Here is a 72,089-nt window from a genome sequence, read left to right as displayed (position 1 = left end):
AACCAATTACTGTACTTGAAATATGAGAGGGGGTTTTCCATTGGGGGCTGTGTATTTTGTACCTGCCTATGCATCCTCAAATTTTGTAATAAACAGAGAATTAGCCCTGAAGCCTAAGGCAAATTTTCCGATACGAACAATGAAAAGAAAATCTCATTAATCCACAACCCTGTTCTACTCTATATACTTGTCATTTTATTTGCTTAAGAACCATTACTGAACATTCAAAATCCTTTCTTCTTTATACTATAATTGGGTGCTAATAATGTGTTTGTTTGTAATTTGAGGATAATAACCAGAACATCACAAACATATCAATAGCTCTTAGGAAAAAATCCAATTAGGGGGGAAAAGATCTCCTCTGTCATGTTTATTATGATGGAAAGAAATATATATATATATATCAAAGAATGTTTAAATATCATTGAGATACTCTTCATGGTTTTTTAAAAGCCTCTGCATACAGTTTTATTGGGGAAATGCTATTCGAATTGACAGTAGCTCTTCAGATGGCAGAGAATGAATACGTCATTGATTTTTTTTCTTTTAATATTTTTTATTGATTTTTTAACATAAATATACAATTTTAATCCAAATTTTCACAAATTCCATACTTTTGGACTTCCTTCAACTTCTCTGACAATCATCCATATTTAACTCTTGCTTACGCATTTCTTCTGTTCTCTATTGCCATTAGTCCCCCCTCCAATCATCCATTTTTCATTTAACAATATACCTCAGTTTTTACAGTGCTTCTTTAAACCCCACTAGCGTTGTTTGTACTTCACATGTGTTTTTCAGATATTCCACAAATTTTCCCCAGTCCTCGATGAACTTTTGGTCTTGAAGATATCTAACTTTCCCTGTTAACTTGTCCAGTTCTGCATAGTCTGTTAATTTCATCCTCCATTCCTCTTTCGTCGGTATTTCCTCTTGTTTCCACTTCTGAGCCAGTAGAATTCTTGCTGCTGTAACTGCGTATTGAAAAAGTTTGTAATCCTTCCTTCTTATTTCCTTTCCTGTAATGCCTAAAAGTAGGGCTTCTGGTTTTTTAACAAATGTATACTTCAACATTTTTTTTCATCTCATTATATATCATCTTCCAGAAGCCCATCACTTTCTTACATTCCCACCACATATGATAAAACGTTCCTTCTTTTTCTTTACATTTCCAACATTTATTACAGGTTTTATACATTTTTGCTAATTTTACCGGTGTGATATACCATCTGTAAAACATTTTCATAATGTTTTCTTTTAACGCGGTACAAGCAGTAAATCTTAAATTTTCCTTCCAAAGTTTTTCCCAATCATTGAATTGTATATTATATCCAAAATCTCTGGCCCATTGTATCATTACCGTTTTAACTTCTTCATCTTTCGTATACCAATCTAACAATATCTTATACATTTTTGACAAAATTTTACAATCATTATTTATTATAACTGTTTGAAACTTTGAATCTTTTTCCGTGTAACCACTTTCTTTAATATCTTTTTTAAACATTTAATTAACTTGAAAGTAATGCAACCAGTCATAAACATATTCCTTAACTTGTTCATATGGTTTTATCTTCCATTTACCTCCTTCTTTAATTATTAAGTCTCCATATGTAATCCAATTACTTCTCATGTTTACCTTCTTCGCCGACATAATCTCTAACGGAGATAACCAATGCAGAACTCTTGGTTCTAATAGGTTTTTATACCTATCCCATACTTCTATTAGTGGACCTCGGAATATGTGGCTCCCAAACCCTTTATGTATTTTCTTCTTCTCACACCATAAGTACGCGTGCCATCCAAATCTATTATCAAAACCTTCAAGGTCTAATAATTCCTTACTTTCTAATTTTATCCATTCTTTCAACCAACAGAGACAGGCTGCTTCATAGTACAGTTTCAAATCTGGCAGAGCGAAGCCTCCTCTTTCCTTCACATCTGTTAATAACTTAAATTTAATTCTCGGCTTCTTGCCCTGCCAGATATACCTTGATATCACTCTTTGCCACTCTGTAAAGATTGATACCCCCTTTATTATAGGGATAGTCTGAAACAAGAATAGCATCTTAGGAAGGATGCTCATCTTTATAGAAGAAATTCTACCCCAAAAGGATAGTTTCAGTCTGCCCCATACTTCCAGGTCTTTCCTTATTTCGTTCCACACCGGAATATAGTTGTTTTGAAATAAATCAATATTTTTGGGAGTTAGCCAGATTCCCAAATATTTTACCTTTTTCACCACATCTATCTCTGTTTTTTGTTGCATTATTTCTATCATACTTTGGTCCATATTTTTCGCTATTATTTTGGTTTTCTTTTTATTTAATCTAAACCCTGCTACAATTCCAAATTGTTCCATCTCCTTCAATACTTCTATTACACCTTCTGTTGGTTCTTCAATTGTTATTACCAGATCATCTGCAAAGGATTTCACTTTATATTCATTCTGACCACCTGTCACCCCTTTTATTAAATCATTTTGTCTAATCGCCCTCAGCAGGACCTCCAGGACCATTATAAATAACAATGGTGAAAGTGGACATCCCTGTCTAGTTCCTTTTGTTATTTGTATCTCTTCCGTGACAACATTGTTGACAATCAATTTTGCTTTTTGCTCTGTATATATAGCTTTTATCCCATTAAGGAATTCTTCCCCCACATCCATACATTCTAAGTTCTTAAGCATAAAATCCCAAACAATGTTATAAAAGGCCTTCTCTGCATCCACAAACATTAGGATAGCTTGTTTTTCATTCCTGGCAGTCAGATATTCCAAAATGTTTATTATATTTCTTATGTTATTTCTCAACTGTCTGCCAGGAAGAAAATACTTCATTGGAATACTTCATTGATTAAAAAGTGGGGGCACACATTCTAGCCTGAGTAAAGTCATGTCAGTGCACATCCCTATCAGCAACAGAATCCACACACTTCCTGAGCATCTTTTGACTCACTGTAGTAAAAGCCACTTGTGTATAGGCTTCCTACCTTCATCGTTTTATTGACTGTTATACAGTTCAAAAAGTGTTGGATTTGCAAGAATGGGTTCAAATTCCAGGGCATCTGTGTACATACTGAGTAAAGGAACTCAGCTACTGCTCTGAGAAAGTTGCAGAGACTAACCAGATAGTAGCCATGTTAGTGAGGGATAGATGAATCAGCATACTCTATGGCACTTTCACATATCTTGACCTTTAGATCTATTCCAGTTTGTTTACCAATCTGCATTTTTTATATATATTTTTCAAAGTTTTTCTCTCAAAATATTTATTTTCAAACCTGTTGGGAAAGCCTTTTTGAGCCGAGAAGTGTGTCAGAACATCCAGAAAGCACAATGACTTCTTCCTGGCCTCTAGAGTCATGCCATAGCTGCCTGGCCATTGCTCCATCCCCTAGGTTGGCTGCCAAGGCTGCAGGGCTCCTGCCTGGCCCTGGTCCAAACCAGCCAATCGACAGCAGCCTGGGGGGGTGGAGCAAAAGCCAGGTAAGGAAGCTCCCACCAGCAGGCCATTCTGTTGACTTGGAGTGTCACCCACCCAACCCTCCCTCTAATTGTAAAGTTGTTGCAGGCTAACCTTTTCCTTTTCAGGTTTGTGGGCGTTGCTACGGTCGCACGATGGTTGCTGTTTTCCAGAGCCTGCTTTGCAGGTTTGTCTTCCCCATAGCAATCGTCACAACTTTGGCGGTTTTAGGCCTTGGGCAGAATCCTTTAGTCCATCAACAGAATTGAGGGGTAGCGTGGTAAAGTGTGTTCTCCCTCATGGAGAGCACAGGTTGTGGGCAGGGCTGACGAGACACCTCACTGTTGCTAGACAAATGGTTTGGCCATCCTTTAAGCAGGGGCGGGCTGTTACTGGGGAAATCTAAATGTTGCCATTTGTTCATTGACAGCCCTATTTGTTAAATACAATGCACACAGCAACAGACTTCCTCTTTTCGCTGCGTGCTACGGATCACCCGCCCTCCCTTCCCTAATTTTAGGCTGTTTGCTTGACCTTGCTATGCCTGTCATGGGGTCGTCTGCTTTGGGGCAGGGACACGGTAGGAATTTTGTCCATTTGGCTGATTAGTGTGTGCCATTTGGTTTTTGCCTATTGCATAGCAAATCGTCACAACTTGTAAGGTTTGCAGTTAGGCATTGGTCTTGGAATTGGTTGGTGGAGGGGTATGGATTTGGCTGTGCCTGCCCCTCCAAAACACTGCTGCTGCTGCTTCAAGGGTTTTCTGTTAAAGGAACCCAGGGGCTCCCCATGCTTTTGTCCGAAACCCACTGGCAAGGAGCTAGAGCCACGCAAGCCCCTGGGAGCATTCTGGGGAGAGGTGAGGCATGATTCCCAGTCCCATCTCTCTCCCCAGGTGATTTACCCTTGCTGACTTCGCGGGGGGTGTGAATGTCAGAGCTGTCCCCGTGAGGGGTCAGTTAGTGCTACCAATGCCTAAGCAACCACTCACATTGCTGTAATTTGAATAAAGTTGTTGCCAAAATTATGCCAAAAACCTTAAACAAAAATTAAGTGTCAATTGTGTTTTTCTTTGGGGGGGTGTCTTGGGGACCTCGACGTGCAACACACCCCTCGCACTGCAACATTAGCAGGGGGCCGTTAGAGGGGTTAATGTTGGAAGTCACTGGCCAAGAACACTCAGTGTATGGTCAAACTCCCAGAACTGGAGGAGTGGGGTGCCAGCTATGTAAGCACATGTTTTGCAGTGTCCCCCATAATTCCTGTCTGCCACTGCTTAGCCACAGACCCAAATCGGGGGCTGAGAGGGATACATGCCCAGTGCCTAAGCCAAGGTTTCCTACATCTGAAATTAATAAAGTTGTGGTCTATTTTAACCCCATAACTATGCTGTGTTGTGTCTTATTTATCTGGGCCTGGCTGCCGGGGACGAGGGGTCTGCGCCTGGGCTCACAAAAACCAATGAACAACCAAGTACCAACATCCACAGCAGTTGTGGATCAGATCAGATGGTATGAATATTCACAAAGATCGAGCAACTCAAGTATCCCTACTTACTTCAAAACACCATGCACAGCAATGGTAACACTTATGGGCACTCTTCTTAGTTCAACAGTGACCAATATCCTGCTCCAGTATTCGCTCAAGCAAAATTTCTGTAGGTGTTCATCAGTCACACCATCGGGGACTCCATGCAATATCTACCATCATATGTCAACAGTGCCCTTTTCCTGTCTGTGTTCACTAATCAAATGGACACAACTTGACATAAAAATTGAGAACATTCAGAAATGGGTGGGAGAGAATGTTAGTCTCGGGGCACTCATCTTCTGACTTGAGAAGACACAATTTCCCAAGGGTGGGAGGAAACCTTCAAAAAGAGACTCCGGTAAATTTGATTCTGCTTGTTTGGGACTCAGCTAAGAACAAGGGTTCATCTCTCATTATACTAAACGCATAGCATGCTGCTTGCCCTCCAACCTGCCACCTGGGGCACATGCCCTCATTTGCACTCCTCCTTGATGTGGGCCTGATCACCATTTCAGCTTTGGATGGAAACGTCCCATGATGGAAGTTTTGGATTTCCTGGTCTTTGGGCCTCATTGTTTACCTTTTTTTAAAAAAATCTTTACACATCTGAGGACAGTGTTTCTTGTTAAAGTGGGCCATAGTATATGACTGCTTTTGCCACAATGTGTTAGTCATTAAGATTTACTGGACTCATTTTCTTTCCATTTTTATTTTCAAAGTTTCAAAAAGAAAAAACAATTCCCCCCCCCATGTTTACATCAAACCATGGTCCATATCAGTACCTTTATGGGGTTCCCTGAACCCCCAGACTTCCCATCCTTCCCTTAGCTTCCAAAATTTATCTTCCTTTTTTAACTGCATCTAAATCAAATAAAAATGATTTCAGAAAGAAAGAAGGAAGGAAGGAAGGAAAGAAAAAGATACTGGACTTATTTTCAAATTATTTTTTTTTTTAAAAAAATCATTTTTATTTGATTTTACCAACGTAAATTAGTTACAATACCAAATACATATCCATAAAATGAGTTTTCTCTGAATCTCAAGACTTCCTTCCATCCCCTCCATGGGTCCTATTGTCAACATTTCCAACTGCAGAGTATTTCATAGTCTACGTTTTGTAGCTATCCATATTGTCCATAGTATTTGTTACATTACAAGTGGGATTAAAATTCTGCTAATGTTTTCATCTGTTTACAGTGGTCTCCTAAATAAATTATAAACTTCCCCCTTTCTTTCCTGAATTTCTTGTCTTCTTAGTATCTGAGTTTCCCAGTCAGTTTTGCCATTTCGGCATAGTCTAACAGCTTGGCTTGCCATTCTGCTCTGGTAGGGATTCTTTCTTCTTTCCACCTCTGGGCTAGTAGCATCCGTGCTGCTGTTGTCACATACATAAAGAGTCTTTTCTGTTCCTTTGGAATGTTGGTACCTATAATTCCTAATAGAAAGGCTTCTGTTTTTTTTTGTGTTTTTTTTTTACAAAAGTTATTTTAAACATTTTTTTTAATTCATTATATATCATTTACCAGAAGGTTTCCCAAAATGTTTCACCTATATGCACATCTCCCCTAAACTGCAGGCTGCAAACATTTTTATACCTTTCATCCCTGTTTTGTAACAGTCTTTTTGAAGCCAAGTAGTAATGCTGCTAGGTTTGAGAGCGTCCTGGGCACCTGTCCCCCCCAAAAAAAACAACAACATTGCAACAATATTCTTTCCTTCCTTCATGCCCTAATTGCTCTCACACACCCCACGACATTTCTTTCCAGGGTGCAAGTTAGTGAATGAATTCTATAAGGTGTGGCTGTCAAGTTTTCTTCCCTTTTCTCCCCCCCCCCCCCGTTACTGGATTTTTTATAAAGTTTTTTTGGGGAGGGTGGGTTGTTTCCAGTTAAATGGGACACAGCACCCCCAGACCATCCCCCAAACCAACACCATTCAATTTTGTAAATATCCCCATAAAAACCCACCATAGTTTTGTTCAAGGTTGCATAGTATTCACCTTCCCTTATGCAGCAAAACCTTCAAACATTCATATAAAATCAGCCCTACATCGGATTAACACCATTCCAACTTCATTTTACTCAGGGAACAAATGGCTCCTGAAGGGGGGACTTGGGAAATGGGTAAAGACAACCATAATCCCTGAAACCTGGGGTCATGTACTCAGCAGCCTCTTGCACAAGAGATAATCACTGGCATCCTGGTAAGTTGGGTGTCAGACAGGAAGTCATCCCATGGACAAAGCAAACCATCCAGGAATGGATTAGGTTCTCGGTGTGATTAGCTGACCAGGAAACCCAGGAACTTGTAGATATTTCCTTTGTATCGCTTGATGCTCCTTCATGGATCACTGCCTTGTCATGGCAAAGGGGCTTGAATAACTCAGAAAAGCTATGAGCTATGCCGTGCAGGGCCACCCAAGACGGGCATGTAATAGTGGAGAGCTTTGACCAAATGTGATCCACCTGGAGTAGGAACCGGCAAGCCACTCCAGTATCCCTACCAAGAAAACTCCATGGACAAAGACAACAGGCATATTGAGAAGAGAAGACTCCCTGGAAAAGGCCCTGATGTTGGGAAAGATTGAGGGCACAAGGAGAAGGGGACGACAGAGGATGAGATGGTTGGACAGTGGTCTCGAAGCTACGAACATGAGTTTGACCAAGCTGTGGGAGGCAGTGGAAGACAGGAGTGCCTGGCATGCTGTGGTCCATGGGGTCACGAAGAGTCGGACACGACTAAACAACAAATCACTTGATGGGTGTGAGGTGGAAGGCAAGTGAGGGATAGGGCTAACCTGCCAAGAAAACCCTTCCCCGTTTGTGACATATGTATGATGTATCTATGATGTATGCATGATGCTTCATCAAAGGTGTTTATGGGGAAAAGGTAAACTTATAAAAGAGGGAGCATCCCCTTGTTTGGGGTTTCTTCCTGCTTCTCCTATGTGATGGGTGGAAGTTCTGTTGCAACAATCTTTTGAATAAAGATCAGGCCTACAGGCTGCTGTTTTGCTCCTATATTCCTGGTTGGTGTCTTTGTTTGACAATCCAAGGTAGCCCAAGGAATTTCCTATAACACCCCCCCCCAAAAGAAAGAAAGAAAGAAAGAAAGAAAGAAAGAAAGAAAGAAAGAAAGACTCATCCATGCTTCTTCCCAGGCTACGAGAATGGTACCCTTTTATTTGAAACACCTTGTGGAAGTTGTTGGGTTCGCTGCCTTCAGAACATCCCACACATCTTATAAGATGATCTGAATAAAGGTTAGAAAAAGTGACATTTCCCTCCAGCAGCACAGCAATGTCTCCCCTGTGAAATGTTAAAATAAAACAATACATTGGGGGGGGGAGGTTCCTCAGGGCTCCAGGCCCTTAGACGTGGGCCAAGCAGCCCAGCCCTAGCTGCACTACTGGGGACAAGAGATTATATTAACCCAAGTCATTTGACATTTCAAAATACTCATTTTTCAAAAACATTTTGTCCTGCAGTACGGGAGATGGCTGTTCATCAAACAAAAGTTCAGAGCTGCCATGGATACATTTAAGTAGTTCCACACTTTTTTTTTTTTAATGTATGCTGATTAATTTATGGATTAAATCAAATTAATGTTGCAGCCCTGTAAATTATAAATAACATACCAAACAACAAAAATCACCAGTCTGTAGACCCCGGAATGGTAAGGGCAGCAAATGTTAAAAGTCATATCTCTGCAAATTTCTGTAAGATGGAGAGGTGGTGTATTTAATCAAGTCAGCCCTGCCAACAGCCAGAGATTGGCATGAAATAATATCCTTCTAAACTATAATAGCCAACTGTTTTTAATTTGACACACATCCCTGCTGAAACAAAATTCCAGAGCATGTAATAGCTGTCTAACTGCATTTTTAGACCTGCAATTCCATACGTTACATTTTTCTTTCTCTCTTTCTTTGATCTTAAATCCTTCCTGCTGAAAAACAAAAACAAAAGAAGAAAACCCCTCTTTTGTAGGGGATTTTAATGGTATTGAAAAACGTACTTCGCTTCCAAGAAACTTCCAACCACGACAGTTACTATAATTAGGAAAAAGACAAATCAAGTGTGAAATTAATTACAGACTTGTTTTGAATTGACTTGTTATGGGAGCAGTATCTCAGAGGTAGGGGACCTTTTTCAACTAAGGGACCATGTTTCTAAATGGAGAACCATGGTGGGTGTGGCCAGACAAACCCTATCTCCTATCCAGGTAAGTAAGAGGTGTTCTCATAGTTTGAGGACACTTTTCAGACAGGTGAAATGAAAACAGGGTGTGGTCTGGAGGGCACAACCTGGGTAGAGTCCCAACGGTTTGACAGAGAGGTCAAATGTTTCTTCCCCCTACTGCAGGCACGTCCAACACCCAAGAGACTGTGATCTACTCACACTATAAAAATACTGGCTGTGACCTACCCATTGTTATTGACAGGCAAAGTTGTTGAGCTTTTATTAGGGGTGGCAAAGTTTTTTTGGGGGGAGGGGGGAAACTGAGCATCATGCGATCTACCACGATTTACAACAGATGTCCAGTGATCTACCAGTAGATCGTGATCTACCTGTTGGACATGTCTGCCCTATTGTATATCCTTCATTGGCTCCCAGTACGTTTCCGAGGACAATTCAAAGTGTTGGTGCTGGCCTTTAAAGCCTGAAACGGCCTCAGCCCAGTTTACCTGAAGGAGCGTCTTCACCTCCATCGTTCAGCCCAGACATGAGGTCCAGCTCCGAGGGCCTTCTGGCGGTTCCCTCATTGCGAGAAGTGAGGTTACAGGGAAGCAGGCAGAGGGCCTTTTCGGTAGTGGCACCCGCCCTGTGAAACGCCCTCCCATCAGATGTCAATGAAATGAACAACTACCTGACTTTTAGAAAACATCTGAAGGCAGCCGTTTAGGGAAGTTTTTAATGTTTGATGTCTTATCATGTTTTTAATATTCTATTGAGAGCCACCCAGAGTGGCTGGGGAAACCCAGCCAGATAGGTGGGGTACAAATAATAAGCTATTATTATTATTATTATTATTATTATTATTATTTCTCCCACCATCTTTGCAAATAACCCAGCTTCACTAGAACCACCCATGTTCAAATGTATGCTCCATCTTTAGTTATTATTGAATTATACCTCTTCAGACAGAGGCTTCCCCAGATTCTGGAACCTGGCATGATCAAGGTTCCAAGAACTGTGGAAGAATTCATAACCTCACAAAGGTGCCACTGCCTCAGACAACCATGGTGGCACAGGGACAGGGGTGGAGAATCCAAAGTGTAGAAGGATCATGGTTCAGAAGTCAAGTACCTGCTTGGCATGCAGAAGGTGCCTGGCTAGGGATATCACCTGTCTGAAAATCCACAGAGCCACTGTTAATCAATGTAGTAAAGGACCCCTGGATGGCTAAGTCCAGTCAAAGGCGACTAGGGGGTTGTGGCGCTCATCTCACTTTCAGGCCGAGGGAGCCGGCGTTTGTCCACAGACAGCTTTCCGGGTCACATGGTCAGCATGACTAAACCGCTTCTGATGTAATCTCTGACATGCTTTAATTAACTTCTGCAATGTTACATGCTACAAAGATTCTGATGAATTTATGAGAAGCTAAAGGATATATAAATATGCAGTCCACAAGGAAACGTAGGACCCATACTGAGGATGACAGAAGTCTTAACATATTGGGGGGGAAACATTTTATAAAGCCTCTCCTCCTCCCAGAGGGGAGGGATTGTGAGCGGGAGATGATTCCCGCGTCAGGCAGGGGGCATTCTGCCCCCTGCCCTCTCATCATTGCTGGCGCGCCACACCTCCCAGTTGGGCACCCAATCGGGTGCCACTGCGGAGGTGTGGTTTAGCTGCTGAAATGCGGCCGCGCCAGCTCTCCCGCCATTGTGCTTCAGATTTTCCACGAGTCAAGTGTTCCTGCTCGTCACCGTCGCATACTTATAGGTATTCCGTTAAAGGAATCCGGCGGTCATGGATCCTGTCTGATGCCCTGTGTGGCGGGGGAGGGGGCATGGCACGACCCTCGGTGACATCAGGGGAGAACTTATAGTTGAATTTGCATCAACAGGCTCCCCCTACTGGTGGTTAACCCCTCATCAGACTCACCCCTCTCCGAGTGGGTGGAGTCAAACTTGCTGTGGTCCAATGCCTAAGCCAATACCTTCTCACATGCTGTAATCAATAAAGTTGTGGCTTTTTCTTGCCCCATTAACCTAATATACTGTGTCCACGTGTTTTCATTCCCCAAGCGGGGATCGGGTCCTCGAATCACAAGTGACATTTTCTTTGTATTTGATGCAATCTGTTTTTTCTTTTGTTCTGTTTGTGGTGAAGGGACTTAATATGTAAAATAATAAAGATTAAAATGCATAATAATAATAATAATAATAATAATAATAATAATAATAATAATGGGCCTGTAAGGCCAATTTTGCTAAAGATCTGACGCATGGAGCCAAAAAGATTATTCACCCTTGCTTCAACTGAACCACCAGAAGTCCCTGCTGCTGTTGTTCTCTGTATTTGTGTGTTTTGACAAGGAGGGAACCATGACAGGCTGCAAATGGAGCAGGTTGAGGACCCTGTGAGATTGCCCCTTTCCTTTCTGACAAGGGATGCAGGTCAGGAATTTGCCATCTAAACCATAGCATGGCAAGCTGTCACCCTCAGCCAATGCTACCCCTGCTCCTGATTAGTTTAAATTCCTTGAAAATATGTTTGCAACCAAATTGCTGGCGCAATTTTAACAGTAGCTGCACGAACGGCAACCCGTCTAATATAGAAATGAAGACGATCAGCATCTATCTCGATAAAGCAGAAAACATAAGCGGAATGCATAGATCTTTACTTGTGGCTCCTCGGGGGATATCTTAACTGCTGGGCACTGCCAAAGTGGGTCATTTTTCTTGAGATTTACCTTGCATAAAAAAGACTGGAGTCACTTCCTGCGTTTTCAGCCCATATTACTCAATTTCTACTCACAGCACATAATGTTCGCTTGTCAAGAAAAATCATCACCAAGCAGTTCCAAGTATGTTTATAAGATTCTTTTATGGGCTGCCACTAATGGATGGATGTCATCAAGACAAACCATTTTGGCATAAATTCCCTTCCCCCAAACCCCTCTGTATTTGTGCTGTGCAATGGTTTTTGCGGAGGTTTACATGAGACGTTTCCATTTTACGAGACATAAAGAAATTTACATATATAGTGGGCTTTTCTCTCTCTTCACCCCGCCCTCCAAAAGTGCCACATCATTAAGGGAAATTGCAACAGTCTATGCCCATTAGTTTAAAATGGTGTGTTTATCCTTAACAAAAGCTGGTTCTGCACAATATTGCATTATATTGAGGTTTATGGGCTGATTATTTCAGAGATAGAAGGGATTTTTCTTGTTGTTTTGGTAAACTCTTGATTTTCTTTTTTCTTTTTCTCATGCTTTTTTGCTGACCTTAATGGGCAAGTGAGTATTGCTTTGGAACAAAACCATACACATTTTTTAAATATATTTTAGGGGCATGCAACATGCTGATTTGACCTAATACATATATGATTTTGAGCCCTGCCATTATATTATTTGAGTATCCAGTGCCCTGAATTTTAAAAGCTGACCTCACTCCGACTTTGACCTCCCGCTTTCTGGTATTTCATCTTCACTGTAGGGATCCTAAAGGACATTAGTACTGAAGGCATACTTTCTGACAGGTAAACCTGCTCTGTAAGCCTGAAATAAGCCTCATAAAATGCAATCTGCTAAATCAGAGGAGCTCTTTCCACAGTTCATATGCTTGGCAAATCAGTGACAATAAACATTGCTAATCCCAGTGCTTTTTTCCTTTAAAAAAATGCTTAGGGGTGCTCCCATTTTGACTCAAGAAAATCACCATTTTATAGTTCAGATCGGGAAAAATAAATACAGTGAATGGACAAAAGTACAAAGACTCACAAAATGTTTAGGGGTATGCGTCCCCCCCCCCCAGAAAAAAAGCACTGGCTAAACCTGAGCTGAAGACAGACTTGCTCAACTTGAATATTCCCAACCTGTACCTCACTCCTAAGAGACAACACCATTCCTTCTTATAGCTGATTTGCATTGTAAGAATACTTCTGTTGCTTGAAAACCTTGAAGCCAGTAACCTATTGCAGAAGAGGTTGCATCTGTTAAAAAAAAGTTTAGTTCATTATAGTCACAGCTGACAATTCATGTGATGAGAGGGGCAATAAGTTCCTGTTTGAAAACTGTGGCACTGTATAAAACCTAAGTTTGTGCAATATTATTTCCTTTCCCTCTGGTCTTTTATTGTTTCAGATGATTTCATCTTCCATTTCTCCTTTCCCTTGAAATACTGCTTTGGGGCTGGGGTTTTTTGGGAGGGTATGGGGATGGGTGTTTAGAATCCTAGAATCCTAGAATTGTTGAGTTGGAAGGGACCCTGAGTGTTAGGAGTCCATGTTCCCGGCTTGTTAACACAGTAAGCGTACATAATTAAAAAGGAGAATTTATTGCAAACAAACAAACAAAAAAAAAAACCAAGCAATTATTTCCGGACCCCTCTAGCCAGCCTCCGGCCCCCATCACTCAGTTGACCCTTCTGAGGAGTTTTTCCTGTGTCAACAGAAGAGATGGAACCTTCGAACTTTATGTTTCTTATTTTGCTTCCTGCCTAGCAGCCTTCCTATACCCCTACGTCTTGGACTTATTTGGTCAACTGCTGCCCCTTTCTGTTCCGAAAAGCTGTCTCTGCAGCATTCCACGCCCGTTTGGGCTTCTGGGGAGCTTAGGCTGTGTTCCAGCCTTGTTATATATTGGGTTTAACACATTTTATGTTACAAGGCACATTCTAACCAATCGTAGAAGCGTTGGTAGACGAACGTTCTAATGGCAAGTAAGCACACGTTCTTTCAACTGTCAACTGTCAATGGTCAGTTCTTGCTTGGGATTATTATCGTGTTGTCCAATCAGTTTGGTTCTTGTGTTCCTATGAGTGAGCTGCTGTCACTGACAAATGTTGAATAAACTTAGTTGAGGAACTTATACTGCCTTGGGCTTCTGACTTTTTCTGAACATTTAACAAGCCTGCTCTCCATTCCTCCCTTATCAGCCGGCCATCCAAGGTCAGGGGGAGTCGACGCTGGCAGCTGTGGGCTCTCCTGTGCCAGCGTGAAAGTCCAGCCTCCCTGTTCCTGACTGCATTCTGCAGCTGGCTGTGAGATTACACTGGGAGCTGGTGTATTCATGACACTATCATCTAGTCCAACCCCCTGCAATGCAGGAATATGCAGTTTCCCCATACTGGGATCAAACCTGTAACCTTGGCATTATCAGCACCATACTCTAACCAACTGAGCTATGTGTTCCTGGTTTTTTCTCTCTCTCTCTCTTTGGTATCTTTATTCTTGTGATTTATGCAGAAATTGCTCCATTTGGTTGTGTACTTTTAAATGTTTCATTTATTATTTACGACTACTTTTGTTATATTGTAGTTATCCCCCCCCCCATTCCAATTGCATGCTGTCTTGAGCATGGTTTGAACTGTGGAAAGGTGGGCTACAAATACAATTATGTATGCATCTGTGTATGTATGCTTTCTCAGGTCCCTGAATGGTCTGTTCCTCCTTAGTTCAGTCCTTCTGCCTCTCCGGACTCTTTCTAGAACTCGGATGGGGAACCAGTGGTTCTTGAGATGTTGTTGCCCCCCCCCCAGCTTTCATCAGCCCCCCACAGCTTGGCCCATAGCTGTCAACTTTTCTTGTGAGGAATCCTATTCAGAATAAGGGAATTTACCTTTTAAAAAGGGAAACGTTGACAGCTATGGCTTGGCCAATGATCTGGGATGAGGGCCACAGGCAATGGCAAGCAAAGGGGAATGGCTCAGTTAAATGAATGGTTGTTAGAGCTAGGTTCCCATGTGATCTGTGACAAACAGGCACCTGAGACAGAAGCAATTCCACAGTATAGTTTCTGTATGTGCCAAAGGGTAACAATGGAATCACAGAATGGCAGAGCTGGAAGGGGCCACAAGTGCCATCTAGTCCAACCCCTTGCAAGGTAAGAGTCTTTCACCAAACGTGGGGCTCTAACCCATGACCCTGAGATTAAGGGGTCTCATGCTGTACCAGCTGAGCTATCTGTATGATTCTGATTGATATTCCAGCTTGATTGTAATAAAATGATACCTCGGGATGCGAACGGGATCTGTTCTGGAGCCCCATTCACATCCCGAACAGAACGGAAGATGCGACAACACACCTGCGCGTGCGCGGGTCGCGTTTCGTCTCTTCCGCACATGTGCGTGACATCATTTTAACCATCTGCGCATGCATGAGTGGCAAAACCCAGAAGTAACGTGCTCTGTTACGTCCGGGTCGCAGCGGAGCGCAAGCTGAAAGCACTCAATCTGAAGCGTATTTATCCCGAGGTATGGCTGTACCGTATTGGCCTGAATATAAGCCTCACTTTCCCCCTCAAATTTCAACCATGAAAAGTTAAACTGCGGCTTATATTTGTGACCTTACGGTATGCAGCCAGGAATGCATGGCAAACAGTGCCAGGACTGTGGCAAAGCAGCGCCGGCCGCATGTGTAGTCCCCCATCCTCTCCGCCAAGGCTGGGAAGGGAGAGAGCGAGGAAGGGGAAAGGTTGCTGCCCCACCCCAGTATGCAGCCAGGAGCTGTAAGGAATGGAGCACTTATATTCATGTATTTTTTGTATTTTTTTTCTTCCCCCCACCCTCCAATGTTAAAGGTACGGTTTATATTCAGGTGCGGCTTATATTCAGGCCAATACGGTAATGTGAAAATACTGTCCAAATGAGCAACCTCCAAATCTCCTTTAAAAAGATAATAAAAAATCCAATGGTTCCAATATGTCCAAAAAACAATAGAATTCATCTCAGAAAAGATGCTCCATTGTCGTGCCTCTAATGCACTCCAAGATATTGGAGATTCCATAAGATAACAGAAGCTTGCAGTAGTATGGGAAAAGTCAAGGTCACAATCTTTCGCAGAATCATGCTATACCAAATATGGGTGTTTGGCATTTTGCTTTCTCATTTGCAAACTTTCACCTTATACTCAGGTCAGGCTGTTCAAGTGTGGCGCTTTTCTCTCAGATTCAATAAACACATTCCAATTCACGACCCCATGGACCCTGGGCTCGAAAGGTACGCCAAATAAGTTTCGCCACGAGCTCATTTTCACAGACTGCTATGGAAATTGCATCCTTTGCAGAATTACATAGGCAGCTCTCATCGTTCTGATAAACAGCAATTGGTCTTGGGAATTCAAGCAGGACGGTTCCCTTTGAAGTTTGGACTCTTAAGCAGAACCAATAGATACATTTCAAAGCAAAACTGTGCTTCTTTCCATAGACAGTTTCCCCTTTTTATGGGTTGCTATGGCTGCTTTAGCCTTGTTTGAAAGATTCTTCAAAAAAACCTGTATTTTCACCTTCCTAATCCCACTGAAACAGGGTTTGTTTGTTTTTTTAAAAAATCCAATGTTATGAAACAACAGATTGATTAATACCATTCTTACATTTCTATTTAAATTAAATTCTTGGGACAAAGGAGCATATTTTTTGCTCTGTAAGATGCACCAGACCACAAGACGCACCTAGTTTTTGGAGGAGGAAAACAAGGAAAAAAATATTCTGAATCTCAGAAGCCAGAACAGCAAGAGGGATCACTGTGCAGTGAAAGCAGCAATCCCTCTTGCTGTTCTGGCTTCTGGGATAGCTGTGCAGCCTGCATTCGCTCCATAAGATGCACACACATTTCCCCTTACTTTTTAGGAGGGAAAAAGTGAATCTTATAGAGCAAAAAATACGGTACTTATTTTGAGTGTTCAGCTTGAACGCTTTCAAAGTTTCTGATTGTTTGCATAAGCAATACAAGCCAGGGTTTGTTTATTTATTTAAAACCAATTCATTTATCACTTAAATGCAATACTCTACAAGCGGTTCACAAGCATACAATCATAGCTGTCAACTTTCAGATTTGAAAACAAGGGATCAGCAGCCTCGAAAATAAGGGATCAGCAGCCTCACCTGTCCCGGGGACAGTCTACAGGATATCTAACAATCCGGGATAGCAGCGGGAAGCAGCGGGAAATGGCGCTGGAATAAGGGAATTTCCCGCAAAAAAAGGGAAGATTGACAGCTATGCATACAATATAAAAAGTAAAAATCAGTTAAAACGATACAACTGTGGTCCATGGACCACAAGTCATCCATCAGTTTCATTCAGGTGGTCCACTGGTACATCTACATGTTTGGGGTTGAAGACAGGAGAAGCATTAGTGATATCAATTTTTAATTGCATTCTTATTGTTTCTTTTTATATTGTATTTTACTGTATTACAATAAAATAAAATGCAATATATGAAAAATAAAAGAAGAAATAAAAATTTCAAACGCCAATATTACAGCATCTAGCACAGCACAGTACAATTATTACAGCAGACAGAAAAATAATTTAAGTGGTCTGCTAAGGTCCTCAACCATTTTTTTTTTGGGGGGGGGGGTGTTTCAGAACCATGGACCTAAATTAAGCATATTTTAAGTATCAAACTTGAATAGGTGAATGCCTCTATTTTTCCCATAGCTGCACATATTTTCTTTCTAAGGGTGAGTTTATGCATGCATCAAAGTGATGTGCAAGTATGAGAGTTGTATATTAGAGCTACATACACACGACCTTTTAAAAATATCCATCCTATTTGTAGTTCAAGGCATTGGTGTGAGGGCAGCTAGAATTCTCCAGGAGGAAGAGAAATTTCCTGACAGTTTCTTGGAAGTGGGATTCACAGTTAGCAGAGGCAGTACAATAGATTCTCTCCCCACTGCAAGGTGTTCTGGTTTATGTTCCTGCCTTTGCAAGTGGTAACTGCAACAACTGTGTTTCCCTGCCTTGCCACCATTTTGCATTGTCCAAAATGTCTTAGATCTAGGAAAGGTCTGCCACGAAACACATCAGTACAAAACAGAACTGAAAGGGGTGGCGCTGTGGTCTAAACCACTGAGCCTCTTGGGCTTGCTGATCAGAAGGTCGGCGGTTAGAATCCCCGCGACGGAGTGAGCTCCTGGTTAATAATAATAATAATAATAATTATAATTATTATTATAATTATAATTATTATAATAATTATAATTATAATTATAATTATAATTATAATTATTATAATAATAATAATAATAATAATAATAATAATAATTATAATAATATTATTATTATTATTAGTATAAGTAATATACTTATAAGTAATATAAGTATATTACTTATACCCCGCCCATCTAGCTGAGTTTCCCCAGCCACTCTGGGGAACCCAATCAAGTGTTAAAAACAGTACAGCGTTAAATATTAACAACTTCCCTGAACAGGGCTGCCTTCAGATGTCTTTTAAAGAGAAGATAGCTGCTTATTTCCTTCACATCTGAAGGGAGGGTGTTCCACAGGGTGGGCGCCACTACCAAGCAGGCCCTCTGTCTGGTTCCCTGTAACCTCACTTCTCGCAATGAGGGAACCGCCAGAAGGCCCTCGGCGCTGGATCTCAGTGTCCGGGCTCAACGATGGGGGTGGAGACACTCCTTCAGGTATACAGGACCGAGGCCGTTTAGGGCTTTAAAGGTCAGCACCAACACTTTGAATTGTGCTCGGAAACGTACTGGGAGCCAATGCAGATCTCTCAGAACCGATGTTATGTGGTCCTGGCGGCCACTCCCAGTCACCAGTCTAGCTGCCGCATTCTGGATTAATTGCAGTTTCCGGGTCACCTTCAAAGGTAGCCCTACGTAGAGCGTGTTGCAGTAGTCCAAGCGGGAGACAACTAGAGCATGCACCACTCTGGCGAGACAGTCCGTGGGCAGGTAGGGTCTTAGCCTGCGTACCAGGTGGAGCTGGTAGACAGCTGCCCTGGACACAGAATTAACCTGCGCCTCCATGGAGAGCTGTGAGTACAAAATGACTCCCAGGCTGCGCACCTGGTCCTTCGGTTGCTCTGTTCCAGCTCCTGCCAACCTAGCAGTTTGAAAGCACACCAGCACAAATAGATAAATATGTAGCACTGTGGCAGGAAGGTAAATGGTGTTTCCTTGTGCTCTGGCTTCCATCATGGTGTCCTGTTGCACCAGAAGTGGTTTAGCCATGCTGGCCACATGACCTGGAAAGCTGTCTGCAGGCAAACGCTGGGTCCCTTGGCCTGAAGTGAGATGAGCGCCGTACCCCATGGTCGAATTCAGCTGTACTTAACCATCCAGGAGTCTTTTAACTTTACCTTTTACCTAAACCTAGCTTCATTCTGAGGAATTGGGGGGTACATGTTCAGGATGGCAGCTGCTAAATAAAAACAAAACAAACAAAAAAACCATATTTGGAGAAAATTATGCAATGGGGCCTTATTTTTTTAACGGTGCATGAAGAAAAAAAGAATAATTTCTGACATTGTCTCAGAAAAATGTCACCTGGGAAACTTCAGATATTAGGTGCTGAGCTTTCTTACATTCTGACAGGTTTTTTTCCTTTCTCTCAATGGAGGCAAGTTTACACAGGTCATTGAAATATATGCACATACTGGTGAATTGGGCCTGTGTAGATCTGCATACACAAAAGACCGATGCAAGTGTCCTTCTTGACCAGAGGTGGGGAGGTCAAACAAGATTTCACACGATAAATTTGGCAGTTGTCCAATTAAATAAATGCAATATGCTCTATTTTGTTCTTAGCCTTAATCCTATCTCATCCTTGAGGCTGACGCACCAGCTTTTGTAGAGAGAGGAGATGGGCTGCTTTGGCTTAAAGCTGAGTTACAGTATATTTATGAAGCACAACAGGCAATCAATTCAATTACATTACCTAGTGAATGAACAATCATAATATCAAGCTTTCCAGTTAAGTGTCCTATTCTATGTGGGTATGATGGCACAAATCTACTGGCTCCTTTCTTTCCCCTGTTGTGAAACTGAACATTTCATTTGTATGGCCAAATATAAATTCTTCTATCATGGGTCAAAGTGTTTGTCTCAAGTCCACAAAGACATAGAAAAGTTTATTAGAATATTAGATTAAAGTTTATTAGCAGCAGCAGCTTCTTCTTCTTCTTCTTCTTCTTCTTCACAAAGTTTGCTCATTTCTTCCTGAGTCTTGTGTGCTGTCTCTCAAGTACAAATCTCATACAGTTGTGAATTTATTTACATATTAACAGCAATAACAAAAAATTGAGTTCTCTATGTAGTATGCAGAAGAAGAAATATTCCAATCATAAAGTATGAACGCAAACACAAAATCAGAACAATTGAAATGGCATCAAAATAAGAACGGCATATGGTTCCTGAAAAGTTTGAGCAGCAATTTCTAATCAATATTGTCCAAAATTGTCAATTTGATTAATTAAGTGAACACCCGCTGGATGTCTGAAGTTTCTTTGTTGGTTTTCAACGGCTCACTCTGAGCCTTCTAGGCAATACCACACTCACAATAGCATCAACAGGTTGACAGAAACAGCAGCACTGATGGTTCCCTGTATCACACAAAACACAGTTGTGTGTGACTGGCAACAAGTAGAATAGCCGGGGGGGGGGGGTTGTGGCGAGAGTAATGCAATTCACAGGGGACACTTCTACTCTTCATGTTATCTTTCAAAGGAAATATATGTGGAAGCGAGTCTTTATTTCTCCTCCTTGTGACAGCTTGGACGGATAGGGGAATTGCAGTCAGAATGTCTGCTATATCACTCAGCAAAATAATGTTATACACACACGCTCGGAGGATAACAAGAAGTCACACCGCAGTTCTAAGCAAATGCAGCATATGAAATCTCTTGACAACTGAGATCTCCTTAGCTCTACAAGGCTGATAATGGAGCAAGTCGTGTTCATGTTTCTGGGAAAGGAGGGTTAAAGCTCACTACTGCTCCCCACACCATGCTTATCAATTTTGAGACAGAGAGACAGCATATGGTTAAAAGCTTGAGCAATTGCCCTGAATCATGGACATTAAGTGGTGGGCTCTGCAGCACTTGCGATCTTCCCAAGGATTATTGAAGGAGCACATATTGAAGTAAAGTGTGGAAGACATGCTCTGGCAGAGGACTATGCCATTATATTTCTTCCTCACTTGGCTGGAAAATGTATTGGACCGGAACAAAAAGACCTTGACGTATGATCAAGAAAAGTAAGAGTCACTGACCATTAACAATTGCTGCTCCAGGGGTGTTTCCTACCTTTTAGCAACAGCAATAAAACTGACCTTAGAACAATGAATGTAAGAGCTGAACTTAGAGAATGCCAGGACTATGGATGCCATTATAAAAGATTGCACACATTTCTCCACATCTCACACTTTCAGCTTCAGATATGCCATTTCTTTAATTTAGAGAATCTCCTTTTAACGCTTTTCCCTGTATCAAATAGATCTCCCTCCTTGGCAGTTTTACAGGAAAGCAGGATTGCTTCCTCTGTCTACAAAGAAGAAATTATCACAGGCAGCTGTATCGGTAGCACTATTTCACAATATATCGTTGCAGAATACTTGAATAAAAGTGCTGTTTAACTCTCTGTTGGAAGGGTTGCTTTAGTTTTGCAAAGGGATATGGAATAGCCACAACTGAGATCCCAGTCAAGTGCAGAAGGTCAGGATCCTGATTTTTTTTATACTAGGTCTAGCCAATCTAGAAGCATTATACTTACTGCTACGCATAGAACATAATGGGACACGGGTCATGCTGTGGTCTAAACCACTGAGCCTCTTGGGCTTGCTGACCGGAAGGTTGGCAGTTTGAATCCCTGTGGAGTGAGCTTCCGTTGCTCTGTCCCAGCTTCTGCCAACCTCGCAGTTCAAAAGCATGCCAGTGCAAGTAGATAAATAGGTACCACAGCAGCGGGAAGGTAAATGGTGTTTCTGTGCACTCTGTTTTCCGTCATGGTGTTCCATTGAGCCAGAGGTGGCTTAGTCATGCTGGCCACATGACCCGGAAAGCTGTCTGTGGACAAACACCAGCTCCCTCAGCCTGAAAGTGAGATGAGCGCCACAACCCCATAGTCACCTTTGACTGGACTTAACCGTCCAGGGGTCCTTTACCTTTACCTTTTTAACTAAGAACTAATACTGAGCACTTCTACTCACTTCTGCATCTGAAGATGTTCAGGAGCTATTGTGTCAATAATCACTGCTGGCACCACCAACAGTTCATCCTCCTCCCTGAGCTCAGCAGCAGCGACACCGGCAGAGCAAATAGGGATTTTCTGGGATCAAATAATTCCAGGGTTGTGCCTGGAAAATAGGGACACTTGCAGGGTATGTGAATAACCTCTGCTTCATTTGAACACGTCTCTGCAGTTTATAGGGATGCGGGTAGCACTGTGGATTAAACCACAGAGCCTAGGATTTGCTGATCAGAAGGTCGGCAGTTTGAATCCCTGCAATGGGGTGAGCTCCCGTTGCTCAGTCCCTGCTCCTGCCAACCTAGCAGTTTGAGAGCATGTCAAAGTGCAAGTAGATAAATAGGTACCACTCCGGCGGGAAGGTAAACGGCTTTCCGTGCACTGCTCTGGTTCGCCAGAAGCGGCTTAGTCATGCTGGCCACATGACCTGGAAGCTGTATGCCGGCTCCCTCAGCCAATAAAGCGAGATGAGCACCACAACCCCAGAGTTGGTCACGACTGGACCTAATGGTCAGGGGCTCCCTTTACCTTTACCTTTAGTTTATGCCAAATGGGATTTCTCCTCCAGGAGCAAGCACCAGACGGTTGAAGTATCCTCTGTTTAACAATCTGAGGCATTCTTGGCACTCCCTCCTCTCCATCTGGATTTGAGCCTGAAAGACCAAGGAAAAGTGTGGGTGCATGAAGGGCAAGTGGCAAGCAAGCACATTTTGTGGCACTGCACAACATCCCTGCTGATCATTGGGCATGTCTGCTAAGACATCAGCCTTTAGGGTTGCTATACATCTGGAATTTCCCAGACATAGCCAGGAGTTGGTCATTCCACTGGGTGGAAATCGCTGAAATGTATGGGGAAATCTGGACATACGGCAACCCATGTCGGAGGTGTAGATTTTGGCGAATTTCAATAAAAATAGGTCAAAAACTTCATTATTTTTTTTTTGGAGAATTTGCAGAAGAAGCTCAATAACTATGCAAAAGAAAAAAAAAAAAAGTTCAACAACTTTTGTGTCCGGACTTTTTGAAATATGGGAACCCTATCAACCTGACTTTCCAATTTCCTTGGTTTGTAGAAATTAAACCTCCAGTTGTTGTGGTTTTTCTTTCAAAACACTGAACACACAAATGCACACACCACAGAAAGCAGTGGTATTTAAAACTTTTATTTATTCATTTATTGAATTCATATACTGCCCTATACCTGCAGGCCTCAGGGAGGTTCACAGAATAAAATCAAAATATAAAAGCACAAAATACATAATCAAAATAAAAACAACAACCTAATACCCCCCCCCCCCAAAAAAAAAAAAACACCCACGTGTAATTTGTGTGCTTGGCATAGTCTGGCCAAGAGATCATCTTATTTAGGTGCTCAACATTAACATTTGCAAAAAATAATAATTAAAAAAATCACCCTCCAAAAGTGGTTGTTTTCAGTTGTGGATCAAGCCTGCTCTGCAAGGTTTCTGCCCTCCTGTCCTCATTTTCTCCTTTTATCTTTATCTTGGTTCATTAGCCATGGAAGTGCGACATCCAGAAATTCATTACCAGCAAATAGATGTCTATCTGTGTGTTTGCTGGAAATGATATCTCAGGGAAAAGATCAGCACAGCTTCGCCAGCATATGCAATTACACTTGATAATTAGCTGTAGGCATTTGCATTCCATGTGAAACTAGTTAGCTCTTTTGTTCAAAGGTTAACACTCTAAATGACGTGTCCCAAACACACTTAACAATGCATTTAATTTAGATTAAATAGATTAATATGCGCTAAATAAATGTTAGCTTTTTTTTTGCTTTTTTTTTTAGGGAGCGGGTGGCACTGTGATCTAAACCACTGGGCCTCTTGGGCTTGTCGGTTGCTCTGTCCCAGCTCCTGCCAACCGAGCAGTTTGAAAGCACTCCAGTGCAAGTAGATAAATAGGTACCGCTGTGGTGGGAAAGTAAAACGGCATTTCCGTGTGCTCTGGCACTTATCACAGTCCTCCGTGCACCAGAAGCAGTTTAGTCATGCTAGCCACATGACCTGGAAAGCTGTCTGTGGACAAACGCCGGCTCCCTCGGTCTGAAGTGAGATGAGTTCTGGACCCCATAGTCACGTTTGACTGGGTTTAACTGCCCAGGGGTCTTTTACCTTTTTTTAGCTTATTTTGAAGAACGTAGTCATTAAGTCTTAAGTGTGATGTCACACTCTGAAAGGAAACAGTGCAGCCAGTGGGATGAACGAGTTCAATTCCCGCTTTAAAGCATGGACTTGTGTCTGGAAAGAACCAAGCAATTGGCAGGTGTGTGTATAAGCCCTCAGTCATGAATCTTGTGGAAGAGAAGCAAACATAGCTCTCATGCAGAGGCATTCCATGTCCCAGAGGTTTTCAACCTTTTGGGGGGTCCGTGGCTCCCTTGACCAACTACATTCTTTTTGGGGCACCCCTGTAGGGTTCAGGAGCCCAGTTATGTCACCCCTTGCTTGCAGAGCTGGCAACCTCTCACCCCTTTTCAAACACCCTCCCTTGTGGAGTGCTCCCTCAGCCTCCTCTCCTCTCACTTGTCCTTGGGTTCCTCTCCTTTCTCCGGGTTCGATTCCCCGCTCCTCCACATGCAGCTGCTGGGTGCCCTTGGGCTAGTCACACTTCTCTGAAGTCTCTCGGCCCCACTCACCTCACAGAGTGTTTGTTGTGGGGGAGGAAGCGAAAGGAGAATGTTAGCCACTTTGAGACTTCTTCAGGTAGTGATAAAGTGGGATATCAAATCCAAATTCTTCTTCTTCTTCTTCTTCTTCTTCTTCTTCTTCTTCTTCTTCTTCTTCTTCTTCTTCGGAGTCCTCTGGGCAGCTGCTGCTGTCGCCCCTGGTTTCTGAGCTGCCCCTCTGCCACAAAGAGAGGTGCCTCCTCACACTGCCCTACAGGGGCCTGGAACATGTTCGTCCATTCCCAAAAGCAAGGGGCTGGCGAACTGGCTGGTTGGGCTCCCCCACCTGCTTGCTTGCTTACTTTGAGGCCTCCTCAGCTTCTGACAACCAGTACCCTGTGACCATCCCCAGAGGCACCATTTGCCTGCAGAGCTTGTAGCCAGGACTGCTGAAACAAACAGCTGTGCAAGCCACTGGGAGGCAGAGATGGGAGAGGGCATCAGAGGAGGGAGGGAAGGAAAGAGGGACAGAGGCCAGTGTTGCCTGCAGCACCCGGCTACCATTCAAGGCACCCTGGATTTAGGAAAATGGATAGGGATTAAACTCTTCTCTCCACCTGTAATATATTAGCAAGAATTGCCACAGCACACTGGTTGAAAACCATTGCCATATATGGTACTGCCTTATCTGGAATTCACATTGAATTCAGCTTGCTTAATGTCCAGGATCAGCCCTGAGTGCTCACTGGAAGGACAGATCCTGAAGCTGAGGCTCCAATATTTTGGCCACCTCATGAGAAGAGAAGACTCCCTGGAAAAGACCCTGATGCTGGGAAAGATTGAGGGCACAAGGAGAAGGGGACGACGGAGGACAAGATGGTTGGGCAGTGTTCTTGAAGCTACCAACATGAGTTTGACCAAACTGCTGGAGGCAGTGGAAGACAGGAGGACCTGGCACGCTCTGGTCCATGGGGTCACGAAGAGTCAGACACGTATAAACGACTAAACAAATGTCCAGGATTGCACTATATTTTAAGGGGGTGGGATGTCAAAAATCCTTCCAAATAAACAAATCTTTATCTTTTATCTTTTTTTATCTTTTTTTTCTTTTTTTCTAAAAAAAAGATAGTGGCAATTGTAAGTTCCATACAATCGTAAATGCATCCCAGCAATGAACACCAGCTCATTACATTCTTTTTGTTCTACACTATTAGTTTATATGCTATTTGAAATGCATGGCCAAATTAAATGCCACTGAAATTTTATGTAAGAGGGGGATTCTTTTATGAATAATGGCATAAAGAATATTATCACTCAATCTGGAATTTTAGACTCCCATTTCCCATTTTAAAGCTGAAAAACTGCACCTGCGATAAAAAAAACAAACTTTTTAGTACACACAAGAGCTCAAATGGTTGCTGGATTGCAGCAGCAAATGGATACAATGGTCTAGAAGCATTCCATTTGATGAGTCTCAAATGCCATACAAATAAGGAGCACCCTCTGTTAACATGAAAAGTATTCCATTACTGGGCCCAATGACTTGTTGAAAAGATTTCAGAAGCTCCAGGAATGGCTGTAACAAACAGATCGTTTTTAGGACTGACTTCGTAATTGAAGAGAGTTTTGCTGAGAAATAAAGCAGGCTTGCAGCAAGGTCAGAACATAGCAAAGCTTTAAGAGGGCCTGATTCATGAATACTGGGCCAAATGAAAACCGCTTAGGAATTCTGTGTAACAGGACATGGAGACGTTAATCACAGAAGAGATGTCCAGAACTTTGGGCAGACAAACCTGAACCTGGGAGATGAATTCTTTAGCTCAAACTTTTGGGGGTTCTAGAAATTATTATTCTTATTGGATTAATATACCGCCCTATACCCGGGGGTCTCAGGCGGGTTCACAGAATAAAATCAAGATATAAAACCACAAAATACCTAATAAAGATAAAAACAACAACCCAATAGCCCCCCCCCAATACATTTTAAAAGGGCATAGGCTACAAATCAGATCAACCAAAGGCCTGGTTAAAGAGGAACGTTTTTGCCTGGCGCCTAAAGGTGTATAATGAAGGCACTAGATGAACGTCCCTGGGGAGAGCATTCTACAGACGGGGAGCCACTGCAGAGAAGGCCCTTTCTCGTGTTACCACCCTCTGGACCTCTCGAGGAGGGGGAACACAAAGGGGGGCCTCAGAAGATGATCTCAGGATCCGGGTAAGTTCATATGGAAAGAGACGGTCCTTGGGGTATTGCCGTCCTGAGCCCTTTAAGGCTTTATAGGTCAAAACTAGCACTTTGAATTGGGTCCGGAAACTAATTGGTAGCCAGTGCAGTCAGACCAGGATTGGTGTAATATGCTCAAACCGTCTTGCTCCGGTGAGCAACCTGGCCGCTGAATTCTGCACCATAAATGGTTTGTCAATAGGTTTAAGTCAAGACACCCCCCCCCAAAAAAAGTCCTTATTTTAGATCTGATTATTGCACAGCTGTGGGGCAGGGGAAAGGGGTTGAAGAGAGACTTTTAATTTGTTTGTGTGAGTGTGCAGGAATGTTCCAGAGACCTTGCTGGAGTGTGCGGAGATTAAGGATCTGCAGCTACAGAGGATGCATGCTTACATTAGACCCACATATTTCCCTGTTAATAGCTCATAAGATATAGTTCTGATGTGACAGCATTTCAGTCAATTTCTTCACACCCCACAGCTAATGAATTGGAGTGGGTGGATTGCAATTATGGTGACACTACATTGTTTCTTTGTTTCACTAGATGCTACCAGGGAAATGTATTGGGAAACTGAAAACTAGGGGCAGCTGTAATGTTTTAGAGGGGTTAAGTTTGGTATCAAGAGGAACATTGAGAATTACTGATATACAGACCCAACAAAACAGGAGCAGTTGCTATGAAATAAAAAAGAAGCCAAGCAATCTAGACTATGGGATACCCCTATAGAAAGTGAGGAAAATAGTTTAAAGAAAAGACAACTACAGGCATCAATACTTACATTGATCCCAGCTGTTGGCCTGGAACAACCAAGGTGAAACGAAATTCAGTTACAGAATTAAATAATTGTACTAATCTCATTTCTTGCAACCCCAATAAGTCCACTTAACCCCCCTTTTTACAGTCTGAGTCTGCAATCCATCTCCCTTTGCAAGGAAACCTTTCCGAGAGCTGTCGAAATGGCCAAGTCTTTGTATTCAAATCCAGACTCTCAAACGAGAGAGAAAAAGACAGCAAGCCTTCACAGGAGGCAAATGTATGCAGAGGAAATAGCAAAATCATTTTGGATCTCGCTGAGGTACATAGGTTTTGATGTAAATTTGACAAGTAAATCACTTTGTATCTATATAAGGGAAATTGGAGTGTCAAATACATAGACATTGTGCTATGTCTGAAACGAGGAGAACAATCACATAGTCCCTAAACAGTTTAGAAATACACTCATAGCAGAGAGTAACTTAGATTCTATTCAAATGAGAACAAGCCTAGATAATATTTGGCTGTTGATGGATGGCAACAATAAAAAGACAAGCATGAATGTCTGGTTGATTTTGGTCAATTTGGGGGACCAAAAGACTTTGCAGGCAATATAAGGTAATTGTGATCTATCTGGAAATGGAAAAAACACATGTGCCTGCACATACAAACTTTTATAGAAATATATTTATTTCTATTCCCCCAAAAGGCCAGAATATACAGTTTAAACTGTAGTGGATGAAAGAGCAAAAATTGCAATTTCAGGCGTCACTTATTTTTATTTTGGAGCAAATGAAAAAGAATACAGCAGAAGAGCACGCATTATGTAAATCAAGTACACTCTTTATACAAAAGCTCATTACCACAAAGTGATATTAAGGATATTTGGAGGAAATAAGTATAAATGTGTCTATCATCAGGGTAACTTTTGACGGTTTTAAGGAATGGGTAGAGTGCTAGAAAACAGTGTTCCATGCAAATTTTAAAATTAAAATGTCACAAAATGTTGATTGTGGAATTCAATTTCACTGAGTTATACAGAACTTATATTGGCGTTAAATTGCTGTCTGTGTGACTCGTGGGAAATGTTGTCAATTTGTCAGTTCACCTGGCTTCTTTAAAAAGGGGAAAATATACCTGACCTTAGAGTTCTTATTTGACAGCAGTTATTATCAAGCACATTGAGTTCTTAAATGTGGCAGTGATGAAAATGGACAAAATGTTTCGCCAGGGATTCTAAATCCAGAGATCAATGCAGGCAACACACACACACACACACACAAACACACAAACAAACAAAATTTCCTGGATATAGGACAATGGATAGGGATTAAACCCTTTTCTCCACCCATAATATATTGGCAAGAATTGCTACTTATAGCTGTTGTTGACATCCATCTGTCTCAAGAGACAATTGACTGTGCCTCTGGGAAAGAAGTCAAACCATTGGTGAATCACAGCACTGTTGTAGTCCTGTGCTCCCAGCAATGGCCAACCAGCCAAGTCTCAGGGGGGAACGTGCTTGGAGGCAGAGTCCATATGAAAGGTTGAGTCCAGTCCTGAGGTCAGGAGTATCTCAGTACACGTAGTCAGATGATCCAGGGGTCAAGAAAGTCGAGGGTCCAAGGTCACAAGAAGCAGCAAGGTCTGGCCAGGAACTACAAATGTTGTTTCCAGCAACTGACTGAGGCTGGAAACCCTGCTGAAGAAAGCTGAAGTCATCTGGTTCACATCAGGAGTAAGAAGGCTAATCAGCAGTAGGTGGAGTCACTTTGCCTTCTGCTCCTTCAGGCTGCTGCTCAGCAGGTGAAGCCAACTCCTGGCCCATGACAAGCGCCTGCTGTTGCTGCAGAGACTGTAACTCACAACTCTTGCATGGTTTTTGCTACATTAGCAGCACCAAAGTGACCTCTGTGGGGCGCAAGCCTCGGCAGCGAATATGGAAGTCCTAGGTTGCCCAGATGATGACCTCACTGATGTGGTCCAAAAGAAAGCAGAGTGATATATTTGCTTCCAGCTTGTCTGCAGGGGTTGCAAGGAGGTGTTACAAGACACCATCCAACCGCCTTAAATATCCCAGACTCCTCTCTTTCTTTCACACACAAGCTTCTCCTTTCCCATCCCATCCTATCCAGGCTGTTACTTCCATGCAAGTCCCCCACCATACATGACATTCAGCAACTACAGATCAATAGAATCTATGCCATCCACTGGAGAGTATGAAAATGCCATATATACAGAGCAAACAACTCAAGTAATATAGTCAAGCCACCCATGATGTGCCTTATATCATCAATATATCATTCCATTGGCTCCTCTGTGAGGCCTCCTCTCCCCTCAACTCTAGTTTGGGGGCAGCCATTACATCAGACAGCCTCAGCAGAGCTTACCAATGGCTCTACTGTGACAGGCACTTCTTGGCAAGTTCACAGCCCCATCCAAGTCTCCGAAATTTTGATATGAAAAGTTGGTCATCCTAGGCTCTTTTTTTGTTTTGTTTTTACATTCCAAAAATAAGCTGACTTCCTCCATCGGGTTCTTGCAACTTGCCTGCATCGCTCTCATTTGCCAATTCCCAAGGCACTGTGAATATTAAAATAAAATTGTCGGTCTTGTACAAACATAATTCTAAAAGAAACAGAGCTTCCTCTTAGCGCATCCTCGATACTTACCAGCCAGGTCTACATTTGAGAAACAAAGCAGATTAAAAGAACTGCTTCCGGCTTCCATCTGTGGCAGTCTTCCTTTTGATTGCACCATCAATCCTGCTCAGTCAAACGGCTGGCAAAAAGTAATATGAAACCCATTCCAAAAGAAGTTATAGAGAGAGGCATAGCTACATGATAGCAGTTATATAAAAAAAATCATATTTGTTGCTTAGAGCCATCTCTCCTTCTGTAGTCTCTCCAAATGTTTTATAAAATTAGATCATGTAAAAAGTAAATGCATTTATTGAGACTCTGGATGTGGCAGAATTAATATCCATATTTATCTTAAGTAAGCCTTGCCTTTTTTATTACAAGTTCTCAAGCTGCCTTCAAATTGTTAGTTCCACCCAAGAACAACTAAACGTGAAAACTGGCGCATTACATTAAGAGGATAAAATCAATTTCAGATTATTTCCCATAGAGTGATGAAACTGCCCCATGTCTTTGTTGCATAAATATTACATCCCATAAATATTTATGGAAAATAATGAGTGTTTTCACATCTTCTGACTTCTATGTTTCTACTCAATTTGCACAAATGAATCAGATTTTTCTTGGGAAATCTTAGTGGAAGGATACCAGATGCAATCTTTTGGCTGAATTATTATTGTCATTATCAATGCGACAATTTCTTCTTCATGTTTCATTTCACCCATTTGTTTTATATGCAGAGAATACATGCCATTGAATACAAGAAAGGATCGTAGTCCTTAAGTATGAGTAAAATGTCTTAACCCAGAGCCTTTGATCTTGGAAGATTAATGACAACTATGTGATCACTGGCCAGAGGCCCAAAATATCATGGAAGGTTGTACCCATAACTCCTACCAGCATAAAGAAGACCAGCCTACTCCAGCTAGGCGGACCACCAGATATAATGAGCTTGCTTCGCCTTCCCTCATAGGGAGATAAGAGGTTCAGCAACTCTGTGGGAGCAGAAGAAATATGCAAGACAAACTTGGTCCCAGGCACTTACCAGAGGGCCAACAACTTCTGGAAGACTAAAACCCCATACCGACAGGAAAGCCGTCAAGGGGCAATTAAGCTGACCCTAAACTGGATATAAGTATCTTTAGAAAAACTAATTCAAACCTTTGCTGGAGATGTAAAGAATCTGAGGGGACAATGTGCCACATGTGGTGGGAATGTAAAAAGATAAAGAACTTTTGGGGAATGATTTATAATGAGCTAAAAGAAGAAGAAGTTTAAATTAACTTTCATCCAAAAAAACAACAACAAAAAAACCCAGAAGCCTTCCTTTTAGGTATTATGGCTGCAGACATTCTGAAGGAATGGAGGAGGGTTTTTATGTATGCAACCACTGCCGCAAGAATGCTGATAGCCAAATGGTGGAAAGGAGATAAAATACCAACTAAATTGGAATGGCAGGAGAAATTATTTGATTATGTAGAATTGGCAAAGATGACAGGAAAAATTAGGAACCAGAGAGACCAAAAGTTCAAGAAAGAATGGGATATAGACAGATTATATTTAAAAGAACATTGTTCCCATATGAAATCTTTGACATGCTTTGATTAACTTCTGCAATACCATATGCTATAAAGATTATAGATAATTTATGATAAGTTAAATGTCATACGTTATGCCTTTACCAAGGAAATGAAGGACCCATGCTGAGGAAGATGGAAGTCTTAATGCATGGAAGAACTTTATTCTATATGTCAAATTTTCTTTGTATTGGATGTGTTTCCTTTTTTTCTTTTTGTGGTGAATGGATGCAATATTTAAAATCAATGTAGAAAAATAAAAAAATAAAAATGCACCTCTTGACTCTGGCATTCTCAAACAGATTTCCCTCCTTTATCTTTCCTCTCTCTTTAGTGTCTGGTGAACATCCTGTGTCTGGGTTGAGAAAAGGCTCCAAATTTATTCTGGTACCTAATTTTGCATCTGATCTATTTGCCAACACAAGCATGCCCCTATCTGTGGCTGATAATCAGTCCTGGGGAGAAGAAAATTCTCCTTTCTAATTAGCACTGCCTCCAATAGTAACCTGACCACAGATATCAGTGGAAAAATGATTGAGTGCCGACAAAATTAGAGCCCAAACAGGGCTGCCCAGAAGCAAAAGAGGGAGATATCAATCTGCTTAAGTGAACCTGGATGCATGCAGAAGCACAAAACGTTAGACGGCGTAGCCCAAGTATCTCATTTATGGGCTACTTTATAAATCCTGTCAGAACAAATTTCGGGGGAGGGGGATTCACATTCTCCCTGCCAATGTGAAAATATCCACATTTGCTTTAAACACACACATGGTAGTGCAAAACATCAGGAGGGCATATATCTGGTCACACTATTAAGGAGTAATGTGACTCCTTCTGGCAGCTTATTTGAGCTGCCATGAAAAGGTGGCAAGTTGCTATTTTTAAATTATTTTATTTTCACTACCTGGGAGCGAGAGAATTGCTTGGGCAATTTTTCTGCCAAATGTGCCAACATAATTTAATCAGCCCTGAGGACCATGCACTTTGACTTTGAGGTGGTGGTGGTACCATTTGATAGTCCATTTCTGGCAAGAAACTGTCTTGAGATGGCCATGGGTGGGCCACAAGTTCTCCATTTCTGTCTCCACCTCCATCATTCAGCTCCGAGGGCCTTTGGTGGTTCACTCACTGTGAGAAGCGAAGTTACAGGGAACCAGGCAGAGGGCCTTCTCGGTTGTGGTGCCCACCCTGTGGAATGCCCTCCCATCAGATGTCAAGGAAATAAACAACTATCTGACTTTTAGAAGACACTTGAAGACAGCCCTGTTTAGGAAAGTTTTTAATGTCTGATGTTTTATTGTATTTTAATATTTTGTTGGAAACCACCCAGAGTGGTTGGGGAAACCCAGCCAGATGGGGCGGGGTATAATTATTATTATTATTATTATTATTATTATTATTATTATTATTATTATTATTATCCTTACAACTGATCTATAAATCTCTCATTTTTTTCTGTGCTTGCCTTTTCCATTTCAAGTAGAATGCAGGTTCTCATTTCTGCTTTTCAGAAAGTGACAAGCAACTGTTGGTTCTGAAGTAGGTTAAATATGTGTGCATTGGTAAAGTGCAAAATATCTCAAAGACATTTAAAAACTGGTCATTAACAATGTTAATAAAGGAATTCCACTACAGGGTAGGGGAAAGGCGATGTTATAAGATCTGTAGATAGAGATCACAGTGCTCCGAATTCTCACCCTCTTAGTCTGGACTAAAATTATTCATCTCGCTCAGCTGGTCTTCCAGTATCTAAACAGTGGTTGATTAGGGAAGTAGAATGGATTTTGGTTACTATGGAAATGGAGGTTCGCAAATTTGCCTTTGATTAAACCAAACTCATTAAAAATACAATTAAGATTGTCAGAACCATCTACCATTCAAAGTATTTTAATTGATTAATCATGTTGTTTTAAAAAAACAAAAAAACAGATTAAATCAATTAAATGAAATTAAGTACAAATTTGCATCGTGGCACATTTAACAAATAAAAGATACCACTCATTATCAACTAAACTTTAGTTAATTAAGGCTCATGGGTGGTCTGCAGGCAGGTTTCCGGGTCATGTGGCCAGCATGACTAAAACACTTCTGATGCAACGGAACACCGTGATGGAAACCAGAGCACACGGAAACACTGTTCACCTTCCTGCTGGAACGATACCTATTTGTCTCCTTGCGCTGGCATGCTTTTGAACTGCTGGGTTGGCAGAAGCTGGGACAGAGAAATGGGAGCTCACCCCCTTGTGGGTATTTGAACTGCTGACCTTCTGATTGGCAAGCTCAAGAGGCTCAGTGGTTTAGACCACAGCGCCACACTCCCTTGGCCTAAAAGCGAGATGAGTGCCACAATCCCATAGTTGCTTTTGACTGGACTTAACCGTCCAGGGATCCTTTACCTCACCTTTTTTTACCACGGGTGGTGCCATGGGGGAGCATCAGGCAAGCACCTCCAAAGTGCCCTGAGTGCACCCACCCCAAGGAGGATAAACAGCCAGTAGTTTAATTGTTTATTGACGAAGAAGGGGGCAGATGGAATTCTACCAGTCTGCCCCTCTCGGGAACCCTTTCTTCCTCCATTCCTAGTGTGTCCTGCACCTCTTCCTCTAGCCCTAGCTCATGCCCCACATTCTGCATCTCCTCCCTGTGTCTTGCATAATCAATGGCTGGAAGAGATTTGGGGTTGCTTCAATCTCTCCAGAGCACCCTCAGCCCCCAAGGGAGTAAGTAGTTTATTTTGTCATTGATATAGCACACACTTACAAGCCGGACTGTTGGCGCAACCGCGTGACCATGCCGCCACTGAAACTGAAGTACTCCTGCCTGATAGGGCATTCACAAACAAGCTGTGACTTCTCCTATGCAGAAGTCGCCTCTGTTTCTGCCCCTTCAAGCCCTTCCTGGTCCTGAAAGACAGCCTGGGATGGGATGGAGGGGATTCTACCACCCCACCCCTCTCAGTTGGCTTGTCTTCCTCTGCTCCTAGAGCATCCTGCACCTTCTCCCCCATCTCCAACTGCTTTGACTCTTCCTCTTCCTCCAGCCATGGCTCCTGCCTTGCAAGAGGCACAAAACCCAATAAATTACTGATCCCTTCCCTTGAGTCAGCCTCTGCCTTGCTCCCCACCTCTGCTACTCACTCATCAGAGCACTGCCAGTCCCTCACAGCAAACAAGGAACTCACATGCTGGATTCCTATCTGACATATTTTATTTTTCTTTCAGCGATCTTCACATGTGGAACACCTAGAAATAAATGCTGCCCCTTTTATGCACTCCCAGATTTTATTTCCTGATGCAGCCACCACTAATGATGAAATCCTAATCCCACTTACCTAAGATCCATTGAATTCAGTTGGACTATATACGGTTAGGATTGCACTGCAATTCACAAAACCGATTAAATCTTATAATTTTTAAAAGCAGTAACAGTTAAAGGAAATAAACACAGGTGTACTGAAATTTCAAATTTCACATATTCAAGGATATTGGATATCCCTATGGTGGATTCTATAGTTTTATTGGTACATTTCACTTTCCCAGGACTTTAGAAGACAATGAAGTATTCCCTTTTATTCCATCTGCATGTAGATAAGGATTGCTCAGCATTTACCTCTAAACACATTTTTACAACACAATTTAATTGTCCTATTACTAACTGTACTAGCAACATTTCGTGAAGCTAAAATTTATCACCCTTTTTTATTTCTTTCCAATATCAATGCTTCTTGCTTGATTACATAAAATGTATGTTACCATTTCCGTAAATAAGTTTAATATGTAATCGTGCTTGCTTTCCACCCCAAATTTAACAGGAGAGAACATAGCAGCAAACAGTATAAGATGTAGTCCCAGAAATCCCAAGATCAAGTCTCACAACAACCACAGATTCACTAAGGGAGCAATCCTATACACAAGAAGCCATCATAAAGCAATCTGGCATAAACTGGTGTAAACTTACAGCAGATACAAATTTCGGATAAATTCAAGTTGAGTTTAAAATAAAGAATGATAAGAAAGAAGTTGCCCATTGATTTTTAGATCAACCTAGAACAGGCATACATGTCACCTGGTCACAGTCTTTCTTACTGGGGTGAGATATATTGAATTTCTGTTTCAATTATGGTAGTTATTTCTAAATGTGCATCCATATATAAAATTGCAAATTTCATGTGAATGCACTCGCTCTCTTTGGGTGAAGAGTAGATGGCCACAAATAAACACAGGCAACAAAAAACCATGACAAATAGGAAACCTCCGCTTACTGTGAAAGCATCATTCAGCACCATCCTTCAGGGCTGTTCTGTTCTGTAAGGGTGGGGAATGCTGCAACATCTGTAGTTTTCAAGCCACTTGGCTCTCTATCCTCCCTCTAGCTCCTGCTGGCTCCATCATCATCTGCTTCCCAACTTTCTGCTCCTTTAGGAAGCCAGCAGAATGAGTTTAAATCCTCCACTGCCTTCCTTTGCATTCCCTTATGTCAGGGACTGAGCAGTGGAGGAGATCCCCATCTTGACCCTTCCAGGGAGGAGGAAGAGGAAGACAATATAGATTTACAACAGTGGTTTGTGGGAGGGGAAATCATGGGATAGGAGGAGCAGACAGAGCCGGAGCAGCAGCTGGCTGACATGTCATCATTAGAAAGCATTCCAGACCCACCATCTCCCAGAACCTGGCGGGCCTTAAAAGTAGAGGAGCAAAGAGCTCAAAGTCTTCTTCTTTGTGGTACAGGAATTCAATAATATGAAGCACCCATCATTCCTATGCTGGACCACAAAGCTATCTTCCTAGCCCCCTCACTTTTAAAGCTTAAATCCTCACCATACTCATCCAAATCTTATTCCTGGTTCCTTATCTTCTCCTTTGTTACTTTTTTTCAAATACAGAGAAAAAGCTGCTATAGAGTTGAGAAAGGAAATGTGGTTGTATGAATCAGTCCCAAAGTCACACATAAAGTTGATTATTTGATGGGTACAGGGTTATGAATGTATATCTATTGGCCTCAACTTGATGGGTTACCAACTGGCAGACCAATCTAAAACTTTTCCCCCAATTGTAAAACTATTCATCACCTGTTATGGAGATCCATCTTGACAATGCTGAGCTGCAGTCTGACTGTTAACTGTTTCTGGCTTTGCCAAGACTTAAAGCATATCCTCTTTGTGACATCACACATGACATCAGAATGGCATGTTTGCATTCAACCTAGACTATCTCCATGCCAACAGCAATGGCCAGTAAATGTCTGCAACCAGGTAACCATCAGCCTGACTACCCATTTTGTTGCTATCTAGACTATTGGATGTTTATTTTTTGCTCTCATAATCAAAGCCTGAAGAAGAGCTTTGTATAATCTGAAAACTGGCTTCCACTGTTAAAGAAAATTAATTTTCAGGGACTGGGCAGAGGAGGAATGGTGGAGACCGTCTCCCCATCCTGACTCTTCCAGGGAGGAGGAAGAGGAAGACAGTATAGTTTTACAACAGGGGTTTGAGGGAGGTAGCAGCTCAGAGGCAGATGAGGGGGAAAGTTCAGAAATCATGGGAGAGTCAGACCAACACCTGACTGACATGTTTTCCTTATTAAGCTTTCCAGACCCTCCATCTCCCAGAACCTGGCAAGCCTTAAAAGTAGGAGAGCAAAGAGCTCAAAGACAGAGGGCACTTAGTGGCACCCATAGAGGAGGTGATGATGATGGTGAATGAGGAAGTGGGAGACAGCTGGAGATTCACTTGGCACAACACCATTATCCAAGAGGCTGGGTTCTATAGCCTCTCTCTGTAAAGTTTATAATAAAAAAGGACGGTTAGAAACTTTTCCTTGTCTTTATACACTCCTGGGCAACCAGCCAGGAGCCTGTGACAGCATCCTGACAATTTACTTGGTGTTCAGCTGCCAGTTCTACTCAGTGGCATCCTGAAGCTAAGTCGTCTGGGTATATCTGCCTAGGCTGTTACTTCACTGGGTCAATGCTCTCCATGTGAGGTCAATGGGGCTGGCCTACCCATTGGTTTGGTTTGGCATGGCATGGAGAAGATGGGGACGCAAGGGCAGGGCTTTGCAATATAGGTAGAATAAACCATGGCTGGCAAAATAAATACTGTGGTACCTTGGTTCCTTAACAGCTTAGCTGTTGAACAAATCAGCTTCCGAATTCTGCAAATGCGGAAGTAAGTGTTCTGGTTTGTGAATGTTTTTAGGAAGCCGAATGTCCGACGTGGCTTATGTGGCTTCCAACTGAGTGTGGAAGCTCCTGCAGCCAATCGGAAGCCGTGCCTTGGTTTTTGAACAGTTTCAGGAGTTGAATGGACTCCCAAAATGGATTAAGTTCGAGAACCAAAGTATCACTGTAAAGCTATAGATGCCTTTGGAAGTGCCACCACAACTTTCCAAATCTATGTGTAATTTCTGTGCTCGTCTCTGATCTCTTATTAACAGAAATGGCAATCTTCAATATTATGTCAGTAAGATTAAACAACCTATTAAATTGTCCCTGGATTTTATTTTATTTTATTTGAAACCTTTTTTAAAGGTGGGGGCAGAAAACATCTTTGTGTGTTTATTTTCAGCGAGATAAGCACGTTTAGCACAATAAATTAGAATGCAACGGATGGGCAAAAATCACATCATCTTTTTCTCGATATCACTGTGCAGCCAGCGGTCCGTTTCAGAGCACCTTAATGGCTGACAAGTTCAGTGAGCAAAAATTCCTTTTAGAAGAATGTACTTCTAAATGTGTCGACATTTAGTGTCTTCCATGACTGAATATTAATCATAGCTAATCTCTCAAAATTACATACTTTATTCTTTCCTGATTTACAGTCTCTCTTCAAACCCCAAGATTAAAAGCATTTACTCTCATGGTTCTGTAGTGTAATGACATCATTATAAAGCAGAAGGGAAATGTTTTCATTGCAGAGTTGTCATTAAATTGTGCTGATGAAGGATAATACATGGATTGCATAGGAATTTGTCATTAGAAGTGTGTTTAACTACTATTGGGGGCTGCACAGTTTCTTATTTTTGTCTGTGGAAAATGCGGCAGTCTAAAAAAGTGAATGCTGAAGATGGAACTCATCGAAACTGCTACATTACATGATGCTCATTTCTGCTGAAGAAACACAAACCCAGTTCTGCTTTTAACCTGGGATACAGACATTATACCTTTGGTAGCTGAATGAATGGGCAAACCACGCCACAGCATGCTCACATCATATAATGCAGGCCTTCCATTCCTGATTCTCCTCTCTGACCATCCTTGCCAACCTTTGTGCCCCCCCCAAACCCCCTTCCCATCCCCTCTCCAACTCCTGAAACACACCTTCTCATTCCTCTCCCATCAGTCAGCTGGAACAGCAATGCATGGACAGAGAACTGAAAGGAGATTTTGCAATTGCAGGAGCCCTTAGGAGAACATCTCTGAGGATCCCTTGAGTTTAGTGAATCCTGATGCTACTTCAAAAAATAAATAAATCAGGGTGACACAGAAGGAAGGAGAGAAAAGGAAAACCTCCCTTTAGCCATCTCCTGACATAGGAATGGGGGAGAAACACAATTCCATTCCTAATTTGCTTTTTCTGAAACAATATAGCCATTCTTTAAAATTCACACTTTTTTGAATTTTGCAACACAGTTCTCCAACCAGGTATGTGCATACAAAACTGTATCTAGTATTCTAAAGCAGGGTTTCCCACACTTGTGTCTCCAGCTGCTGTAGGACTACAACTCCCATCATCCCTAGTTATCGGAGCCAGTGGCCACGGATTATGGGAATCCTACTGTAGTTTGGGAAACCTTGTTCTAAAGTGTACATAAAAATAGATATATTGGGGGTGGCACACAAATACACATATTTTAGGAGGATTTCTTTTGCAAAAATGTGCATATTAAGCAACATGACATGTTACGTGTGTTCACACTAAAGCGGTGGTGAATTTTCACAAGGACTTTGAAACAAATTGCAAAATGATGTGGAAATGTGGAGAACTGAGCTCATGACTAGTGAAATGTGAAACAGAAATGAAGTGAAGGGGGATTGAGGAAATGGGGAACCATGAGAACTGATTGAGATGCGAGGCATTTTTATGACCCCCTCAGATTGGCTTGGCTTGGTCTGAGGCCTGTTTTTTTTAAGAATTGGGGGGGGGGATATCAGATTATTTCCATATTGATCTGAGGTGAATTTGGGCATGTTCACTCATCGCTAAACTAGTAAGGTAAAGGACCCTTGGATGGTTAAGTCCAGTCAAAGGTGACTATGGGGTTGGGGTGCTCATCTCTACTTTCAGGTGAAGGGAGCTGGTGTTTGTCTGCAGATAGCTCTTTGGTTCATGTGGCCAGCATGACTAAGAAGGAGAAGAAGAAGAAGAAGAAGAAGAAGAAGAAGAAGAAGAAGAAGAGTTTGGATTTGATATCCCGCCTTTCACTCCCCTTAAGGAGTCTCAAAGCGGCTAACATTCTCCTTTCCCTTCCTCCCCCATAACAAACACTCTGTGAGGTGAGTGGGGCTGAGAGACTTCAAAGAAGTGTGACTGGCCCAAGGTCACCCAGCAGCTGCATGTGGAGGAGCCGAGACACGAACCCGGTTCCCCAGATTACGAGACTACCGCTCTTAACCACTACACCACACTGACTAACCCACTTCTGGTGCAACGGAACACTTTAATGGAAGTCAGAGCACACAGAAATGCTGTTTCCCTTTCTGTCCCCACAATACCTATTTATCTACTTGCACTGGTGTGCTTTCAAACTACCAGGCTGACAGAAGCTGGGACAGAGCAACAGGAGCTTGCCCCATTGTGTGGATTTGAATGCCAACCTTCTGATCGGCAAGCCCAAGAGGCTCAGTGGTTTAGACCACAGCACCATCCGTGTCCCGCTAAACTAGTATGGACAGAGGGCTGAATGAAGCATTTCTCCCTCCTATTTTTGAGAAAAGTATTGTGTGCACTGGGCCTTTGTGAATATGGACATGTCACACTCAATATGACATGCACTCATTATTCATTGCACAATTCATAGTGGGTAAGCATGGGTATGTATTTGAATCTGTCCATAGTATTATAAAGACCAAAACATGTTCTTTAGAAATACAAAATGGGCCACTCCCTCTAGGCTTTAGTACAGCTTGATAGCTGGTTGTTACTTCAAGTTACTGGATTTGTGTCACACACGCTATTTGCCTTGGAGTAGCTCCTAGCTATCCTCTATCTGCAAAATCCATGCAGAGACAGAAATTTGAGTTTTGCAGCTGGTTGTTAAAAAGCGTTCTTGGGGAGCTAATGGTGCATTGTTGACTTGGAAGGACAGAGGTTGTTTCCAAACTTCCTTCTCCTCCCTGCTCAACATGTATATTTTTTTTCTCTGAAGCAATATGCAAACCGAAACACAGCCATCATCTGAAACTCACGCACCTCTGAATTTTGCAATACAATTCTCTAGTTAACTAACATGTACAAAAACACTAGCGTAAACTGTGCAGATAAGTGCATCTATTAGTGAAAATAACATACATTTCCCCTATATTAGGGGAGATTGATGTTGAAGTACATGTATATTATGTAAAATTGCAAAAAAGGGGGAATTTGATAAGAGAAATTAACACTAAAATTCTGGTGAAATTTCATGACTTTTATTCTATTTTATTTTGCAAATTGCCGCAGAAATGTAGAGAACTGAATTTAAAATTGAGAAAATGAGAAAAGCAGAGAGCCAAAATAGACAGACAGAACCATCCTTCCCTAATATTTATTAATAATAAAGTTTATTACAAAAGGCAACAGAAGACTTTTGTGCTTTCTTCACACCCTCTCATTATTAAGAAAACTAGGAAACATGAAAGAATAGAGTAACGGAAACTTTATGCCATTATTCAAGTCAGTCCAGGAAATATTCTGATGTTTCTGTTCTGCACAAGCTAAATTCAACAGTGATGGGAGCTGGCTTTTAGGCTCCTATTAGGATGCAAATGAATAGTTACAGACTCCTGTAACAAATTCTTATTAAATGAAAATGTCTGACCTCTATCAACTGAATATTAATTTACTGTCATTGTATACAACCCTCTTTCTTCAAGGGGGTAGATTTGATAGCCCATGGAAACATGCATTCCCCACCACCCCCATGGAATAATGGTTACACACAAACACACTCACACACTGAATTTACCAAATAGCTGTTAACTTATTTTGAAAATATTTATTGCTCATTATTTGCAGGTTTGAACATTTGGATTTCTCATTGAATTCCTTGAAGTGCATTGACATGCTTTAAAGGTTTGCAGTCTTGCTGTTACCAGAGCCGTCTTTCCTATTGGGCTTACTGGCACGTTACGCCAGGGCGCCGGCCTCTCAGGGGTGCCCCAGCGAGTGGGGAAGCTGTGCGGCTTTGCCGGCAGCCTTCCCTTTTCCTACACACCTGCCAGCTGTGCCCCATCAACCATATGGCTGGCGGGCATGCAGCTTCCTTCCCAAGTCTCCGCAGAAGGAGAGCAATCCCTGCAGGAGGCTTGGGAAAAGGTCGACAACTCTGGGAAACGGGAGGGGGGCGCCTGAGGGATCTTTGCACCATGGCACCAGATATGCTTAAGACAGCCCTGACTGTTACCCAAATGTAGCAAGGGATAAACATACCCAGTCATGCAGGAAAACTACAAGGGCCACATACCAGTGTTGAGCAGTGTGGGAGGCAAAATGTAATGTAAATGGCATGTATATGTCACCTTTGTACATTGCAGCTTCCAAACTTTCTCTTCAGTCCTTACCTTCGCAATTATTTCCAGCTATCAAGCTAAAAAATAAATAATCTAGATAAAGAATCACCCACTCATCTGCAAGATGGGAAGAACAGGATGCTAAAGTATAGGTATTAGCCATTTGGATTTAAACAACACTCAAATAATCTGTTGTCACCCGGAGATTCTGTTTCAGTCTGCAATGCAAATTAACCTTGCAACTCTATCATTCTCCTTAAACACCGCATGCATCTCCAATTCTTTCCTAATATTTATGAGGATTCATAAACTTGTCAGAGCCTGGAATTAAATCCCAGTTTTATGAGACAATGATAAAAAAATAAATTATTTGCTTATGGTACAGACATGCATTTCTGCAGGGAAGGTAAAAATGGATTTTTCAGTCCTCCGATTTATCCAGAAGGTAATTTAGATACATCACTGTTGAAGCAGAATGAAAGCACCAATTTACCAAAAAAAAAAATATTCAATTTGCAAATTGTGCCTGAATTGGAACAAGTTTTTGTTCCTACTGGAGTTTGACAAAAAATAATTGGCAGAAGGAATTTAGATATTCCCCATGTAAACTTCATAACCATCATTTCTTAGATAAAAATGAGAAAGATATATGTGCAGATAAGACTAATCAGTTGCTTTTGCAACTAAAAGAGAAGGGGGGGAGAGGAAATAAACGGCCAGTCTCTCCCTCTCCCTTTACACTAGATGGCACATCTTCTCAATTAGTGAAGGATATCTACTTCTTGCTTCTCTTTTAATACTGTTGGTAGATAAAACAAAAAGAAGGGTACTTTGTATGGATGACTACGAAAGTTAAAACTATTTATATAGAGAATTTAAAAAGTGTATTCAAACACTGTTGACACATCCATCTATCTCAAAAGACAGTACAGGGTGCCTCTAAGGGTGAAGCAGCACCTAAGTGACCTCCACCGGGTGCAAGCTTGGTCATCGTGTTTGGAGGTCTTGGACTGCCCAGATAACAAGACCTGACTCTCTGTCTGGCTGATGCGGTCCAAAGGAAAGCAGAGCAATACGTCTAGCACTAGCTTGGCTGCATAATTTGTTGGAAGGAGGCTTACAAGCCACCATCCAACCATCTTAGGGACTCCACTCTGGATTTGTGTCAGGTTTGCTCCTTAGCCTCTTCTTCTCCTGAAGTTGTTCCAGAAGGCAATGGAGGTTTAGGATCAGAGTTTTCCTTCTCCTAGATGGGCTACCTTCCCAAGTTGACGAGCTCCATCTGCCCCTCACTTCCCTCTACAGCACATGCAGAAACTGCCTTCTTGACTACCCCTCATTAATTCACTACATATATGAGGAGGAAGTCACCTGCTGGCCACACCTCCTGACCTCATCATGCCCACTGGTCAGACCACCCATCTTCCCCTGCAGACTTGGATTGGGCATTCATGAGAAAGGGCCCTGAACATATATAGAACCTCCAAGTGTCCCTATTTCCCAGATTACCCAGTGCACCTGCTCTCTTATCTCTCAACATCCAGATGTGGGGAATGTGCTGACTCAAGATATAAGACATTACACCAACAAATACTACTGCCGAAAAGGACTCTTCACAAGATAGGATGCCCACCTAAGTTCCATGAGATGGTTGTGTCCTTCCACACCATCCAGTATAACAATTCATCCTTGGATGCCTTCCCTATAAGGAGTGTGTGAAACAGGGTGTGGCGATCACACAGGGTCCCCGGACGTTTGACGGTCTATTGATCCCTGTGCCACCACTATGATCACTTTCCCGCTGCCACCAACCCGTTTCTCTCGGGTACACACTGAGTCCAGACAGTTGTTAACATTAAAACAAATAATTAAGTTTATTTTATAAGCATGAACAAGTTTATGGTTTCAGTTAATTTTTCTTGTCAGTTTCTTATCCTTAGTTTCTATACCGGCCTATACCTTCCTAATAATTAATATTTCAATGTTTCAATATTTTAATGTTGTATTTTAATTTTGTTTTTAAGTTGTAATCATTCAACTTGTTTTTATTATTGCTTGTAAGCCGCTCTGAGCCCGGCCTCAGCTGGGGAGGGCGGGGTATAAATAAAAATTATTATTATTATTATTAATAACTGCTAACTGAATATCCCAACTGTCTATCTGACTCCTCCTATCAGTTTCTCTCACTCTCTCACATCAAAACTCGACCAACCCACAGACTTATCCTCCCTCTTCCTTCTCCAACTCCCAACTGACTTCCAAACAACTCCAACTCTAACTCTGACTCCTCCCCTTGGGTTCCCACTGGGCAATCACTTCACACTCATTTAACCCTTTCCTTATGACCCACCTAGGAGGGCAAACACCACACAGGGCTATGTTCTCACCCCAACTGCAGACCCTTTAAGTGTCCCTATTTTCCAGGGACAGTCCCAGATATACAGAAACCATCCCAGTTTCTGATTTGATCCTTGAATGTCCTGCATTTCCTTAGGACGTCCCCATTTTCATTGCAAAAATGTTGAGGGTTACGGTGTTACACGACCCCTCTGAGTCAAGGAGAAACAGTAAATCCACTCCACCTCACTGTGGAGAGGAGTTGCAGTGGACTGTGTGGCCACCTACTCTCCCCTGGGGGTGGGGACAAAGTCCCGCATTGCCCGGGGGATCCCAGCCACAACAGCAACCAGCCATCCAATCCGCTGGCTGGTGAGGGTGTGGCCAGGACAATTTAAGCCAAGGCGGGAGCTGGAAGGCTTCCTCTTGGCTCGCCTCTAGGCATTATTTGACCTTTTGATGGGGGAGAAGAGGTGGCCATAACCTGCCCCTCCAAGCTTAAGGGTATTCTGTTAAAGGAATCTGGATGTGTGGATTGTCCGAAGCCCGGGCCAGGGCTAGGGCTACGACACGACCCCGACAGGAACACCTGGGGGAGCTCAAGTTGGTCTGTATCAATGGGGCTCCCCTTTCTGGTGGTTTACCCTTACTGGACTCCCTGCACAACAGGCATTCAATGCCTAAGCCAATACCGCTCACATTTTGTTATCTAGAAAGTTGTGGCCAAAATTTGCCCAATAACATTAACATAATATTTGTGTCCTGTGTGTTTCATTTCAATGAGGGGGTGGTTACGGGGTCTTGACACACAACTGTACAACCTTCAGAAGACATCTGAGGGCAGCCCTGTATTGGGGAGCTTTTAAATTGTTGAATGTTCTATTAGTTGTGTAGTGGGACATTCTGCGATCAAGTCAGAAACCAGGATGGCTTCTGTAAATCTGGTGCTGTCCCTGGAAAATAGGAACATTTGGAGGATCTGCCGCGGGAACTACTTTCCACTAACCTCTCCTGCATCCAGTCTCCTTTATGTGGAACAATGGAAGGATGGAGGGGTGGGGAAGAAAAATCTCTCTCTTTCTCCCTTCTTCTGTTGCTCCCACCGCACCTGTACCCTGCCAGTCAACCAGGTAAGGAGAAGGGAAGGAGTGTTTGTGAGTAGCTGGGGTGGAAGAGGCAGGGGAATGCTGGAGGCAGGCATTGGAAGTGGGATTTTGATCTGAGTCAGAAAAGAAACTTCAGGAGGTAGGATGCTCACTTCCTGTTTAATGGAGATCTTCAAAAGCTTGGGCTTTGCTTCTGAGCCAGGTTCAGGCAAGCTCCCGCAACATCACTAATGGGGTTTGGGAACCAAAACTGACAACGCTTGCCACCTTGTTTGCTATTCTGGGACAGATTCTGATTCTTTCCTGGCTTTCTAAAGAGAAAACTTTGACCCTTGACTCTCTCATACTTGAGTGGTTCCTCTTATGTCTCTTGCATTATTTTGCGTGTGTGATTTTTGAAAAGAAAGCTTTGCTTTCTTCAAGGATTGGTAACTTGAATTTGTGTAGTTTTAAAGCTATCTCATTTAAATCTATCATTAATTTCTTTGTACAAGAATCAATGCAAAACTAAAATGTAATAGTAATACAGGCATTTTGTTTCCTCTCTGCAGAATGTCCTCCTTGAATATATCTGTGGAATACAGTGGGGGATGGGGGCCACCTTGTTGCAGTCAGCTGTCTCCAGAAGAACTGCCTGGAAGGAACCCAAGGTAAAGGATGTCTACAGCTAAGCACATCACAAAAGACATAGTGATATGTGCTTGCACAGCTAATCCAAATAACTACTAGCCTTCGGGGGGGGGGGAGAGATAGGACAACATGACACGCAGGCTGTATCTTGTTTAAAAATAAATGTTCTCAAGTCATTATGGCATGAATAAGAGCTTTAGCAATAATGCACGGTTGTCATGTCTCTGGGATTAGCAGGTTTACTTGAACATTTTAGCTTGATGTATAGGATTCATGTTAAATATCCTCAAGGCTCAAGTTCTCTCCCGCCTCCCACTCCTCAAATTCTTAATGCTGGCAAGAGGCAGTTTAATTTTGCTTAAGATAAAAAGCCAGTGCATCCCATGCAAATGGTGGCAATGATTATAACTCTTGAATTAATGTGTCTACATAGTCAATGCAAGATTATGGTGATGTATACAAACCCGGTATATTTATGAACTTGCCTCCATGTGTACCACAACAAGGTTTAAGATTAGCTGGGTATACTTTCACTGCCAGAAGTGGGAGGGTGAGGAGAGAGGTTGCAGTACATCTCAACTCTGGAATTCTTTTATCAGAGAGGCTCAAAGTGGATTTGTAACCTCTCGGGTGCAACATCTTCATCTGCTGAGTGGTCTGCAGGCATCCATGGAGGAAGCATGTGTTTTCTCTAAACGTGAGTACCATCCGCCTGACAGATCTCCCTGTCTGCTGCCACAACAGAACTTAAATCACAACCAATTGCCCCACTTTTGCCTGCAGTTTTGTGCACACGTAGTTGGTTGCAAGTCCCACAGAACTTTATTCTTTCCACAGGGCCTGCAAGACAGAGCTGTTCCACCAGGCCTTTGGCCAAGACACAGTCTGACCTCCTCCCTCCTTCTGTAATCCTCATAAAACTCTAGCCCAATGGTTGCCATTAATTTGATTCTGAATTGATTTTAGAATGTAATTCAATTAATTGACTGTGATTTTATGTAAACTACTATTTTTACTGTTGTTAGCCACTCTGAGCCTGGCTTTGGCTGGGGAGGGCAGGATATAAATAAATTAGTAGTAGTAGTAGTAGTAGTAGTAGTAGTAGTAGTAGTAGACAGGCACTGGGAGTTTAATGGGTCTAGAATTGAAGCCCAATTCTCCCCCAGGCAGTTGTACCACCACAAGTCCGCCCACCTTTTCTGGTGGGAGGAGTTGTGGCTGGGCATCCGGGCCCCAGCAGTGATCCGGTGGGGGGTGGAGATTGAAGCCCCCCTCGTGCTGTCCCAGCCACATCACTGTCACAGGGTGGGGCGCCATCCAGGGGTGCCCCCGCTGTCCAATCAGCACTGGTTGGGGGTGTGGCCATCCGAATTTAAACCATGACATGGCTGGAGAGTGCTCCTCTCTTGCCTGTCTCCGGATCTGGTTAGAACTGCTTTTGTTTCCCTTGGCTTTCCTTTTGTTGGATTACTATTTGATGAAAACTAGTTAATTACCTGTTAACTAATTAATAGTTAATTATTAACTAGTTAATTTAAAAGAACAATACTAGAACTTTCCTTTAAACCCAAATTTCACTGCCTATGGATAATTTTTGGTGATCAGTGGATCCAGTTGTATTATTGTTCGATATTATTTTCATTTCAATGAAAAACAAAACAACAGACTTCACTTCTCCTTACAGTCCTCCTCTCTGAGCCCATTACTGCCTTTATTTTTCCAGTATGAACTAAAAATGTGGTTTTGTAGCACCCTGCTTGTGGTTAACGCTTAGCTGGAATGAAATATTCAACGCAGCAATAGAGAAATTAAAATAATAATTTATTTGTCAGACAAATAAATGTGAGGCACAGTGGTATATGGTTACCAAGCTCTGCCCTGCCCTCCTGCCATTATGGCCAGCACTTATATTCCCTCAGCCCAGCCCCCTTGCTCCTCCTTTGGCTGCCTCTGTCCAATCAGCCTGGTTAAAATTCCTATTGGCTGTTTGCTAGAACCAATCATAAAAGATACACCCATTTCCTATTACCTTTTATGGGAGACAAAGAGCTATATTTCCTTCTATTTATAATTGGCAAACAAATAGCCATTAACCTCTACAAGGCACCTTAATTACCAGATAACCTTTTGCCCTAGACTAGGCGCCTTAACTAACATTTCACCTTTTGCCCTATTGCCCTATTCACTCCAAAACAGATGGTGGCTAATTTTATCTGAACAGATCTTTTGTTCATCTTCCCACACAGCATCTATGAAAGAGCTCCTTCTTTGGAGGTCATATGTCAGGAGTGCTCTTGATGGTGTTTTTCCTGCTTGGCAGGGGTCTGGACTCAATGGCCCTCGTGGTCTATTCCAACTCTTCTATGATTCTATGAAATAAGAATCTTACTTTCTAAATCCTTTGCATAATTACATTTAAGCCAATATATTTCATACATAACATATATAGATTTTTAGAAGCAAAGACCTTTTCTAAGTAAAAAAGGAACTTTATAAAAACAGTTTTGAAAGCAACCCCTTAAATCTACACCCCCCTTTCAAGCCAGCTGTTGTTTGTATTAGCTCTTGCCCTTTTAACCTTAGGAAGATGTGGCTCAAGTTTAATGGGAGGCACAATAATTATTACTTTTTAATTGTGTTTTTGCAACCTTGATTGTATTCTATAATTTGTATGGTCAGTGTGACCTTTTGCTCCCAGCCTGTTTTATGACCGCAATAAACCAAAGGGGCCTCTGACAAAGACCTTGCCTGCTGGTTTCCTGTCTCGAAAGAAACATTTGTGAATTTAAGCTCATTTTTAGAATACAGGAATCTGATCAAAATATAAGCCTTGATTAAAATGCAGGCTATGATCAGATGCCTCAGTTTCATTTAGTATTAACTGAAAAACATTTCTCAGAATTTCCTGAGAATACTTTCCCCTCCCCTCCTCAATTATTGAAATCTTCTCCTTCTCCCTGAGAGAATACGTGTCAAACCACCACTCCAGTTTGGCCACTACAATCTTTTTATACAATTGTTTTTATTTAATATAGGTATATTTCCCCAATACACACACTTTTAAAAAGTGGTTTTTAGTTGGAGAACTGCATCGTAAAATGAGGATCTGTGTGAATGTTGTGTGTTCAGATTACAGTATGAACTGTACAAATTTCTCCTTCGTCCTTACCCACATATAGTGCAGAGACTTTTAGGAGGCTGTGTTTCTTCCTCATTCAAAAATAAATACATAATTGCCCTTCTGCCATCACCATATTCATGTGTGAAGATTGAGAGAATTTGGAAAGGAAACTAGAAACTCCAGCCAATTTGAACTTCAAAGCAAATGTGCATGCTCTAGTGTCAACAGAAAGCTGAACTGTATCTTTTAAAATTAGATTTAATAATGCTTACCAGCATCTGCCTTTGCCTTAAAATTAATAAACCCTTAATTGGGAACACAAAGAGCAGCCAATTATTATTATTATTTTTAAAAAATACAAGACCAACTGTAGGAATGTGTTGCCTATGACAGATTTTTCTAGAGGGGAGTTCAGAAAGGAAAGATATTCCCACTTAAACTGTTAATTTTTCTGCATCAGTATTGGGTTATGATCTCCTATCCCCTGCTTTCAGTGAGGGAAATGAATATGTATGACTGCACTCCTTTGCCTGCTAACAGGTAAAGAAGCCCCATTAAATAAAACAAAACTTACTATAAACTTGCATAGGATTGTGCTGCACCTTTTTACAGCCACACACTGCTGCCTAATTTTATTTTATTTTTAAAAAGCATATTCCAATGCATATATTGTACAGTTCCAGAATTGCATTGCACACATTCTAACTAGGACTGAAGAGTCAGAGAACCCTACCTTTCAGTGATGCAGAATGTTTCTAGTTTCTCAGCTTGCAAAGACAGATTTAAATCTATTGTGTTTTGTGTTTTCATTATTTTATTATTTTTTGGGTGGTAGCCCCCCAGAGTGGCTGCAGCAACCCAGGCAGATGGGTGGTGTAGAAACAAACAAACAAACAAACAAACATAATTTGGAGGGGGTAACAACAACAGTTTGGAAAGGGACGAAGATGATAGGGAGCACTGGACATCATTTTAAAACTGGAGTAGGGTTTCATGGCTAACAGACTCAGAAGGAATTATTCAAAATAATTACATATGTATCATTTGCCTAATGTATAAATACAAACAAATTCCAGTTATTTCAGTGCAGAATGCAAAAAGCCCTGCTCATATATATTCAATTACCACTATTTTTGTGAGGTTGAGGGAGAGACAGGGAGAAAACAGCACTGATTCCTTGGTTGTTTCATAAACACTGGATTTGACAGGACAACATGCATACAAAGAAATGCTGCTCTTTGATGGTATCAAATGCCAGTGAAAGGGTTGCAATTCCTCCTACCACATTTGACTCAGAATATATGCCGAATGTGTTCTGGTATCATTTTCAACATAACAAAACGATGAGTAAGATCTGCTTTCATTAACCTATAAGGTTTCTAACCAGTGCTATTTTTCTAGAAAAAGAGGTGCCAGAACTCACCATGAACGCCTCCCTTGTTCTCTTATAATGGCAATGGCGACCACCTGAGAGATGCTGGAACTAAGTTCTGATAAGTTCCAGCTGGAAAAAAGCCCTGATTCTAACCCTCTTTTGTCACCCAACCCACTGACTGTAGCTTGGGTTGGCCAGCAATTCATGGTGGCAATTCCTATCACAGCCGACTATTCTCCATGCTGGTTGGGGCTGATGGGAGAGTCTAACAATATCTAGAAGGCCACAGACTCATGCTATAGGCAGAGAGGGTATTAAATTTCCCCCACTTCTTCGAGTTGTGTAAAAGCAACAAAGAAATGGAGCTTACCCAGGTTTGGTCTCCCCTGGTCCCAATAGATCACAGCAACTTATTGGGTTTCTTGAATTTATTTACAAATTTACAGGTTGAACATAGGTGGAGACACAACATAAACACTTCAATGGGTAGCCAAATCCACTGTCTCACCAGTGATTAGGATAGTGCCAGCTATTTACCACCATGCTCCCAGAGCTTACTTTCAGCTGTCTTGATTTCTTAGTCAATCTCTCACTCAAAATCTGCAGGCTTGCTTTCACCAAGATTACATCATCTTGAGCTTGGTAGATGCAGAAAGGCATGATCCCTTTGAAGTATTTCCAACCTATCTTGAAGTCTGGAAAAATATGTGGTATTGAGAGCAATCAGCCCATCTCCCCATGAAGGGATGGAAACTTTGTCAGGACTATTAAGGAAGTGTACATAATAGGATCAGATAGGTTATGAGTTGGAGGAAGAGAGGAGAGATTGCTTCTTTCTGGGAGAGGTTTTCTTAAAGTGTCCTCATCTTTCTTTGTTTTGTTGTTACAGCAGGGAATAGAAATAGATTTAAGTTCAACACTAAGCATGTCTGCTCTGAAGTAAACTCCAAATCCTCAAATCCCCCTGGTTTACTATCCCTAGTACTTCAAGACTTCCATAAAAGTACCTGGCTTAAAACCGTCTATCAAAAACTTCACTCTTGTGGCCTATCCCCACAACACCTACTCACTATGGGCCCTACTAAAGCAAACAGCCTAACTGGTCAACATCTAAAAGATATCGAGCATCAGAACAACCTGGCCACTATAAGGAGATTCTGCCCTTGGTATGTTCATTTTCCACCTCTCCATTTTGATTCTCTGGCTCCATATCTGCACAAACTTATTATCCCAAAATACAGACGTGCTTTTATACTTGCAAGACTGGATGTTTTGCCAACTGCGGTACTTGAGGGTTGATTCCAAAAGATCCTGCCTGAGAAACGCCTTTGCCCCTGTGGAGATAGTAGCACCGAAACAGCGGCACACGTCCTCCTGTCTTGTACTCTCTACAAAGACCTGAGGAGCGAGATCATCACCCCACTCGTACTAACCATCCCAGGGCGCTCAACCACTGCCACAATGTCCTTTCTTCTATCAGATCAAAATGAGGGGATAACAGTCAAGGTTGCTAGGTTCATAGCAGGGGCAATCAGAATAAGGGCCACTAACTGACGGCTGATTCAGGACTTTAAATTGTGCTCTTATATCAAATTTCCTTTTCTGCGTATACTGTAATGTTTTACTGTTGTTATGGCCATTGGCTAATGCGAATAAAGTTTTATCCATCAAGCTCCAGTGAATTCATTGGGTCTTTCTCCCAGGTAGGATTGCAGTCTCAATACCTTAAACTTTGTGCCTATTAATTGTGACTTTTAATCCATGTAGTCCCATGTCCAACATGTAAGTAAAAAGCTTATCATAGCTTACTATAAGGCACTTCAGGGGCTTCGTAGTAACACACACAGAAACACACCAGTCCTCCCCCAATCTGATGCCCTCCAGAAGTTTCGGATTGCAACTGCTATCAGTCCCTGCCAGCTTGACCCACCAGTTTGGGAGGAGATCAGGGGTAGCAATAATAGAACCAACTAGTCCAACTTCTTGCATCACTGGAATCTCAATTAAAGCATCCACAACAGAAGGCCATCCAAAATCAGCTAAAAAATCTCCAAGGGAGTCCATTGCACTATTGGGACTCTCAAGAGTCTCCTCCAGCACCATAATTCAAAAGCATCTATTCTTTGGCGATCAGCCTTCTATATGGTCTAGCTTTCACTTCCATATTATTATTATTATTATTATTATATTATCATCATTCAGGATGTGGTCTATGCATCCTTGCAGGAGGGAGTGGTTCTAACTGGCTTTAAAGAAGCAACAATTCTTTAAAAATCCCACCTGAGATCCATTGATTTGTGACAATTGCCTCCTGGTCACAAATAACACCATTCTGGGAAAAAGGATTGAGAGGGTCGTGCTGCAGCAGTAGCAAGTACTCTGGGATGAAACCAAATATCCTGTCCAATTCCAATTGGCGTTCAGGCCTGTTGATGGGACTCAATTGGCCTTGGTGGCACAGATTGATTGCCTTTATCAAGAGAAGGACGGGGAAGCATGACTGTTATTCTTACTTGATCTCTCAGTGGCTTTTGATACCATTGACCATCCTCCTTAACCAACTCTTCAATGCTGGTTTTGGAGACACTGTTTTACAATGGTTCCGATCCTGTCTCCTGGGTCAGTTTCAGATAATTGCATTGGGTTTCAGTGGTCTTTCAGCCACCTGGCAGTTATGCTATGGGGTGCCAGTGCCACTGCAACAACCTTCCCCCTGGTGCTTTCCAGATGTTTTAGACTAGTGGTTCCCAACATTTGTTTGGTCATGCCATATCTAAAAAGGTAAAGGGACCCCTGACCATTAGGTCCAGTCGTGACCAACTCTGGGGTTGCGGCGCTCATCTTGCTTTATTGGCCAAGGGAGCTGGCATACAGCTTCCGGGTCATGTGGCCAGCATGACTAAGCTGCTTCTGGCGAACCAGAGCAGCGCATGGAAACACCATTTACCTTCCTGCTGGAGCGATACCTATTTATCTACTTGCACTTTGACGTGCTTTCGAACTGCTAGGTTGGCAGGAGCTGGGACTGAGCAATGGGAGCTCACCCCGTCATGGGGATTCGAACCGCCGACCTTCTGATCGGCAAGTCCTAGGCTCTGTGGTTTAACCCACAATGCCACCCGCATCCCTACGCCCCACCTAAGCATCTCTAAAATTGATTCTTTTACAGAATGCAATCTAAACAAATAGATTCTAGAAATATGTGTGTGTTTGTTGGCTTTTTTTTCAGCTGGAACTCACCAGAACTCAGTTCTGGCCTCTCTCAGGTGTGTGCAGCTGCCATTAAAAGAGAACAACAGAGGCGTTCAGTGTGAGTTCCGGCATCTCTTTTTCTAGAAAAATAGCACACGCACACACAAGCGTCAACATACAAATAAACAGAGTTACTCAACCAATGGGGATTCTCAAAGTGCATCTGCAAAGCTTGCAAAAACTGCTCAGCAATGATTTCCTTTTCATTCACTCCCAGGTAGAGTGATATTCGCGTAGCTGCAAGTCCTAATTAGCTGCTATGAAAGCAACTTTGGCCTAGTTTGCACAATAATAGAAGTGGTAGGTCGGCTCCTGAACAGTGCAGCCTTCAGGCATTATGTGGGGATATGGGAGGAGAAAGAAGAGGGCTTCACGATGCAAATAGAGTTAGCATTTCAGGAAAAAAGTCCAAGCTATATATCTCTCCTATACAGTGGTACCTCAGGTTACATACGCTTCAGGTTACATAGGCTTCAGGTTACAGACTCTGCTAACCCAGAAACAGTGCTTCAGGTAAAGAACTTTGCTTCAGGATGAGAACAGAAATCGTGCTCCGGCAGCGCGGCGGCAGCAGGAGGCCCCATTAGCTAAAGTGGTGCTTCAGGTTAAGAACAGTTTCAGGTTAAGAACGGACCTCCGGAACGAATTAAGTACTTAACCTGAGGTACCACTGTATCTAGTTGCTTATGTGTGAGATTTGTTGTTTTCTTTTTAACAGCGCTGGATGCAGCTCAGCCAAATTTCTAAGGATGAATGAAAACATTATGTGAACAATAATCTTTTTTAAAAAATGATTTTTACACAAGATCATCCCGGTAGCAACACGACATCATGATACATTGCCACTCCCATCTGAGCCATTCCTTCAAGCATCAGCACAACTTTTATTTTTCATTTCATTTTCATTTTTCATTTTTTAAAAAAATATTTAAAGACAGGAAACAAACAATATTGAAATTTGCCTCCTTCCAAGTCATTGCATCTCACCTCCCCACCATCCACCACTTTCACAAGGGATCCGTGTCCCCACAAAACTGATTTTTTGAAAGCCCACTGTGAGTTTTTAATATAAAGAAACATTCACTCCTGCAACCTCCCACCCTAATTATGAAGCGGCAGAGTTCTGGAACAGTTCTACCCCTTATTTGCATAATCCAATCAGTTGCCATAGGACGTTTTGACCACAGTATTAAATATGTAAATATGGTAAATGACAATGCTGCAGAACGCATAGATCTCTTATAAGAGAAAGTCGCAGGGAAAAGAATCACAGCAGTAAAACAAAAGCAGCAAGAAACAATGACGGGCCTTTTCCTGGTCTTATATGTGGATATGAACCAGCACAGCATTGCAACACCCACCATACCCATGGCAAGACCACTCACGTCCAAGAATAGAGGCACTAGCAATAGTTGGGGGGGGGGCAATTTAATGCAGTTTGTATGTGAAGGTGAACCTACCAAATTCACACTTTCTGAAGTAATAGACGAAAAGAGAGCCATCCTTCAAAATTTGAACTTGAACTTGAATTTGAATTTCACAATACCATTATTCAGTCAAGTAATGTGCTACAAAAACGCATAAGCTTGGGTAAAGTGTAAATACAAATACCCACTCATTCAGCACAGCCCCTCCACCATTTTCTGACCAATGGAATACATTATAACCTCTCCCGATAGCCAGGGGAATTCAAGTTGGCCTTCCTACAAAATTAGCCAATCATAGGTGCAGCTTCTGGGGTGGAGTTGACTGGGACTCCTGAGGGAGGCTTCACTCAGGTCCTCTCCTCAGCCATATAAGCTGGCCTGCCCCCTCACCTGGCACTGCAGTCACCTTTTGGATCTCCTTCCCTCTCTCAACTCAAGGTTGCATCCTTTCATTTGTCTCTGCTTCTCATCCCCATCTCCCTCAACAGGTTTGATCACTGGTAAATGTCCAACATGTGGGCTGGATAGCATACTCCCCAACATTTCTCTGATGAAAATAGGGACGTCCCATTCCATAATGATAATTTTACTACTTATACCCTCCCATCTGACTGGCTTGCCACAGGCGCTCTGGGCAGCTTCCGACATATAAAAACACAATAAAACATTTAAAAAACTCCCCTATACAGGATTGCCTTCAGACGGCTCTGGGGATAGATAACTCCATACCCTCCAACATTTATCCAAAGAAAATAATGACATCCTAAGGAAAAGTGGGACATTCCAGGATCAAATCAGAAACCAGGACAGCTTCTCTAAATCAGGGATGCCCCTGGAAAATAGGGACACTTGGAGGGTCTGGGTTAGTATGGGTGATACCCAATGCCAAGTCAAATCTCACATCTGTAATCAATAAAGTTGTGGCCTAATTCAAATCCAATAATTCTTGTCTGCGGTTTTTCATTATTTGTTTGCTTGTGTTATGACAACAGCACGTCGCATTACCTGGGCATGCAAATGCATGTATTAATGAAAATAACTTACAAAAGTGCATTAAATTATATAAATTGCTTTGCAAAAGTGTGCATGTTAGGCACAATTGTATATAGAAGTGTGTGCCCTGTGCACTAAAATGCTGCTGACGACATTTTCTTGTGGGGGCAAAAATCACAAACTGAAGTAGAAATGCAAGTTTAGGAGGCAAAAAAGAGAAACTGAAATTATCAGATTCCTTCATCCCTACCAGTTACACTGGGCCTTGTTTTTCCGTTACTTCAATGGTACCTTAGAGATTAAATTTAGGGCTATAACTTGAACATTATCATCTTCCGTATCATTACTCTTCATACCCGGACAGATAGAATATGACATACAGATATCTGCTCTCAGTTATTTCCTTTTATATCAGTAAGTGGAATGATGACCCAAGACACTCAGTACATGAAGTGCTCCCTATCCATTTGCTCCATAATCAATCACTTCACAGTTCTCTTTAAGGCTATGAGAAATTATGTAGCTGTTTCACACCAAGTCAAACTATTTGTCCATCAAGCCAAGGGATGAACTCTCATGGCCTCCAGAAGTTGCTGAACTCCAAGTCCTAACACTCTCAGTCTTCGTAGCCAGTGTTCAGGGATAATGGGAATTGTAGTCAACAACATATGGAAGACCATGGGCTCTCCATTCCTGATATAGTCCAGTATTGTTTTCTTTTTTCTTTTTCTGACTGGCAGATACACTTTAGAATCTCACGCAGCAAGCTTTCTCAAAACTTGCATCTTTTAACTGGAAATACCAGGGAAAGAATGTGGGACTTCTCCATGAAAAGCATGTTATAATGATCTCAGTCTGACTCACCGTCCCTCCCCCAACAGGAAGGACGCCAAAACCCCACCTTTCTTCTCCATCCCTTCCATTGCTCTCTGAGCTTCTCTAACCTCCTTGTCCTGGGACTGCAGAAGAAACATCCTCCAATTCTGGCTTATCTGCTGGTTGCCTGGCAATGCTTTGTCCAACTTCCAACTCTTCCTCTCCTTGGGAGCTAACAGTGTCTTGCCTGGGGGAGGGGCAGACTGTCTTCTCTAAACTCAGGCAGACAGCTCTCAGTGGCAGAGTCAGCTCCCTGCTCACTTAGCTCAATTTCAGAGGCTGACTCTTCTGCTGTGCTCTGGGAGAGGGGGCACATTCCTGACACATGTGCTCAGAGCTATGTTCCATCTCCAGAGGGACCTCTCCCAAAAATGCAGCTGTACAATCTGGACCAAAGAGCACCATTAACAGAAAGCAGGTTATCGGATGATGTATGTGACTCTATGAAGGGCAGCGTGAGGTTTTATTGGGGTGGGATCATAGATTAAAGTAACATTAGCCTTATTTTCTTAGGTTGTCAGTGTTGTATTATGGACTTTGGTGAATGTATCTGTGGGACTGTAATTGTTGAGAGGATGGAAGGTTGTGTGTGTGTATGTGTGTGTGAAGTCAGAGGTGGGAAACTGGACCAAGCTGGCAGGCTAGATCATTATCTCCTCCATCTCCAGCAAACCAAGTCTGACAGCAACACCCACTTGTCAATCATTTGATATCACAATGACATCAGGCGACCCATTTTTACCAGCGCAGGTTTATATCAAATTGCTTGAAATTTTGCAATGCAATTCTCCAGCCAAGTAAAGGGAGGAAACACCTTTTGATGAAGCAAGGTAGAAATGAATGATAAAGAAACCGGTCAGTAGATTTTCTGAGTCCCTAGTGGGTGGAGAGTCATTTGACATTACAGATAATCCACTGTGTAGGAAATAAAGATTTGAAGATCTGTTGTTTAATGGAAGGTCAAAAATATGGACTTGTATGCTTAGTTTTGTTTAGTAAGGTGATTTTTAAAAACAAAAAAACCAACAAAAGTAAAACAAGTCAAAGCCCATTTTCAGAAGTACCTGCTTTTAGATGGTCAACACAATTCATCCAGAAGTGTTATCTGAGCAGGAAAATCATTCACAATAGTAGCTGCATATGCAGTTTTTCAGGCAGACGTAGGTTAATGAGGCTAGATCTGGAAAGTGATGGGCAGAGTGTCTGTGCTAAAATTTTATACTACTCTTGTGACTGAGGCACACATTGATGGGATGGCATTAATGGCCTTGACCGTCTAATTTATGTAAGAGAGTTTCAAAAGATCTCCATGCTTCAAAAGAAGTCCTCAAGGCACATATAAGATACATTGATGCCATGAAATAGAGTGGGTTTGAGACTAAGCTTGTCCTCTTCTAATTTTTCACACTTGGCTCATATTCAGATCAGTAATTTGAACACATTTAGAACGATATGGCTCATAGAAAACTGTAGTTAACAAAAATGGTGCTCTTTCATTTAAACTGAGAGAAAGCATTTAAGCAAGAGACTGCCTAACTGTGCAGTCCTATGCATGCTTAATTAGAAGTGTGTTCCATTGTGTTCAATTGTGCTTGCTCCCTGGTAATTTTATTTAGGATAGCAATCTTAATGGCCTTTTTTTGGTCCAAGGGTGATAATCTCCCCGCCTTGCATGTAGACAGCCTGTAGTCATATCCTTCATACCAGTGCAAGGCATGAAAGTGAGTTGGCTACATCAGTAGATCGGTGCAAGTTCTTATAGCATAACCATTTCCATGTTTATTCAGAAGTGTGCCCCACTGTTTTCAGTGAGTACAGTGAATGCAGAACCTCCACTCCTTTCTTCCCAATTCAGTCATTGCATCTCAGCCATGATACTTACTATCCATGTCTTATAGCAGAAGGGACAAGGCACATCCAAAGAATACCTTTGCAACACATAACAGGATATTTTCCTCCCATCTGACAGAAATACAAGTACCTTCCATATTTACCATTCTTCCTTATTCACAGGAATGACAAATGTTGAGACACTCATTGTGTCTTTATGTACACATACACACAGCTGAAGAATTTTGAGTGCATTTCTGTTTCCCTTTGTCAATCATCAATCGACCCAGACCCTGAACACAATGTAAAATGGGGTGGTTTTAGTATGATATATGCCTCAACTTGCTACATAGATTGCTTCACAGTGCCTTCAGCATCCATAAGTGGTCTTGTGTAAGGATTTTGCTCTTTTTGTAAACAAGTACTTAACACACTTTTTAAAAAACAGTACTCATGGAAGGCTAGTTAGAAAATGACATTTTTATGCAATCAGATATTCCTCATTCATTTACTTTGTAGCATTTAATAAATATATTGAATTAGAAATCTGAAGCTGATTGTGTGAATGAACTCACTAAACCATGATCACTCTGTTTAAATGTATGTAGTTACTAGGAGCAGAACTGCCTGAGGTCTCACCTTTTCTCCTCTAAGATTCAGAAAGTCAATTTCCATACATTCAAACTACAGGTGATGGTAGTACAAGGAGCCTTCTCCAGTCTGTTCAATCTCACCAGAAAGGTGGATAAGTTACTTACAGTTACGGCAGAGGCATCCATTGAAAATGGACCACCGAGAAGATTTCGTTCCATCTCCCATCATGGCACATGTTTGCTAGGAATGCTTTTTTCCTTAGTTCTCTACAATGAAAGGATGTAGCAGGATGCAGTGGGTGAGGACCATGGAATTGCTGAGGTTAGTTGGTATCTCATCCAGGAAGTTCATCTTACAACAGTTCCAGAAGCTGTTAGATAGATAGATAGATAAATAAATACTAGAGTAACGACCGTGCAGACAAACATAGGAAACTTCAGCTACTCCCAGGGCTTCAGACAGTAGTCTCTACCCACCCTCTTAGTGCATGAGCGCCAACTTTTGAGGTTCCTCTACTCTGTCTTAGAGTTACTCAAAAATTTTTCCTGCGTCTTCACAGCATCAGCAGTCCAGCCCTCTCTTGGTGAATTCCCGTGGCAAGAATAACCACTTCATCCATCCAGTTATTCTCTAAAATCTTTATTATTTACATTACAGGCTGCATAACATACTGGTCTACATATTAAATAAGAAACAGAACTAGATACAGAATCTTTATTTGCATCAGCAGCTAGCCATAGCAATAAAATAAAATAATATACACTGAAGATAGAGGTAAAAACTTAACTATACCAACTATAACTATACATTCTGGAGGTTTACAGCAATAATCAAATAATAGATCTTATTCAAATTGCCCCTGCAATATTTTTTTTTACAGTTTTTGCTGTCACCTGATTATCTTGATCTGCTAGAAGAAAGGACACAGTCGCAATGGTTGAGCGACCTGGTATGTAGTAGAGGAGTAAGAACCTCACTCCTCAAATCTTTATAAAGAGTGCAAGTTAGAATCACATGAGCTACTGATTCAAAACTGCCATCGCCACATGGACATAACAGTTTTTCCAGCGGATTTTTTTTTTAAATTGACCCTCAAGTACAGCTGAAGGCAGTATATTTAATCTTGCATAAGTGAAAGTGCGACTAAATACAGATCTCTGCTCCTGTCAGGATTTGAGGAATTGGCTTCCTCCCCCATGGCAGTAGATAGGAGATCAAATGAAAGGAACATCTTACCAGTTAGAATCTTTAATGATCACAAAGAACACATCTCCTAGAAATGGCGGTGCTCCTAATTAAGGGTCACCCCCCATCCCTATTAATCTACATCACTCCTATGTCTTGTAATTTGAGCTTGGACCCTCTGACACTTTCTGAGTTCTCTGTGACTTTGGAGAAGGGGGGTGGATGCTATCCAGAGACAGTGAATCTGTTAACCCTCTCTCTTCCAGTGTTTCTTCTGCTAGCTGTTCCCCATCCAGTATTTCCCAGCTTCTGCCTTCTGAACTATGCCCCTCTGCAAACCACTCTTCCAAATCTATACTGTTCCTGGGAAGATTCAGGATCAGAATCAGAATCAGGGGGAGAGGGAGACTCCCACCATACCTCCTCAGTGCAGCCCTCCTCAGCATGGTCCCTGACAGCTCCCTTCAGCCATCCAGCCACAGAGACAGGATCACAGACTTTCACATACTCCAGCAGCCATACTGAGCAACACTGACTGCCTCACACTCAACTGCATCTCACCAGACATCCCCTGATAAAGACACCTGTCGCTGGGGAGAATTCTCATTGTCTAGCAGATGTTTTAAGCATGCCTCAAGGATGTGCTTCAAGGCTATGCTGGAAGGCTCATTTCAAGTTTATTTTGGCAATACACCAACACCAGCAATATAGGCTAAGACAGCAAAGATAGACTAGTGGAGATGTACAGAAATCTCACATTAACAAAGAGAATCAGTATCCATGCAGAGCAGCCTCGGAAGGAGTGAAGAATCAGGTGGACAAGTAGCTAGGAGGAAATGATACTGAATGGCTTGCAAAAGTGGAAACAGGGGTGTCGTGTCAGGCACAGGATGCAGAGCCAGTATTTTAGCAAGACTGGGGGTTACAGTGCAGCGAAAAGTGCTTTGCATATCAGTTCATTTCCCAGCATCTCCAGTTTAAGAGATGTCAGGGAGCAGGACTGGGGAAGACCTCTGGCTGAGACCCTGAAGAGATGCTTCTCGCCCCAGAAGAAAGCAATGAGCTAGATGAACTGACTTCATATATTAGTCTTGCCAAGGAAGCAGCTGCATTTCTTGAGATGTCAAAACTGAAACATTAAGACTGACAGCTAATGATCTTTTATTTTCAGGAACCATTGTTCTGAAAATACTTGCTGTAAGGCTTTGATCCACTTCAAAGGCACTGTTTACATCAGTTCTGCTTCGATAATTTTGTTGCTGCTATCATCGGTTTTTGGATGCCAGACATCTTCCGAAGGAATAAAGATGTGGTATCTCTTGAATTCCTGCCATATGGAAAATATTGACAGATGTGTTACTTACTCCCTCTGGCAATACATACCTTCCAGATTCACTCAATAATCACATTTTAGCTTGAGCAGAATTTTAATATCATAACAAAAAGGAAAAACAAAAACAAAAAGGAAAGGAAAGGAAAGGAAAGTTTTCCCCACCCATGAAACCGACTGAGGACTATAGGCATGGGGCAAATATGAATATAAATCATTAGCTCAGACAAATGACTTACCAGTAATCAAACTAATAGTACTCTGAGTGATTAAGAACTGTATCACCCCAAAGACCAACAACTTTATTATGTCATCAGTTTTCATGGACTAGGTGCCAGAATCTTTGTGTACACAAAATATTAGCCTCAGTTGACAGATACATATATATGGGTACAGAGGGGAAGAGTTTGGGGGGGGGGAATGGGTTGAAATAGCACAAACAAGCAAACAGTAAAATCTGTGACAATTCAATTAGAGCTTAGATTTTTGCAAATAAATAAATAAATTTATTTGCATTAGATTTTTAGCCCAGCCTTCCTCCTAAATGAGCTCTGGGCAGCAAAGCTAGATAATTTCAAGTTTGCAAGGTTCCATTTCTTTCAGCTATCAAATGTCTGTGAGGTATTAATACCCAGGGTACAGACACAGCTGAAGGGGGGAAGGAAGTGCCATCACCTTCCCCAAAAGGAAAGGGTAGTCCGGTAGAGGACTCCGGGGGGCGTTGCCTTGTCCAAAACCTAGGGAGGTAAGGGCCTCCGGCACGCCCCAGAGCGGTGACACTCGTGGGATCCTAGTTGGCGTACTTCAACAGGACTCCCACGGCTTGTGGACAACCCTTCCCGGTCCCCATGCCGGGTAGTCGATAGGAGCCAATGCCTAAGGCCAATACCTTCCAATTCTGTAATCAATAAAGTTGTGGCCTTTTTTATGCCCATTAACCTTAAATGCTGTGTCCAGTGTCTTCATTTCACATGGGGGAGGGGATTTGCCACGCAAAGCCATTTCCGACCTGGGAGGAGAGGGGGTTGCGGGCAGAAATCCCTCCCACATCACACACGCGGGGGCTGGCCCTTGCCCCCGCGTGATCAGGGAATCCCCGGGCGTATTGGTGACCCGGCCCGCCAATCAGCGGACCGGGGAGGCGTGGCCTAGCCTATTTAAGGCCAGGCACGCCCGGGGACCGCCCTCTTTGCCCCCTTTCCAGCCGAGCGGTTTTCCCATCCCACCCACCCTTTAGGTTTAGCTAGCTTTGACCTTGCTATGGACTTCGGTTGGTCGCCGCAAGGGGCCTGGTAGGAATTTTTCCAATTCGGCGCACTTCGAGCCTTTTGGTTTTTTCGCCTACCTCGTAGCAAATGTCACAACTTATTCGGTATTGGCGGTTAGGCATTGGCAGGGGTCAATTGTTATGCAAATGAAGGGGGGAAGGAAGCGCCATCAACTTCCCCAAAAGGAAAGGGTAGTCCGGTAGAGGACTCCGGGGGGCGTTGCCTTGTCCAAAACCTAGGGAGGTAAGGGCCTCCGGCACGCCCCAGAGCGGTGACACCCGTGGGATCCTAGTTGGCGTACTTCAACAGGACTCCCACGGCTTGTGGACAACCCTTCCCGGTCCCCATGCCGGGTAGTCGATAGGAGCCAATGCCTAAGGCCAATACCTTCCAATTCTGTAATCAATAAAGTTGTGGCCTTTTTTATGCCCATTAACCTTAAATGCTGTGTCCAGTGTCTTCATTTCACATGGGGGAGGGGACTTGCCACGCAAAGAGGGAGTTAGAAACGCATCCAGAAGCTTCTGGTGAAAGTCCTTACCCACAATGGCATCTCTGCGCCACCAACCTCAATGCCATTCACTAGGGATCTATTGGGCTGGAAAGGGCAAGGCTTGTGAATTTCTGGCCTTTCCCGATTTTCAGTTCATGTGGAGCATATGGCCTTTTCAAGACAGAAGAAGAAGAAGAAGAAGAAGAGTTTGGATTTGATATCCCGCCTTTCACTCCCCTTCAGGAGTCTCAAAGCGGCTAACAATCTCCTTTCCCTTCCTCCCCCACAACAAACACTCTGTGAGGTGAGTGGGGCTGAGAGACTTCAGAGAAGTGTGACTGGCCCAAGGTCACCCAGCAGCTGCATGTGGAGGAGCGGAGACGCGAACCCGGCTCCCCAGATTACGAGACTACCGCTCTTAACCACTACACCACACTGGCTCTTCCTTTACTTACCCATGGGTCTGTAACTTGCAGGCTTAAATACTGCAACATGCTTCTTGTAGGGCAGCGGTTGAAGACAACTTGGGCATTACAGCTGGCACAGAATGCTGCTGCACATCTTCCAGATTTGTTCTGCCCTAGTTCCTTCTGCATCCAACTCAAGGTTCAACACATGCTCTCCATATGACAGCAACATGAAAAACCATAATGAAGGGCATGAAACAATGAAGAGGACCACTCTGTACTACAGTGTCTTATTGCAGTTGCAATTTTTAAAAAGATGCTTCTCACAGCCGTTTTGTTTATTGCATTTTGCTGGTGGTGTTTAAATGTCACTTGTATTTTTTTCAATATTTGGCTTCTAAACTTGTTTGAGCAGTGAGAAAAAGTCACGTGTGACCACTGCTTTTTTCTGGGAGGGGGGATGCAGGTGTACACACACCCCTAAACATTTTATGAATCTAAGTTTGGCCTCATTGAGGGGCAGTATTTCAATATGAGTAAGAAAATGAGAGTACCCCTAAACATATTTTTTTTAAGAAAAAAAGCACTGCGTGTGACTATATACATAAATAAATATAACAGTGTAAGTGTTGTCAGGATGTTGTCAGCAGCTCCGGGCTGGTTGCCCAGGAAAGTATAAAGACAGGGGAAAGTTTCTTACAGTCCTTTTTATTTCAAACTTTACAGAATGAGGTTATAGAACCCAGCCACTTGGATAATGGTGTTCTGGGAGATGGAGGGTCTGGAATGCTTTCTAATGACAACTTGTCAGTCAGGTGTTGTTCTGACTCTTCCATGATTTCCCAACTTTCCCCCTCATCTGCCTCTGAACTACTACCTCCCTCAACCCCCTGTTGTAAATCTATGCTGTCTTCCTCTTCCTCCTCCCTGGAAGGGTCAGGATGGGGAGGGGGTCTCCACCATTACTCTTCTGCCCAGTCCCTGAAAATTAATTTTCTTTAACAGTGGAAGCCAGTTTTCAGATTATACACAGCTATTCTTCAGGCTTTGATCATGAGAGCAAAAAATCAACATCCAATAGTCTAGATAGAAACAACTGGATAGTCAGGTTGATGGTTACTTGGTTGCAGAGCTTTACTGGGCATTGCTGTTGGCATGGAGATAGTCTAGGTTGAATGCAAACAGGCCATTCTGATGTCATGTGTGATGTCACAAAGAGGATATGCTTTAAGTCTTGGTAAAGCCAAAAGCAGTTAACAGTCAGACTGCATCTCAGCCCTGTCAAGATGAATCTCCATAACAGGTGATGAACAGTTTTATTTGGGGGATATATTAACTTTTACTATTGGGGGAAAGTTTTAGACTGGTTTGCCAGTTGGTAACCCATCAAGTTGAGGCCAATAGATATACATTCACAACCCTGTACCCATCAAAGAATCAATTTTATGTGTGACTTTTGGGACTGATTCATACAACCACATTTCCTTTCTCCGCTCTATACCCCACATCTCTCCCACTTCCTCATTCGTCAACCTCATCACCTCCTCTACGGGTGCCACTAAGTGCCCTCTTTCTTCAAGCTTTTTGCTCTCCTACTTTTAAGGTTCGCTAGGTTCTGGGAGATGATGGGTCTGGAATGCTTTCTAGTGACAACGTGTCAGCCAACTGCTGCTCCGGCTCTGCCTGCTCCTCCTCTCCCATGATTTTGTTAGGATATTTCCGTTCCACCTTAAAAGGCAGCAGGATGTTTGTGTCACAGCCTGCGTATTTCCTGTTCACAGGATGTTTATGTTTGTCTGTCCCTTTCGTTTTCTGTTGTTTTGCCTGAGCAGTCGGAGCAGACGGTCATGATTTCTTTGTTCTGACCATCGCCAAATAAACTGTAAATATGCTGTCCTGCTGTGCAACTTTTGCTGTGTGAATTCTGCTGTTAAGAGTGTGCACTAAGGCCTGAGGCTTAGTGTCGCTAAATTGCTGATACTGCATGACTACGGGAGGTCGATGGATCGTCCGGCGCCGAGCTTGGGGGCTAAGAAGGACCTTATCTCCCTGGCAGTATCCCAACAACAGGTTTCGGGCCCAGATTCACGGCACTTGCAGGAGAGTAAGACAGCGACAGACTGCTGAAAGGTATGTTGGAAAAGCGAAAGCAGAGGCTTTTCTGTTTGCCGCGGCAAGAGCTTTTGATGTCCGGCTGGCCTAATTGGCCTGGGAGCCGAGCCAAGCAGGCTTCGTGATTTATGAGAGCCGAGATAAGGAGTCTCTGAAGTGAAGAAGACTCACGGCTGACGTTAAGAGCTGGAATGGAGTTTTTCCAAGCCTCTGAAGCTGCTGAGTGCCCAAAGTTAAATCGGGACAATTATGAGACCTGGGCAAAATGGTGTGAGAGTTTGCTGCGTCAGTTTGGAGTATGGCAAACTGTGTGTGAAGCCCCTCCAGTTCCTCTGACAGGGAGATGGGAGGCTCAGAATTCGAGAGCCATAGACGTAATAGTCTTGTCCGTCTCTCTGGAGGAAATAGCTACGCTAGCTGGCAACACGACTGCACGTCAGATGTGGAATGCTTTGAAGATAGCCCATCTGCCAGTCATCCCAGCCCAGAGTTTGACTGCATCGGAGGTCCTGGCTGTTTCCCAGAATGCGAGTGAATGCAGGGATGCCGAGGGCACCGGTTGCAAGCTGCAGGGGGAGCTGACTGTGATGTCATCCCAGGCAGCATTCCAGCCTCCAGGGGGAGCCAAGGAGTCGGCAGCTGAGAGCTCTGTTTCCCATGGGAGCCAAGGTCAACTTTGCAGAGGCCAGAAGGCCAGAAGTAAACAAAGGAAAAAGCCTGCAGATGGCCCGAAGCAGAAGGGGGGTGAAAGGCCCACGCCAGTGGAAAACAAGGCTTTGTTTGCTGGCACAGCTTCACCAAAGGCTGAAGGCAAGTCTCATGGCCAGGAGCAGGGGGGCAAGTTGCAAAAGCCCACGCCAGTGGAAAACAAGGCTATGTTTGCTGGCACAGCTTCACCAAAGGCTAAAGGCAAGTCTGATGGCCAGGAGCAGGGGGGCAAGCTGCAAAAGCCCACGCCAGCGGAAAACAAGGTTTTGTTTGCTGGCACTGCTTCACCGAAGGCCAAGGCGAGGTTTATAGTGGATTCAGGGTGCACGCGCCATATCACCAAAGACCGCCATCTGTTCATCTCCTTCACACCTCAAGATGGAGAGATCCACCTGGCTGATGGAAGGACTTTGCAAGCTGCAGGAGTTGGGACTGTGAAACTTGCAAGTCTGCATACTACCATCAGAGATGTACTTTTTGTTCCAGGAGCTGCGGACAATTTGCTTAGTGTTCCACAGCTGAATAGGCGTGGTTTTGAAATTACCTTCAAGAGGACTGTCTGTGTCATCAGAAAAGGCAAAGAGGACTTTTTGCATGCAAAGTTGTTGGATGGTTTGTTCTGTCTAACTTATGATGACAATGCTGTTATATCTAATGCTGATTCTTGTTGTGTTGCACAAACTAACAAGGTTCTTCATGCAGGATGCATTCACGATGCACATAGAAGATTTTGTCACCTCTCTTGGCAAGCGCTAGCCAAGATGCCTGAGTTGGTTGAAGGTTTGGACATCAAACCTTGTAAATTTCACATGAAATGTGTGTCTTGTGCAGAGAACAAGGTGAAGGTTGCTCCAAAAGGCAAGGAGTCTAGCAGGCAGGCTTCCAAACCCTACCAGCTAGTTCACGCAGACCTGGTTGGGCCTCTAGCGCCCTCTTTGGGAGGAGCAAGGTACTTCATGGTTCTAATTGATTCTTTTTCCAGGTACATTCATGTGTTTGTGCTCGAGCAGAAATCGCAAGCATTTCCTAGGTTCAAGGCATTCTGTGCTTGGTTGGAGAATGCTCATGGTAAACGTATTGGCTGTCTGTTTACTGATCGGGGCGGGGAGTTCACTTCTCAGCAGTTTGAAGCTTTCCTGACTGAGAAGGGAATCCAGCATGACTTGTCGACGCCTAGATCGCCATGGATGAATGGGCTTGCGGAGAGAGCAAATCAAACGTTGCTGCAAGGAATAAAAACCTTGTTGCATGATGCCAACCTCCCTGAGAAGTTTTGGGGGGAGGCTCTCTCGAATTTTGTTTACACTTTTAATCACAGACTGTCATCACCTATTGGCTGCTCTCCCTATGAGAAAATGTTTGGTAAGAAACCTAACACCAAGCACTTGAGAATCTTTGGTTCTGACATGTGGGTACACACCCCACAAAGCGACAAGCTTGGGAAGCGTGGGGCACATGGTTTGTTCATGGGGTACGGTAAAGGTGCATACAGAGTATGGATGACTAACTCTAAATCCATAAAGTTCACAAGGAGTGTTGAGTACAATCCTAAGTGGGGGGAAAATGTGGGAATTTTCCAGAGTTACCCAGAGGAGGATGAAGGTGATGTGAAGAAAGCAGATCATGCTGAGAAAGCTGACGAAACTGATGATGATGATGATGATCAGAGTTCGGATTCCAGTTCAGTGGGCGGCGCTGCTGCTGCTGTCAGTGACAGTGATGACACAGCAGACTACAAGAGCGCAAAGGCCTCAGTCAGACCATCTGATGCGTCTGACAATGAACTGGAAGAACCACTGTTCACCATTGGTCACTTTTCTCCTAAGAAGGAGGAGATGAGTCCAGAAGACTTGCGTCTAGTTCGCAGGTCTGAAAGGGCGACCAAAAGCAAACCTCCGAAGAGATTTGCTGATGAGTTTGCTAAGACGGCAACTGCTGTTCTTAATAGCTCAGAGAAGGTGTGGGAACCTTCAAGCTTCAAAGACGTCCAGGAGTTAACCTCTAAAGATGCTGAGCCTTGGCTTAATGCCATGAAGGCTGAAGTTGATTCCTTGAACAGGAACCAAACTTGGGAACTGGTACCGGTAGTCCCAGGGATGAGACTGGTTGGCAGCAAATGGGTCTTCAAGGCCAAGACAGACCAGAATGGCAAGGTTGTCAGACACAAAGCCAGATTGGTTGCCAGAGGTTTTTCACAGGTACCAGGGCAGGATTACCACGAGACCTACTCACCCACGGTCAAATATGAGAGCATTCGGCTGATGCTCAAGATCGCTGCGGAGGAGAAGCTGCATGTTTCCCATCATGACATAAATACAGCTTTTTTGTACGGGATTTTGGGGGAGGAGCTGTACATGCTTCCACCTGACGGGATGCAGATACAGAAGGGAATGGTCTGTAAACTGCGGAAATCCTTATATGGTCTCAAGCAGAGTGCCAGGTGTTGGAACACAAAACTCACTGAAACGTTGCTTTCTCTAGGTTTTCACCAGGGCAAAGCTGATCCGTGTGTGTTTGTCAAGGAGGAGGGGCAAAACAAACTGTATTGTTTATGTTTTGTTGATGATCTTCTGATGTTTTGGAAGAATCAGGCTTTCTACCAAAGCACCCTAGCTCAGCTGAAGGAGCACTTTGACATGAAGGATCTTGGTGAGGTATCCAACTATCTTTCTCTGCAGGTGGAGAGGGACCAAGCAGGTAATTTTCTGGTACACCAAACACAGAAAATTGCTGATGTATTAACCAGGTTGAATTTGGTTGATGCAAACCCAGCAGACACACCGATGGTGACAGGTTACCAGGTAGACAGTACTGCTGAAGCGTTTTCTGACACAACGCTGTACAGATGCATTCTAGGCAAGTTGAATTTCATTGCTAGATGTTCAAGACCTGACATTGCTGTAAGCACTAACCTGCTTAGCAGACATGCTAACAATCCTACTGTTCAGGATTGGAAAGCTCTGAAGCGCATAGCCCGGTATTTGAAAGGGACTATGCACTACAGGCTGAGGTTCACCAGTCATAAGACTGGAGGTCTTGAAATCTTTGCAGATGCAACTTTTGGAAGTGACACCACGGATGGTACAAGCACTTCTGGAGTATGCTACATGTACAACCACTGCCTGTTTGACTGGTTGTGCAAAAAGCAGACGACAGTTAGCCTAAGTTCCTGTGAAGCAGAACTCAATGCTCTGTCATTTTCACTCATGGATTGTGAATGGTTGATGCAACTGTTTAAGGACATTGGGGTTTCTGTGAAATGTCCTATACAAGTGTATCAAGACAATAGATCTTGTTTGGCTTTGCTGAACTCGGAGAGTTGCAAGCAAAGGACCAAGTACTTGCAGATTAAGCTACATCGTGCAAGAGAGTGTATTCAGAAAGGACTCATTCAGGTGTCCTACATGCCAGGAAATGAAATTCCTGCTGATCTGTTGTCTAAGGTTGTTAACAGAGAACAACTTAAGGTTTACGTACAAAGGTTGCAATTGGGTTGAACCACAGGTACTACAGGTTACACGGAAAGGGGGAGGATGTTAGGATATTTCCGTTCCACCTTAAAAGGCAGCAGGATGTTTGTGTCACAGCCTGCGTATTTCCTGTTCACAGGATGTTTATGTTTGTCTGTCCCTTTCGTTTTCTGTTGTTTTGCCTGAGCAGTCGGAGCAGACGGTCATGATTTCTTTGTTCTGACCATCGCCAAATAAACTGTAAATATGCTGTCCTGCTGTGCAACTTTTGCTGTGTGAATTCTGCTGTTAAGAGTGTGCACTAAGGCCTGAGGCTTAGTGTCGCTAAATTGCTGATACTGCATGACTACGGGAGGTCGATGGATCGTCCGGCGCCGAGCTTGGGGGCTAAGAAGGACCTTATCTCCCTGGCAGTATCCCAACAGATTTCACAACTTCCCCCCTCATTTGCCTCTGAGCTGTGGCCTTCCACAAACCTCTATTGTTAATCTATGGTGTCTTCCACTTTCTCCTCCCTGGAAGGGTCAGTCTGGGGAGGTGGTCTCCACCACTCCTTTACCTCTGTCCAGCCCGATTAGATTGAAGGTCACAGCCATTTAAAGGAATCCATTATAGTTAGAATGTTAAAACTAATATATTTTTCTAGAATTATAAATCACAGGATGCCAGTTGCAACTTTTAAGGAGAGAAAAATGAATTATTAAGATCTTGATAAGAATATACAGCATCCTCAGAAAATGGTTCTTCTTTGAAAAGAATTGTGATTTCTCCAATTTGTCACAACTATTATTTTTTGTTTGCAAGCAGGCAATGTGTCTTATATGAGAGACTGAACTGAAACTGATAAAGCTTCATGAAAGTTAATAACTTATTATAGAAAGAAATCTAGGA

The 72,089-nt window shown here is 42.7% G+C and overlaps 2 long non-coding RNA genes across 3 annotated transcripts; both read right to left on the bottom strand.

Annotated features, from left to right (window-relative positions):
* Positions 1-19,010: 19,010 nt before the first annotated feature.
* On the bottom strand, positions 19,011-37,083 carry LOC310767264. 2 transcript variants are annotated; one of them, XR_014550817.1, is made up of 3 exons: positions 37,046-37,083; positions 22,689-22,807; positions 19,011-22,235 (listed from the first exon to the last, which is right to left on the bottom strand). It is a non-coding gene; the product is annotated as an uncharacterized lncRNA (long non-coding RNA). The 2 variants fall into 2 exon arrangements; XR_014550818.1 differs by lacking the exon at positions 37,046-37,083 and adding an exon at positions 31,298-32,009.
* Positions 37,084-62,554: 25,471 nt separating this feature from the next.
* On the bottom strand, positions 62,555-64,635 carry LOC310766360. The gene is made up of 2 exons (XR_014550093.1): positions 64,550-64,635; positions 62,555-62,737 (listed from the first exon to the last, which is right to left on the bottom strand). It is a non-coding gene; the product is annotated as an uncharacterized lncRNA (long non-coding RNA).
* Positions 64,636-72,089: the final 7,454 nt, after the last annotated feature.

The sequence above is a fragment of the Podarcis filfolensis genome (assembly GCF_964270895.1).
Source record: "Podarcis filfolensis genome assembly, chromosome: 7".
In the NCBI taxonomy this organism is placed as follows: Eukaryota; Metazoa; Chordata; class Lepidosauria; order Squamata; family Lacertidae; genus Podarcis; species Podarcis filfolensis.
Note: the sequence above shows the minus strand (reverse complement) of the source record. Positions and strands in the feature narration are given on the sequence as shown.